Consider the following 61,364-nt stretch of genomic DNA (forward strand, 5'->3'; position numbering starts at 1 on the left):
ACAATACTGTGAATGCTTTTACAAGCATTCACACTAATAATAACTAGAAAGTGCATTTTCTGAAGAAACTGCAGTGTGAATGCTTGAATCTGAATGTATGCACTGAAATGAATTAATTGCTGAATATTAAGCCAAAAATATTGAATGAGATGGAAAATACAGAGTTTTTAACCTGAAAACAAAAGTGCAGAACTTTTGAAAGCTTATGTTCACACAGAAGAAGCTGGAAAACAGCTGAAAATGTTTTAAATGTAAATTAGAAAAACCTAAAAAATGAGAAAAGACTATTTAGAGTCAGAAAACATCTGAATGAATATTAAAAGTTCATATTCTTTGAATCACTGAATGACTGAAATGTGATCCCTCCACTTGGATCCACACAGTTTAAAAAGTTTATATTTCTGAGCTTTGAAAGACATGCTGTTGGAAAGAGAAGAACGATGGCGACGTTTTGAGGGTAAAATGATGGCTGTAGGGCAAACACTGTGGACACAGCAGCAGTTGAAAGAGAAGTGTTTAAGATGAATCTTGGCAGAGTGAGGGACAGAGCTCGTTAGGCAGGCAGGTGTGAGCCTGGTTGCTATAGTGACTGCACCCAATGGCCCCATACACACGCAGACATGCACCTCACTTTTGCTGCTTAAAATGAACAGAAAAGTCAGGCCGAAACAAATCGCTCCCAAATGAAAAGTATAAGTCGTATTGACAAAATTCTTTCACCGTGAGCGGCAGCAATGTCTAGTCTACCTAATTCTCAGTTTTCATGCCTGTGGAGTTTATTATATGGACGTGGTGACAGTGTAAAGACAGCCTGCTCTTCTGATTTTCAAACGAACTTTCTGAGCCATTTTAACATTGGAGTCTATGGAGGAGCTGGAGGGAGGAGGCTGTGCTTTGGTGACATTTATGAAAGAACCATAACACCTAGCACAATAGTAAACACATTGGATGAAAGAGGACAGCGATGGCTACGTTTTGAGGGTAAAATCATACCTGTAGACGAAACGCTGCGGACACAGCAGCAGTTTTAAAAAAGATTTTAAGATTAATTTTTTCGCTCCTCTCACTCTAGCAGTTGAGCTGTCTCACTCTAGCCCCAACATTCCGTCCCATACACACCCATTATAAACGCTGAAACGGCTGAAAAAACATCATGAAACTTAAACTGGAACTGAAGAAAAAGTATAACAGATATTGAAAAGATAAATACAAGTTGAATAGTTGAATGTCTTGTCTTCGTTTTAAAGTTTGAATGGTGGCTCTATGTCAACGTATGTTGAAGTAGATACAGTTTGAAAATGAGTAAGTTGAATGAGGATTTGAAGGGTCTCCCCATTGAAATACATGGGAATTTTTGTTGAAAAAAGTTGAATAAAATTAAAAATATAAATGTTAGAAATGAGAAAAATAGAAGCAGTCATGTCCAAAAGAAGAGGAATCTAATGGTGTTTGAATGGTTTTTCTAAGTTGAACGGTTTTGAAGGAGATACAGTACAAAAAACGTACGGAAGAATAAAATATAATAATAATAAAGATTAGAAGAACAATACTGTGAATGCTTTTACAAGCATTCACACTAATAAAGATTACAACAACAATACTGTGAATGCTTTTACAAGCATTCACACTAATAATAAAGATTACAACAACTATACTGTGAATGCTTTTACAAGCATTCACACTAATAACTAGAAAGTGCATTTTCTGAAGAAACTGCAGTGTGAATGCTTGAATCTGAATGTATGCACTGAAATGAATTAACTGCTGAATTCTAAGTTAAAAAGTTTCAATGAGATAATAAAAAGAAACAGAATTTAATCTGAAAACAAAAGTGCTGATGTGCTAAAAGCTGAAGTTTACACAGAAGAACAAGTTGGGAAAAAGCTGAAAATGTTTTAAATGTAAATTAGAACACCCTTAGAAATGAGAAAAGAAAATTTAGAGTCTGAAAACATCTGAATGAATATTAAAAGTTCATATTCTTTGAATCACTGAATGACTAAAATGTGATCCCTCCACTTGGATCCACACAGATTAAAAAATTTTAAATGTCTGAACTTTGAAAGACACGGTGTTGGAAAGAGAACAACAATGGCGACGTTTTGAGGGTAAAATGATGGCTGTAGAGCAAACACTGTGGACACAGCAGCAGTTGAAAGAGAAGTGTTTAAGATGAATCTTGGCAGAGTGAGAGACAGAGCTCATTAGGCAGGCAGGTGTGAGCCTGGTTGCTATAGTGACTGCACCCACTGGCTCCATACACATGCGCACAGACATGCACCTCACTTTTGCTGCTTAAAATGAACAGAAAAGTCAGGTCGAAACAAATCGCTCCCAAATGAAAAGTACAGGTCCTATTGACGAAATTCTTTCACCGTGAGCGCCAGCAATGTCCAGTCTACCTAATTCTCAGTTTTCATGCTTGTGGAGTTTATTATATGGACGTGGTGACAGTGTAAAGACGGCCTGTACTTCTGGTTTTCAAACGAACCTTCTGAGCCATTTTAACATTAGAGTCTATGGAGGAGTTGGAGGGAGGAGGCTGTGCTTTGGTGACATTTATGAAAGAACCATAACACCTAGTACAATAGTAAACACATTGGATGAAAGAGGACAGCGATGGCTACGTTTTCGGGGTAAAATCAGACCAGTAGAGCAAACGCTGCGGACACAGCAGCAGTTTTAAAAAATATTTTAAGATTAATTTTTTTGCTCCTCTCACTCTAGCAGTTGAGCTGTCTCACTCTAGCCCCAACATTCCGTCCCATACACACCCATTATAAACTCTGAAACGGCTGAAAAAACATCATGAAACTTAAACTGGAACTGAAGAAAAAGTATAACAGATATTGAAAAGATAAATACAAGTTGAATAGTTGAATGTCTTGTCTTCGTTTTAAAGTTTGAATGGTGGCTCTATGTCAACCTATGTTGAAGTAGATACAGTTTAAAGACGAGTAAGTTGAAGGAGAATTTGAAGGGTCTCCCCATTGAAATACATGGGAAATTTTTGTTGAAAAAAGTTGAATAATTTTAAAAATATAAATGTTATAAATGAGAAAAGTAGAAGCAGTCATGTCCAAAAGAAGAGGAATCTAATGGTGTTTGAATGGTTTTTCTAAGTTGAACGGTTTTGAAGGAGATACAGTACAAAAAACGTACGGAATAGATAATAATAAAATAGAATAAAGATTACAACAACAATACTGTGAATGCTTTTACAAGCATTCACACTAATAATAAAGATTACAACAACAATACTGTGAATGCTTTTACAAGCATTCACACTAATAATAATAACTAGAAAGTGCATTTTCTGAAGAAACTGCAGTGTGAATGCTTGAATCTGAATGTATGCACTGAAATGAATTAACTGCTGAATTCTAAGTTAAAAAGTTTCAATGAGATAATAAAAAGAAACAGAATTTAATCTGAAAACAAAAGTGCTGATGTGCTAAAAGCTGAAGTTTACACAGAAGAACAAGTTGGGAAAAAGCTGAAAATGTTTTAAATGTATATTAGAACACCCTTAGAAATGAGAAAAGAAAATTTAGAGTCTGAAAACATCTGAATGAATATTAAAAGTTCATATTCGTTGAATCACTGAATGACTAAAATGTGATCCCTCCACTTGGATCCACACAGTTTAAAAAATTTTAAATGTCTGAACTTTGAAAGACACGGTGTTGGAAAGAGAACAACGATGGCGACGTTTTGAGGGTAAAATGATGGCTGTAGAGCAAACACTGTGGACACAGCAGCAGTTGAAAGAGAAGTGTTTAAGATGAATATTGGCAGAGTGAGAGACAGAGCTCGTTAGGCAGGCAGGTGTGAGCCTGGTTGCTATAGTGACTGCACCCACTGGCTCCATACACATGCGCACAGACATGCACCTCACTTTTGCTGCTTAAAATGAACAGAAAAGTCAGGTCGAAACAAATCGCTCCCAAATGAAAAGTACAGGTCGTATTGACAAAATTCTTTCACCGAGAGCGACAGCAATGTCCAGTCTACCTAATTCTCAGTTTTCATGCTTGTGGAGTTTATTATATGGACGTGGTGACAGTGTAAAGACAGCCTGTACTTCTGGTTTTCAAACGAACCTTCTGAGCCATTTTAACATTAGAGTCTATGGAGGAGTTGGAGGGAGGAGGCTGTGCATTGGTGACATTTATGAAAGAACCATAACACCTAGTACAATAGTAAACACATTGGATGAAAGAGGACAGCGATGGCTACGTTTTGAGGGTAAAATCATACCTGTAGACCAAACACCGTGGACACAGCAGCAGTTTTAAAAAATATTTTAAGATTAATTTTTTCGCTCCTCTCACTCTGGCAGTTGAGCTGTCTCACTCTAGCCCCAACATTCCGTCCCATACACACCCATTATAAACTCTGAAACGGGTGAAAAAACATCATGAAACTTAAACTGGAACTGAAGAAAAATTATAATAGATATTGAAAAGATAAATAGAAGTTGAATAGTTGAATGTCTTGTCTTCGTTTTAAAGTTTGAATGGTGGATCTATGTCAATGTATGTGGAAGTAGATACAGTTTAAAGAGGAGTAAGTTGAAGGAGAATTTGAAGGGTCTCCCCATTGAAATACATGGGAAATTTTTGTTGAAAAAAGTTGAATAAAATTAAAAATATAAATGTTATAAATGAGAAAAATACAAGCAGTCATGTCCAAAAGAAGAGGAATCTAACGGTGTTTGAATGGTTTTTCTAAGTTGAACGGTTTTGAAGGAGATAGATGCACAAAAACGTACGGAATATGATATAATAATAATAATAATAAAGATTACAACAACAATACTGTGAATGCTTTTACAAGCATTCACACTAACTAGAAAAATTTGCATTTCCTGCGAAAATGCAGTGTGGATGCTTTAAAGCTGAAGCTGTCTGCTGAAACTAGCTGAAAAAGCTGAAAAGTTGCAGAAATTGTAAAAACTTTGCAGAAGCAAAGGAACTTTGCTAAAATGTAGTATCTTAGCAGAACTGCAATATCTTAGAGGAAATATAATACTTGGCAGAAATACAATAGCATAGCAGAACTTAGCAGAAATATTGTAACTTACCAGAAGCACGATAACTTCTCAAAAATACAAGAATTTAGGAGAAATAGTATAAGATAACAGAAAGAATATATTTAGCCAAACATTCTTGAACATTACAGAAATACTATGATTTAGAAAAACAGTACAACATAGCAGAAATGCTGCGATTTACCAGAGACACTGTAATTTACTATTAATATTGAAATTTTTTTTAAAAAGAATACTATGTTTTAGCACAAATACTGTAATTTGACAGAAATACTATCATTTGGCAGAAATACTATGTTTCAGCAGAAATACTCTGGTTTAGCACAAATATTATAACATAGCAGTAATACAATTATATAGCAGAAATGCTATATTTAGAAAGAAAAATATAATATAGTAGAAATACTATGATTTAGCAGAAATACTGTAATCAGCACATATACTGTAACATGACAGAAATTCCTCCACTTAGTAGTAATACTATAACATAAAACAAATGTTATGATTTGGCACAAAAACCATAATTTGGCAAAATACTATGATTTAGCAGAAATACTATGATTGAGCAGAAGTACTAAGATGTAGTAAAAGTACTTTGATTTAACAGAAATACAATTATGGAGGAGTAATACTTTAAAATGGGAGAAATATTGATACACACACACATACACAGAGCCTAAAGGGAACAGTATTTGTGCCATGGAGTGTTAACAAGAATCTGAGGTCCATATTAGAAAAGCTGCTAAAATCATAAAAGTTTGCAGAATTGTAATAAATGATGAATATGAATTAGTGGTCTGTGATAGTGTATTAATTTGTAGGGAAAATAAACATGTTGCCCAAGGTGTTGCAGACACAGGTCTGCAACCCAAAGGTCGTGGGTTCACCACGACCTTTGGGTTGCAGACCTGTGTCATTACCAACTGCGCCACTGGGAAAGAGAGCGAGCGCCTGGAAAACAGGGTGATGAGCAGTCAGAATTAGATTGCGGTGAGAGGCGAAAAACGCTGTTTTTTTGGAGTTACAAAACGTCGTGTAACTCAAAAACTAGGTGGACTAGAAGCATAATTCTTGTACTGGGTGAATCAGCGGACTTTGGTGTACTTTGACTGTGATTTGCATTGCTCTTTGTACGTCTGTCGCTGAGATATGACGAGAGAAGAAAGGGCAGACCTCAGATATGATTGGCTGGCTGGGAAGCCGTGCAGGCCCTGATATGTAAATTTTATATGTATCAGTCCTCACAGAGGATTAGCTGCCTGGGGACCTGGCAGAAATATATACAAATAGTATGATTAAGCATAAATACTACATTTAGTAGAAATACTATGTTTTAGCACAAATACTATAAAATGGCAGGAATACTATAATTAAGCAGAAATACTATATTTGGCAGAAACACTATATTTAGTACAAATCTTATGAAATAGCAGAAATAGTATGATTTAGCAGAAATGCTGTATTTGGCACAAATCTCATAAAATAGCAGAAATAGTATGATTTAGCAGAAAGCTGTATTTAGCACAAATACTGAAAAGCAGCAGAAATGCTATGACTTAGCACAACAGTAATAACTTATAGAAAAATTGGAAAAGCAAAATGGACAGCTGGAAAAATCCTGAACATGCTAAGGGTCCCTCAAATCTAATTGTTAGATGAAAAACAATTAAGCAAAAAAAAAGTATAACAGTCACACAATCACAAATATGGACACATATGGAAACACACATGCACAGAGAGAAACACACAGGATCAAATTCAGTCAACCAGTCTAAATATATTGAATTTGAATCATACAATAAGATGCTCCCATAAAAACTCTCTCTCGCCCTCTCTTTCTCTCTCTCTCTCTGTCACACACACACACACACACACACACACACACACACACACACACACACACACAGGATCCAATTCAGTCAACCAGTCTAAATATATTGAATTTAAATCTTACAATGAGATCATCCCATAAAAAGGCTTTCTCTCGCTCTCTCTCTCGCTCTCTGTCAAACACACACACACACACACACACACACACACACACACACACACACACACACACACACACACACACAGGGAGAGAGAAGTAAGTTTCTAGCTCAGTCAAGCAGCCTGGGAGCTGCTGAATTTGAATCCACCAATCAGAGAGCCTGTGCACTTTTTCCCGCCAAAACAGGTGCTCGCAGCACAGAGAGACACAGGATTTTTGCAGTCTATTTCTCATAATGATGACTCCCCTCAAACAAATGACCATAATTTCCTAACCGTAGGGGCTAGAACGGTCATTCTTACACCGTTTTGTTCAGAAGAGATGGGGGAATCTTAAAGTGTTGACAATTTACCATTAAAATATGAATTATTAAAGATATTTGACTTCTAATGCACCATAACTGAGTAGAGCAAAGCAAAAACTGCCTTGACTTGCCCTCAAACAACGCTTTCTAACTCGAAATCTATTTGGAGTATCAATATCATTCTTTCACCGTAAGAGACAGCAGGCTTTGGTGAACAATCATGGAAATTTTCAGGTCTCTGTGGAAATCCAACAGAAAGTTATGACGAGAGAAAAAAGTGGTTCATTTCCAGAGTTTGAAATCTGAAGAAATCTGAGAGAAGGACGAATTTCCTACCCTCAAACAAGTCTAACTCATTTCAGAACGGTAATAGGTGAGAAAAAAATTCTTGAATTGTGAGCGTCAGGAGTGTCTGAAGATATACGGGGACAAGCCTTATGTCTTAACTTCGCTTCGTTAAGGAGAGATGACGATTCGAAAATGCCTCTCATTACAGAAATCCAGCGGTGATTTTGAAGAAACTCTCCATTTACTTTCTATGGAGAGTTTTCAGACTTTGTGTTGGTCTGAGGAGATTTGCCAAAATTCTATAAATCTCACAACAATGATAGTGACATTTTCTGAAAGCCAGCAAAAATACCTACGTTTTGATGTATAATTTGTGGGAGTTGAGTGAAAATTAATCAAGTAGCAAGAAGTTGTTCGGACATGAAGAGAAAATTGCCAAAGGTACAGTGGCTCACTTAGAACCAACTGCATAGCAACCATAACAACGCATGTATTTTGTGAAAAATCACAATTTTGCAACTCAAAACTTAAAGAGGGATAAGATGAAAACGGTAACAGATATGAAAAAGCTGAATCATTTATGAATAGCCCAATAATTTGTGAACATTTTAAAGTTTGAATGGTTGTTCTACGTGAAAGTAGGAAAAAGTAGTTAAGTTTCAAAAACAAGCAAGTTTTAGCAGAATTGCAGAAGTTTCCCATTCATTTCAATGGGACAAATTAAAGGAAAAAAGCTTAATATTTTAAAAAGTATAACAGTATAAAATACCAAAAGTCATAGCAGGAATTAGCAGAAATAGCAGAATAGTTTAAAATTTGAACGGTGAAAATCGGCTGAAAATTGTGGGACTAGTTAAGTGCCAAAAAACGTACAAAAAGTGGCAACTAGAACTAGAAAAATTTGCATTTCCTGCGAAAATGCTGTGTGGATGCCTTAACGCTGAAGCTGTCTGCTGAAAAGCTGAAAAAGATGAAAAGTTGCAAAAAGTTGTATAGTGGTGAAAAAAAAGTTTTGCGCTGAGCAGGATTCGAACCGAAGAAGTGAAAAGGCTGAAAATTTTGCAGAAAAGAGGTGAATCAGCAGAATTTCTGCAGAAAAGAGGTAAAGAAGCAATAAGTTGCGCTGAAAAGAGATGAATCAGCAGAATTTCTGCTCAAAGGCGGCTATTCATTTCCCTGAGCCAAAGTCATTCTTACAAAGAAGAGGTGGAGAGACGGACAATTCTGCTGAAATGAGCAGAAGCTGCTGACAATTGTGCTGATAAGAGGTGAAAAGGCTGAAAATTTTGCAGAAAAGAGGTGAATCAGCAGAATTTCTGCAGAAAAGAGGCAAAGAAGTAGAAACTTGCGCTGAAAAGAGATGAATCAGCAGAGTTTCTGCTCAAAAGAGTTGTCTTTTTTCTGAATACAGCCAAAAAAGCTGGAATTTGTGCTGAAAAGGGGTGAAAAAAATGAAAATTTTGCTGAAAAGGGGTGAAGAAGCTAAAGTATACTAAATCAAAGTATTTGTGCCAAAACATAGTGTTTCTGCCATATTGTGGTACTACTTCATTACAACATGAATACGGATTAAAGATGAAAGAAACTGGCAACAAATTCCTCCACTACAAACCAGTCTGATACCACTTCTTTGCAGTGTTCACGTTTACTAAGGCACTACCCAAAAGGCGCCACAAGAGGGCACTCCAACACAACAGATGACCTATGTACACTGATGCACTTAGTAACAGTCAGCCTCCTTGAATTGGCAGAAATACTGTGATTTAGTAGTAATACTATAACATAACAGATATACTACCAGGCTCAAAGCAGCTACTCATCTCACTGACCCAAACACATTCTCACAGAGGAGAGGTGGACAGACTGACAATTCTGCTGAAATTAGCAGAAGCTGCTGAGAATTGTGCTGAAAAGAGGTGAATCAGCAGAAACAGCAACTTCTGAGATTTGACTAAAATACTATGATTTAGAAGAAATACTATGACTTCATACAAATACGATGCCTTGGCACAAATACTATGATTTGGCACAAGTACTATGATTTAGTACAAATACTATGATTGGGCAGAAATACTATGTTGCAGTACAAATACTATGATTTGGTAGAAATACTATGCCTTAGTAGTAATACTATAACATAACAGATATACTATGATTTTGCAGACATTCTATGTTTTTGCACAAATACTACGATTGGGCAGAAATACTATGTTTCAGTACAAATACTATGATTTGGTGGAAATACTATGATTTAGTACAAATACTATGATTTACCAGAAATACTATGTTTCTGCAAAAATACTATGATTTTGCAGACATACTATATTTTTGCACATATCACATCATTTTGCTCGAATACTATGAAATTGAAATAAACCATGTTTTTACAGCAATACTGTTTCTGCAAAAATACCATGATTGGGTACAAATACTATGTTTGGCAATAATACTGCGTTTTAGGGCAACTACTGAGATTTGACTGAAATACTATGATTTAGAAGACATACTATGACTTCGTACAAATACGATGCTTTCGTACAAATACTATGTTTTGGTTAGAATACTATGATTTGCAACAAATGCTATGATTTGACACAAGTACTATGATTTAGTACAAATACTACGAATTGGCAGAAATACTGTGACTTAGTAGTAATACTATAACATAATAAATATAATATGATTTTGCAGACATTCTATGTTTTTGCACAAATACCACAATATAGCAGAAATACTATGTTTTAGCACAAATACTATGATTTGGCACATATACTATATTCAGCAGATATACTATAACATAACAGAAATTCTATGACTCAGTAGTAATACTATAACATATCAGAAATATTAATTGGGCACAAATATTAAAATTTGTCACTAATACCATGATTTGGCAAAAACACCATGATTTGGTAAAAATACCATGATTGGGCACAAATACAATGATATGGCAGAAATACTATGATTGGGTACAAATACTATGATTTGTCAGAAATACTGAGTTTTACCACAACTTCTGAGATTTGACTGAAATACTTTGAATTAGAAGAAATACTATGACTCCATACAAATACGATGCCTTCGCACAAATACTATAATTTGGCACAAGTACTATGATTTAGTACAAATACTACGACTGGTCAGAAATACTATGTTTCAGTACAAATACTATGATTTGGCAGGAATACTATGATTTAGCAGAAATACTTTGTTTTAACATAAATACTATCTTTTGGCGTAAATTTCTGCTAAAAGGTACTATTTCTGCTTTTTAGCAGAAATACTGTAATTTTGCATAAATACCATGATTTGGTATAAATACTATGATTTGGCAGATATACTGTAATCAGTACATACACTATAATATGACAGAAATTCCTCCACTTAGTAGTAATACTATAACATAACATAAATGTTATGATTTGGCACAAAAACCATGATTTGGCAAAAATACTATGATTTAGCAGAAATACCATGTATAGCAGAAGTACTAAGATGTAGTAGAAGTACTTTGATTTAACAGAAATACTATTATGGAGGAGTAATACTTTAACATGGGAGAAATATTGATACAGACACACAAACATACACATACACAGAGCCTAAAGGGAACAGTGGCTGTTAAGAGTCTGGGCTTGGTATATCTAGGTCAGTTAAATTAGCTGCACCTGATGTAATCAGCCCTTACACACACAGACACAGAGAGAGGTAAAAGTTTTCTGCAGTGTATTTCTCACATTCAGGATTCCCCTTGAACAAATGGCCATAATTTCCTAACCGTAGGGGCTAGAACGCTCATTCTGACACCGTTTTGTTCAGAAGAGATGGAGGAATCTGCAGGTCTTCATAATTCAGAGATAAAATATAAATTATTGAAGATATATGACTTGTAATACACTGTAACTGAGTAGAGGCAAAGCAAAACTGCCTTGACTTGCCCTCAAACAACGTTTTGTAACTCTAAATCTATATGGAGCATCAAAATCATTCTTGCACCGTAAGAAACAGCCGGCTTTGGTGAACAGTCATGGGAATTTTCAGGTCTCTGTGGAAATCCATCAAAAAGATATGACGAGAGAAAAAAAGTGCCTCATTTCCAGAGTTTGAAATCTGAAGAGATCGGAGCAAGGCACGAATTTCTTACCCTCAAACAAATGTAATTCATGGCCAAACGGTAATAGGTGAGAAAAAAAATTCTTGAATTGTGAGCATCAGGGGTGTCTGAAGATATATTGGCACAAGCGTCATGTCTCAACTTTGTTTCGTTAAGGAGATATGACGATTCGAAAATGCCTCTCATTAGAGAATTCCAGTGCTGAGTTTGAACAAACTCTCCATTGACTCTCTATGGAGAGTTTTCAGACTTTGTGTTGGTCTGAGGAGATTTGCCAAAATTCTGTAACGCCCACAACAATGATAGTGACATTTTCTGAAAGCCAGCAAAAATACCTACATTTTGATGTATAATTTGTGGGGGTTGAGTGGAAATTGAGCGAGTTGCAAGAAGTTGTTCAGACATGAAGAGAAAATTCAGAACAGAGCAGCCCTCACTCTGAGTTAATTGCATAGCAACCATAGCAACACATGTATTTTCTGAAAAATCACAATTTTGCAACTGAAAACTTAAAGAGGTATAAAATTAAAACGGTAGAAGATCTGAAAAAGCTGAATCACTCAGGAATAGCCCAATAATCTGAGAACATTTTAAAGTTTGAATGGAGTTTCTAGGTGAAAGTATGAGGACGTAGTTAAGTTTCAAAAACAAGCAAGTTTTAGCAGAATTGTGGAAGTTTCCCATTCATTTCAATAGGACAAATTAAAGGAAAAAAGTGTAATATTTTAATAAGTATAACAGTAATAAACACCAAAAGTCATAGCAGGAATTAGCAGAAAGAGCAGAACAGTTCAGAGTTTGAACGGAGAAAATCGGCTGAAAACTGAGGCAGTAGTAAGGTGCCAAAAAACGTACGGAAGCAACTAGTAAATAGTGGAATAAAGAATAAAGAGAAACAGGAGCTCAATAGTGTGGAAGCCCTTTTAGGGCATCCACACAATAATAACTAGAAAAATTTGCATTTCCTGCGAAAATGCTGTGTGGATGCCTTAACGCTGAAGCTGTCTGCTGAAAAGCTGAAAACGATGAAAAGTTGCAAAAAGTTCTATGGTGGTGGAAAAAAAAAAAAAAATGCCGCCCTGAGCAGGATTCGAACCTGGCCCTCCTGGTCTTAAGGCGGCTATTCACTTCACTGAGCCAAAGTCATTCTGACAAATAATAGGTGGAGAGACTGACAATTTTGCTGAAATGAGCAGAAGCTGCTGACAATTGTGCTGAGAAGAAGTGAAAAGGCTGAAAATTTTGCAGAAAAGAGGTGAATCAGCAGAATTTCTGCAGAAAAGAGGTAAAGAAGCAATAAGTTGTGCTGAAAAGAGATGAATCAGCAGAATTTCTGCTCAAAGGCGGCTATTCATTTCCCTGAGCCAAAGTCATTCTTACAAAGAAGAGGTGGAGAGACGGACAATTCTGCTGAAATGAGCAGAAGCTGCTGACAATTGTGCTGATAAGAGGTGAAAAGGCTGAAAATTTTGCAGAAAAGAGGTGAATCAGCAGAATTTCTGCAGAAAAGAGGCAAAGAAGCAGAAACTTGCGCTGAAAAGAGATGAATCAGCAGAGTTTCTGCTCAAAAGAGTTTTTTTTTTCTGAATACAGCCAAAAAAAGCTGGAATTTGTGCTGAAAAGGGGTGAAAAAAATGAAAATTTTGCTGAAAAGGGGTGAAGAAGATGAAGAAGCTAAAGTATACTAAATCAAAGTATTTGTGCCAAAACATAGTGTTTCTGCCATATTGTGGTACTACTACATTACAACATGAATACGGATTAAAGATGAAAGAAACTGGCAACAAATTCCTCCACTACAAACCAGTCTGATACCACTTCTTTGCAGTGTTCACGTTTACTAAGGCACTACCCAAAAGGCGCCACAAGAGGGCACTCCAACACAAGAGATGAGGTGAATGAGCAGAATTTCTGCTGAAAAGAGGCAGAAGGTTCTGTATGTAGAAAAAGACACACTGTTGAACCATGTGTGAAATAAATAAAGAAATGCAATGAAAGAACAACCTGGTTCTGCTCAAATTCACCAATCAGAGGTACTGCCTCAGTCTGCTTCATCAGGCTGTGTACTTGTTTCTGCCATGGAGCGTTAACAAGAATCTGAGGTCCATATTAGAAAAGCTGCTAAAATCATAAAACTTTGCAGAATTGTAATAAATTAGCAATATAAATTACAGGTCTGTGATAGTGTATCAATTTGTAGTGAAAAAAAAATGTTGACCAAGGTGGGATTGAACCCACGACCTTTGAGCTGCAGAGCCGTGTCATTACTGATTGCGCCCCCTTTCCAGGTGGCGGCGGTCTGAAAGACAGATACTTGGGCAGTCAGAAAATAGATCGCGGTGAGAGGCGAAAAACGCCGTTTTTTGGAGTTACAAAACGTCATGTAACTCAAAAACTAGGAGGGCTAGCAGCATAATTCTTGTACTGGGTGAATCAGCGGACTTTGGTGTATTTTGACTGCGATTTTCATAGCTCGTTCTACCTCCGTCGCGGAGATATGACGAGAGAAGAAACTGCTTCATTTCCAGAGTTTGAAGACTGAGAGGAGGACAGATTTCCACCCCTCAAACAAACGTAATTCATTGCTCAACGGTAAGATAATTGTAAAAACTGCTTCCACTGTGAGTGTCAGCAGTGTCTGAAGATATATTGGCACAAGCCTCATGTCCTAACTTTGCTTTGTTAAAGAGATATGGCGATTTGAAAATGCCTCCCGTTTCAGAATTTCAGCTCTGAATTTCAAAACCTCCCCATAGACTTTGAATGGGGAGTTTTCAGACCTTGTGTCACTTCGAGGCAAATTGCGAAAAAACGGTAAATCTCACAATAAAAATAGTGACATTGTCTGAAAGCCAGCAAAAATACCTACGTTTTGATGTATAATTTGTGGGGGTTGAGTGGAAATTGAGCAAGTAGCAAGAAGTTGTTTAGACATGAAGAGAAAATTCAGAACGGACCAGCACTCACTCTGACTTAATTGCATAGCAACCATAGCAACGCATGTATTTTCTGAAAAATCACAATTTTGCAACTGAAAACTTAAAGAGAGATAAGATTAAAACGGTAGAAGATCTGAAAAAGCTGAATCAGACAGGAATAGCCCAATAATCTGAGAACATTTTAAAGTTTGAATGGAGTTTCTAGGTGAAAGCATGAGAACGTAGTTAAGTTTGAAAGACAAGCAAGTTTTAGCAGAATTGTGGAAGTTTCCCATTCATTTCAATGGGACAAATTAAAGGAAAAAAGTGTAATATTTTAAAAAGTATAACAGTAATAAACACCAAAAGTCATAGCTGGAATTAGCAGAAAGGGCAGAACAGTTTAGAGTTTTAACTGAGAAAATCGGCTGAAAACTGGAAGAGTAGTAAGGTGCCGAAAAACGTACGGAAGCAACAGGAATAATAAAGAATAAAGAGAAACAGGAAAACAATAGTGTGGAAGCCCTTTAGGGCATCCACACAATAAAGTAGAATAAAGAATAAAGAGAAACAGGAACTCAATAGTGTGGATGCATAAAGCATCCACACAATAATAAAGATTACAACAACAATACTGTGAATGCTTTTACAAGCATTCACACTAATAACTACAGATAAGAGGGAAACCAGGTTGTAGTGTGAATCGGTTAATTAACTAATGGCAGTTACAGCGCTGATGTAAACATCTATGATTGTTGGGAGCAGTTCTGATTGTACAGTCTGACAGCTGCAGGGAGGAAGGACCTGCGGAAATGCTCCTTCATGCTTCTAGGATGCAGCAGTCTGTCACTGAAGGAGCTCTGCAGTTCAGCAACATTTCCATGCATGGGGTGGGAGACTCTGTCCATCAGAGATGTTATTTTGGCCAGAGTCCTTCTGTCTCCCACCACCTGCACTGGGTCCAGGGTGCATCCCAGAACAGAGCTGGCCTTCCTGATGAGTTTATCCAACCTCTTCCTCTCAGCTGCCGATAAACTGCTGCTCCAACATACAACACTGTAAAAAATGACAGATGCCACCACAGAGTCATAGAAGGTCTTTAAAAGCACTCCCTGTACTCCAAATGACCTCAGCCGCCTCAGCAGGTAGAGTCTGCTCTGACCCTTCCTGTAAAGAGCACCAGTGTTGTGGCTCCAGTCCAGTTTATTATTCAGGTGAACACCCAGGTACCTATAAGAGTCCACTATCTCAATGTCCACTCCCTGGATGTTCACCGGTGTCAGTGTAGTGGGTCTGCGTCTCCGGAAGTCCACCACCAACTCCTTGGTTTTCCCGGCGTTGATCAGCAGGTGGTTCTGCTGACACCAGTCCACAAAGTCCAGAGTCCACTGTCTGTACTCTGAGTCATCCTCACCTGTGACGAGGCTGACTATGGCAGAGTCGTCAGAGAACTTCTGTAGGTGGCAGCGTGAGGAGTTGATGGAGAAGTCTGCAGTGTAGAGGGTGAAGAGGAACGGTGCCAGCACAGTTCCCTGTGGGGCCCCCGTACTGCAGACCAGCGTGTCAGAGACACAGCCCTGTGACCTCACATACTGTGGACGTTCTGTGAGGTAGTCCAGTATCCACTGGGACATGTGGTGGTCCACTCCCGATAGCTCCAGCTTGTCTCTCAGAAGTCGTGGCTGGATGCTGTTGAAAGCACTGGAGAAATCAAAGAACATGATCCTCACAGTGCTTCCAGGCTTCTCCAGGTGAGTCAGAGCTCGGTGCAGGAGGTAGATGATGGCGTCCTCACTTGAAGTGCTGAGATAGAAAGAGTGGATTTTGGGGGAGGGGAGTGTATGTTGGAGTCCACAGAAGCCGGGGGTGGGTGTAATGACTGGGAGCTGGGAGGTGTGAAGCTGAGAGGTGTGAAGTCCTGAGATGAAGGAGATTGCAGCAGGGGGGGGGCGATGCTGTGGGAGGGGTGGTGGGAGGGTTGGGTGGTTGATCAAGCCTATTAAAATATTAAAATATTAAAATATTTATTTAGGTCATTCACCCACCCAAAGTCTCCTGCAGCCTGGGGGGTTGGTTTTTGTCCTGAGATTGTCTTCAGGCTGTTCCAAACCCCTCTGATGTTGTCCTGTTGCAGCTGCTCTTCCATCTTCCTCCTGTAGTTTTCCTTCCCCTGCCTTATCTTCCATTTCAGCTTCTTCTGAACAACTCTCAGCTCCTGTTTGTCTCCAGATCTAAAGACTCTCTTCTTCTCCTTGAGGAGAGCCTTAATTTCAGGATTTATCCATGGCTTGTTGTTAGAAAAACACCGTACCTTTTTGATGGGTATGGTGTTCTCCACACGGAAGTTCATGTAATCTGAATAAATTCGTGCCTTTAGTAGCAGTAGTTGTACGGCATGTTTTGCAAATTACCGCAGTTTGTTCGTCATCCTCCTTGTGAAATACAAATGACAGCGAGTCTCATTCCCTCGCTTGTCTGAAACTCCCGCTGTTGACATATTTTCCCCTTTCTTGTAGTATATAAACACTCATACTCAGCGCAGTGTGCCAGGTAGAAAATTTTCCAGTTGGGAGAGGATTAATAATGCATTCACAGCGTGTGGGAGAAAAGAAATAGTGAATTACATGCAGACATGGAATATATTGTCGTGGAAATTTACAGTTGATGGTTACGATTAAACCATTTTAACCATCGTACATGGAAAAAGTTGTGATACATTGAGTATATTTGATATATCACCCACCCATACTTCCATACCTACAAAGTGGGTGTCAAAAATGAAAAATATCCATATATTTAACAAAATCTTTTTCTCAGCTATAGTTAGAGTACCATCTGAAAACTGTTCTCCCTACTGATATTTTTACCCCTCTGCCACAGAAAATTAATGTGTTATTGGGGTATTACCCAATAACACTATTGAAAAATGGAGAGAATTTATGTTTATTTCACAACTAGCTGCTAGGCCATATGACCTTTGCGCACTTATAGTACCTTCCCACATTAAATATAAAGCATAAGTGGCAATGGGATGTTTTTTTTTTTTATCTCGAATTTGTACACCTAATAGTTGGTTTGGATCAGGTCTGATCACATTCACTCCATAAATGAACAGCTTAGGCCACCTCCTCCAAAGGGTCTCCGTTGATGCACTCCGGTGTGTTTTGGTACACACCCAAGTGCATCAACGGGGAAAACGAACCAGAGGTCGATTTAAACTAGAAGTGTTCCTGGTGACTAATTTCCAAGTCGACTAAACTAGAGAAAAAAAAAAATTAAATTGACTTGTCTAAAACTAAGACAAACTATTAAGTTAGATATTAAGTTACATTTAAGAACTATTTTATAGATAATGTCAAAAACACTCTTAGAAAAAAGGCATTTTCTTCAATAATGAATCATGCTGGTTATGTGGGGCACCTCGAATCATACATTATGAACATGACATGTTATACTCCAAACAGACAACAAAAAACTTGCCACTTAAACCAATGTTAAATATGATATGAAGCCATGTTACTTCAATAAATAATAACGAATAAATTCTGATTAAAAAGTGTGGCACATCGTGTAGTACATTATAAATGATGCACTTTGTGAAAATTCATGACAGCCATGATAGTAAAAGTTATAATCTAAAATAAAAATACATCTTTCAGCTATATATTTTTTTCTGCCTATCTGAAATTGGGTCAAAAATCACCAGCCGTAACATGTAATCTCTCAAGCGTGTCCAGGGTTTAGCCCGGGAACTTCTCCCGGTAGGATGTAACCTGGCTAGAACACCTTACCTCGGAGGTGACCACCTCAACTGGCTCCTGTCGATATGAAGTAGTGACTCTAGTCTGAGTGCCTCCCAAATGGCTGAACTCCTCACCCTGTTGCTAAGAGAAAGCCCATTCACTCTTCAGAGACAGCTCATTTTCATCCATGATCTTGTTCTAGGGTTAACTAAAAGATCAAATTCAAATTTTACTTGTCACATACGCAGTACAACATGTAGTGAAATGCTTGTGTCCGAGCTGCAGACAGGCTGCAGATGTATCCGCGCCATTCCAGGGCTTGGTTTTAGCATGGGTGGTCCACCCAGGACCCTTACTGGATACTGAGTGGGAATTGAACTTGTGACTCCAAAGGGAGTAAATATTTGTACAGAGGCTAATTTTTTTTCTCATTTTGGTTCTGTACATCTCCACCATGAATTTTACATGAAACAACTCAGATGCAGTTGAAGTGCAGACTTTCAGCTTTAATCCAGTGGGTTTAATAAAAAGATTGCATAAAAATCAGAGGAAGTAAACATTTTTAACACAATCCCTTTCTTTCAGGGGCTCTAAAGTAATTTGACAAATTAAATAACTGAAAACAAAATGTTCATTTCTAATATTGGTTGAAAACCCTTTGCTGGCAATGGCAGCCTGAAGTCTTGAATTCATGGACATCACCAGATGCTGGGTTTCCTGTTTTTAATGTGCTGCCAGGCTTTTACTGCAGTGGCTTTCAGTTGCTGTTTCTTTGTGGGCCTTTCTGTCCAAAGTTTAGTTTTCAATAAGTGCAATGAATGCTCACACTGTTTTTTTTCAGATGATGTGGTTTTCTGGCCACACATATGCGTAACTGAGATGGAGATAGGTGTAAGGGTCCCAGTGCACTGATCTCTTCACACGCCAACAATGACATCGTCACTGCTCTGCACCTTCGCTTAGGGTGTACAGAGTATTTCCACTGAACAATAAGTGTCACCACTAAGAAAGAACCTCCAGATCAGCACTGGTATAGGATGAGAAAAAGTCAAAACGGAAGCAAAGAACTCGTAGTTTTGTCCAAAGGTCTTTCGACAAACTGTCATCTTGTTTTTAAACTATTTTTGCATCTCCCTTTGTATATTCTGTTAATCTCTGAGATTCTGCACTGATATGTCATTAAACATGCTATAAAAAAACAACTCATGCCCTCAACTACCCTGCAGTGGCAATGGCAAAAGGCACAATGTTACAAAAATCAAAAAGTGCACAACAAGCTAAAATGATGTCACAGCAATGGCCTGCACGTCACGGGATGTGATGTCACTTTTGTTGTACGATGTATGATGAGGATAATGATGAGTATAATCAACCAATTTAAAGCAACTGGTCCAAAACAATGAACAGTGCACAAGAGTGGCGAAGAAGAGAGTGCAGGCAGGGCGATTTGTGAGAAAAGGATAGTGGCAGGTAAAGGTAGCAAGAAGACTTCCACAGAGATATGTGTGGGTTTTTATATGAGATTGGATTCCTAACATTTAGCCTAAAGTATTTTTGCTATTTTAGTTTAGTCAGATGTATAACTGTCATTCACAGTTTAGCTTGATGTCTCTATACTAAATATTTTTTATTTTTCTAATGTACTGTTCCAGGTGTCTAAACTGAATGGTACGGTTTTATAGTACTGGTAAGTATGTAGTACATTGGCTGGACAGAGTTTTGCAGTGTTTTCAAGAGCACCAGCCATACTGCTCTGTGTGATGAGCACTCACTCAAACTAGAATGTGTTGAGTCAGCTGCTTTGTAAGCCTCTGTCCCTCCCCAGTGAGCTATTTATACACACCCAAACCAGCCACAGCCACATACCAACACACACACAGTGATTCAAGGATATACACATGTTGAAAGCACTTTGTAAACAAAAGTGCACACAAACAGTGAAGGTAGTGTTCAGACCTCAGGGTGTCTCAGTTTTATTTTTTTCCCCTGACATTGGCTTGAGGAGGAAGTGACAGGTGGACAAGGAAGCGCTAAGGAGCTGAGAGCAGGAGGCGATCAAGCTGATAGTCAGCCCGCATGGAAGGCGCTGCATAGCAAACTGGAATCATATGTAGCACACTGAGGTAGGACAAGACGTCAGCGTTTACATTAGGCGGTTTAACATTTCTTTAATGCATACTTTTGGATTAAGATCTTTCAGATTAAAAGCTCAGAGAGAGTACCATGTTGTTTCACTGAAAAATGTGATTTGATTTGTTTGATTTACTTGATTTATTTGGTGCATCCTCTAAACAGAGAAAAAGCAGAAGGAGACTTGTTGTGGAACTTGTGGAATAAGGAAGTAAAGGAAAGTATTCAAACGAAGGGGTTAGCAAAGAATAGTGAGGGAGTTAAAGAAAGTAGACAGGAGTGCTGGATTGCCAGGCATACAGCAATAAGAGAGATGGCAAAGAGAGGCTTGTGGTGAACGTGAGACTGGATACTAAGGAATGAGAAAGGGACTTGTATTAATTGGCTAGGCAGAGAGATTGAGCTATAAAGGAAATTAAAATGGAAATGTGCTACAAATGAAAGAGTGGGAGTACCTCTATTGAAAAGATAGCAGTAGTACTTTGAGGAACTAATGAATGTAAAAATGGAAAGATTGAGCAAAAATGAATGAAAGTTGACAGAAGCAAGATATGTGTGTGAATGAGAAGGAGACGGGTGAAAAGGTGAAATGCATGGCGTAAACACAGTGAAGGTAAGAAATAAATGGATAAAAAAATTAATCCATCTATAATTTCTTACACATTTCTAGCCGTGTCATAGGATAAATGGACTTTATCGGGAGAACCCAAAAGAGGTGCAAGGTCAGCCGAGAAATGAAATCTCTACACAGGAGGCTGAGGAGTCCTTGGTACTTACAGGCCATGCTGGTCACAGATGTTCCTGTATATTATGCCAGTCACTTGGTTACATGTATGCCCTGTGTTGGTATCACTCGATATAGCTACATCTATCACTACAGCCATCTATCACTGGTGAATTGATGGTCTTGTTCACTCCAGGCATATAGTTTGACGTCATCCTTGTAGAGGAGTTGGTTGACAATTGCTTCATTCCGTAGTCGGTATCCGTAGCCAGTCTTGTTAATAATCTCACTGAGAGGGTTCAGGCCTATTCAGGAGAGCAGTGGGGACAGAGCATCTCCTTGGTAGATCCTGCACCTGATGGTGACTTCTACCACTTGAAGTTGGGCTCTAGTGTTGTTCGCCATATCCCCATTGAGTTTCTGATGACGGCTCTTGGGGTCCTGTTGATCTTGTATAGTTCTAGGCATTCCAGGATCCAGGTGTGAGGCTTTCTTGTAGTCGATCCAGGCAGTGCACAGGCTGGTCAGTCTGGTCTTACGGTCTCGGGCAACTGCTGTATTTACCAGTTGCTGCTGATATCCAGCAATATCAGGAAGAAGGAACACGAGAAGCTGGAGAAATACCAAGGGCTCAGAGAAGAGATAGATATCTATATATCTAGATAGATTATATATCTAGATAGATAGATCTATCTATCTAGATATATAGATATATATGTGTGTGGATATGTATATATTATAGTATCCACCCACTCAAATCGCCTAACCTTAAAGTGTTGCGTACTTCCCTTTACAACCCTCTTAGCCAGGCGTTTCATTCTATGCAAATGGAAACATGTTCAACCTCCTTCACATAATAGTTGGCTCAGGGAAATTTTGACTCACATCAAAAACTCTCTTGCAGGTTCTTGCAAGACTTTTAATAAGATATTGCTATCCTTCGTAGAATATTGAGACAAAAGAATTATCCATTGAGAACGTGATTAGATGCCTACCAGGTCATTACACTCTTATTTTTACCAAGGTTTTCTAAATTATAATTTTTGTTTTTATTTTATTTATTTATATATTTGTTGTTCCCTTTTAGAAAGGGAGAGGATGTATCTTAATTCAGGCTCTATGGACATCGTCAGAAACTGTTCTGCTAATATTTTAGGCTGCTATCGATGTCAACTTATAGCAGCCTAAAATATTGGAATATTGGAAATATCGTAATGTCTGTTAGTCCAAGGACACTAGACTTGTCATTTGCAGCGTGTTCTTTGATCTGTATGTGAACAAACTGTTAATGAAAAGATTTATAACACCCCCACCCATATTTGTGCGCATTTGTCTCTGGGTTTGCATTTTGCATGTGCATTCCTGTCATTTATTACTGTGTAAGAGATAAGCACTGCCCCAGGGGGTATAGCTGGAATCAGGCGTGTTCCTACAACACTTACAGGACTTTGCTAGTTTAGTAAAATGCATGAGGAGGCAGAACTTAGTAAGCTGACAACTTGAAGCTTTTCTGTTGTATTCAGTAACTAGAAAAAATAAGGCTACTTTACCTGATGAACTATAGAAGTGAACCTCAGCTTTAATAATACAGCGCATGGCATTTTTTATTTAATGGTTTAAATTCTCACTTTAAACTAAACAGATCTGTTTTATTAATGGAATAACTGGAAAAGCAGGGAGAGAATAACAAAAACACATGTTGTGCTCTAATTTATATATAATTATTGTACCTGAGATGAGCTGAGATGTGAGCTAATGTTCGAGCTATGGATAGAAGTTTAAGTTCTATTGACTGTTGTAACGATGGTAGTAATGGTGGGTTAGGTGGTGGATTAGCAGTAAGCTGAGCTAGTTCCCCTGAGTCTCCAGAACCTGAAGAAAACCACCGGACGGGCTCACCCAAGCCTCCAGCGAGGTCAGAAACAGGTGCAGGTACCTGCCGGATACCGGCCTCTCCCACCCGAGGAGAAGGTACGGGTGCCGCGACAGGCACCGGAGCAGGGACCAGCTGGACCGCAGCCTCCCTCACCTGAAGCACTGAAACAGGTGCAGGGGAATGCTGGGCCCGAGCCGCCCTGGGAGCAGGAACACAACTGGGCAAAGGAGCAGGGTCAGAAAACACAGAATCCTCCAAAATGCTTTTTAGCTTCCTACCACCACCATGTCTAATAGTCTTAACAGTCTCAGTTTTAGCAGTGTTCATATGATTGTCTTTTTCCAGCTCAGAGGAACGAAAGCAGTCTTTATAACTCACCACTGGGAATTGTTCCACAGAGAAAGAGTGGTGACGGTGTGAGCGCCGCCTCCTCCGGGAAGTGGGAGGTGGCAAACTGGGCTGCAAATCCTCCAACGGACTGGACTGCAATGAGGAACCAGAGAGTTTATGAAGCTCAGAACGCTGCAGACCCAAAAACAGAGCGAAAGACTGCAGCGGAGTGAGTCTAGCGTCCGACGTCACATAATCCTTCTTTCTTCGCTGCTTAACCCTCTTGTTGGACTGGAAATCCGGGGGTGGAGGCGGAGGTGTAGCGACCGGAGAGAATGAACACGTGCTCAATCTGATCCTCCGAGGCATAGGTGCCGGCTCGGCCGTAGCTATGGCGGTTTGGAGGCTGCGGGGCCCTCCAAAAGCCAAACGAGACCCATAGAAGGGTGACTGGAGCTCCTGGGCATGCTTAGCCTCCTGCCTCACGCTCTCCTTGAGGAAGGCAGAAACTGCGGGTCGCCGATACCATACGGAGTCTGCTGGGTCCATGTTCTGGTCGCGATCTTCTGTTAGGTGTAGGCTGTGTGCAGACAGAAATCGTGGACCCAAAAGTGCAGACACTCGGAGGCACAAAGTAAACTCAAAAAAACAGCTTTAATGCTGAACTAAAAAGGTACCAGAACTAAGACTTCAAACATAAACTCAGACAAGCAGACAAAACACACAGCATAATAAACGGTAGATCGCGACAATGACAAACTGAACCACAGGGCTTAAATACATAGAGGGAGCAATCAGGGAATGGGCAACAGGAGGGAAACACAGCTAGGGCAAATCAGGACTAACGAGGCAAGGAAAGCAAAACCAGATACACTAACATGAAACACGGACTTTCAAAGTAAAACAGGAAACATAACACAGAGACGCGAACTTAACAAGGGGATACAGCCGACAGGGGAGACAGCAACTATAGAACACAGAGACATAAACCATAAGACAGAACTCTAAGAAAGAAACCAAAGACTAGAAATGATAAATAATATAATAAACTCAAAAGCCCTGGGTCAACGACCCAGGCATCCTAACACAAATAGTCTGCCGACACAGTAAAAGTGTACCTGGATAGAAAAAAACATAATGAGAAAATAGAAAAACATCAAATTTGGAATATCTTTCAAGACACCTCAAGACAGTTTTCCTCAGAGAGTTGAGGCATTGTTGAAGAAAAAAGGTGATCATATCAAATATTGCTGGAACTGTGCAAACTCTGTTTTTGTCTTATGTACTGTGTATAAATCATTGCACATATTTCCCATTTTTCTAGCAAAATATAAGGAACGAGAAGTAGCTCAATACTTTGACAAGACTTTGACTGTACCAAACCATAAATTTTGTGTCAGAAACCGTGGATTATGTGTATGGATTATCTGGATTATCTATAGTAATTATATATTATTTATTTTCTGTTTGGATTGTCTATTATATGACTTATCGGCCACCCTAATGACAAACAGGATTTGCTTGTCATCCTGTTGGCAATGTAACTTAAATGCATGTCAGAATATTTCAAGAACATTTGTGATAATATTATATATTTGTGAAGATATAGAAAAATAAGTGCTGAAAAATGGTTTATTGATGCTTGCTGCTTGAAAGCAACAGCATTTATAAGTAATTGAAGGGCATTTTCCATCTTTCTTTTCCAGTGATTGCCATTGATAACACTCTTCCTAATTTGGAGTATGAATATACAGAAACAAGGTCCCAGCAGCATTATAGTGCAATAATAGTGAGACATCATTGTATCCAGTGGTACAGCATAAATCAATAACTAATACTATATGACGTAATATCGTCATGTAACTTTTTGACTAGCTGCTTAAAGTCCTGCATTTCCAATCATGTAACCACTATTTGTTCTTCCTGTCATATGGAGTGCAGTCAGTGAGTGTGCCAATGGTGGAGCCATTTGTTCACACTTGGGTCACATCAGCAGCTGCAAGTATCTTCTCCTGTATAGCCCATATGTATGTGACAATGTTTTTTCTTCTACTGGCGAAACAAGTTTGTTGTTTCCACCTTCAGCAGGAGCAGTTGTCTGTACTTTGTAGGAGGTTGTTGAAGTAGCTTTTTGGTACTAAATCATCAGCGTCACTCTTGCAACTCTCTTATACATGTCTGGTCTTGCCACATTGTTGCACACACCAATTAATGTTTTTATGGCGTTTCTATGCCAGCAATATCATGATATCACATTTTTATAACACAAATCATTCACAAAAATTATACCGGAATTATTGCCATGATATGACGTGGCACACCCCTAACTGCTATTACCTTCCTTCAAATGTGTGTAAATTAAGTTTAAGTAACATTTTCAGTGCAGGTGTTTTGCATGTAACAGTGATGCATTGAGAAGGAGTTAGTTAGCCGGAGTTAGCATTACCATACAGCGCTAATGCATATCTTATTCATAACGAAGGGGATTTGGAGGATTTCTTCTGAGAGAGGGTGGGGTGTGGCAGTGATTGGACACATTAACTCAAAAAGAGTAGCTCTCGGAAATGTAACTATAAAAAATGCTTTAAAGCTTACCATAAAGATAAGCATTTGAATTGACTGCTACCAGTAAAAAGGTTCTTAAAATCAGGGCTCTGTGGTGACTGTAACACTAGTGTGTATATCAGTTTAGATTTAATAATATGACAAAAATAATGATAAGAATGATAATAATGATGAAGCACTTAGTGTCAGTTATTACAGTATTACAACTGTTTATCTAAGGGTAGCGCATAAAAGTAAAAATGAAAATGAAACCGTATGCATGGGGAGTCAATGATCATTTATGTACCGTGTTTGCAAGTCAGGAGACCTGTGAAAAATCTTGTTGAGTGAGAGTGAGAAACCAAGAGGGGGAGGGTAGTGCTAGGAGGGAGGAGAAAAAGAGGGAGTGTGATAACAGCTGTGGGAAGATTTGTTGGCTCTCTGTGTGTTTCCCAGCAGCCTGTTGCGCTTACGGATTATTCTGGTACAGTGCCTGGATTATGAGAGCGGGGGCTTAAATGTTAAAAAGATACTGTCAACCTCATGGTAATGTACATAATCAAAGCTCTGCTGTTTCTGTCTGCCGGTTTTTAGCGTATGTAACATAATACAGATCTAAGGAAAAGTGTTTCCTTCATTTCCTTATTGTGGCTGTTTCAGATAGTCACATTGCGCATTTTCAGTTTTAATGTGCGTGTGTACTCTGGCCACTTCTGTGTGTGTGTATTGTTATTGGCAGTGGTGGGTATCAATACAGATTTGTGTTTGCCTTTGACATACTATGAATTCAGCCCTCAGTCATTACTGACTCTGTCATTCAGTCTTGGTGCTCTGGCTTTTCTTCAGAAATGTATTTCTGTGTGGTTAAGTATGTGCGAAAAGGCAGTAAGCAGTGTCAGTAATTAGTGCCATTTGGATATCGAAGGTTAAAGGAAAAGTTTTAACTGCAGTGTCTCTCTGTCAGTGTTTCTGCCTCTTTCTCTTTTTCTTTTTTCTGTTTTGGAGGGTGGGTTTCATCACCTAAACGTAGTCAGCTTAGGCATGCCCAGGCAGTGCCCAGGTATCGGTATGCATCAGTTTTGTGAAGTGTGAAATGTTGTCTTGTCTCGCCAATCTTTTTAAACTTTTTCCATATTTTTGGATGAGAAGTGTAGAACACAAATCACATTTACTGTATAGGTTGTTCTTTCACTGCATACTTATTTTGACCATTACAGTAACACTTGGAAGGCTAGTGGCTGTGTTGGGATAAATTCAGATGTAATGTGGTGTTTATTAAAAGAGGAACTCGCAACAGTTTTATACAATAAAGTCTTTGCTGGTGATGGGAGATGCATCTTGTTGACCACAATGTTTTACTAAACAGACTCAAGATTTTGGCTGGTATCTCTATATCATCACTAGACGACTGGTTTTCCTACTATTTATTTGGAAGGATATTCTCTGTTAGTTCGATTAAGTTCTCCAAGTTCAGCTTGCACTGCTTCTCTAAACAACTGGGTTCCACAAGGTTCAATGCTGGGTCCACTGTTATTTTCCTTTTACCGTAAATCCCGGACTACAGAGCGCACTTGATTAAAAGCCACATGCTCTAATTGTAGAAAAAAAATCAATTTTGTACTTGTACAGGCCGCACCGGATTTTGAGCCGTATGCGTTTTACTTGTAATATGAGATATTTACACAGAAATATTACACGTGAGGATTTTTAACGTTTAATTTAATCCGTAAGGTAACATAAACATGGTAACATAAACGTTATGGTAACATACAAAAATACATACTGCAAATGCTTTTTTTCCTCGAACAGCGCCTGTAACATGGCTACCTTTAAGTATCGGTAACACACAAATTACGTTGCTTATGTTTTTTTTTTACGAAACGGTGCACAAACAACATTACGTCTCTTAACAACCGATAAAAATATATACCGTATATATACTACTTATCATTTTGATTGGTCTACTGTTACCAGGCAAAATGCTTTTGGCCGCATGAAAAAAAATATGCATTAGCCGCACATCAGTATAAGCCGCAGTGTTCACAGTGTGGGAAAAAAGTAGCGGTACGGTACATGCTTCCTTTAGTCAGCATCATTCAATCTTTTAAGTCTCACCAGATGGATAGACTGTCCAGAGTAGCTGAATGTTTGCCTTGATTTAAACTCTAACAAGACTGACGCTATTATTATAACTTCTCGTGATATGTATTCCAGAATTAGAATTTTTTTCTTCCTTTTGCTTATTTGTGAAGACCAGTGTTCATAATCTGGTGTAACATTTGATTGCTCTCTGGACTTTGAATCACTTGTAAAATCGATCTCACTTTTCTATTTCTTTTATTTAAAGAACATTTTTAAATTGTGGGCTATAGTCTCCTTTAAGCTGACAGAATTCACTGGTCAAGGCCTCGTCTAGGCCTCTTAAGATCAAAGTGGACTGTAAGTGGCTTGTGATGCAAAATGAAAAATGAAATGAAAATGAAAAATCGAACCTAGATTATTTATCCCAACTTCTTGTGAAACACTACTGGTCACTGTCTTCGCTCACAAGCTTAATATCTATTAGTTCTCCCTGCACAAAGGCTGAAGTCTAGGGATGTTAGAGCCTTTCAGTCTGTGGTGTCAAGGCTCTGGAACAGTTTACCACTGCACCAACTAACTGCACTAATGTCAGTTGTTTTTTACACCAAAATACTATTCGTTTTTAGCAGCAACATCATTGTTTAATTGTCTTCTGATTAGTCTCTGGGCTAAGTCAGACTTGTCAGACATTCCTGTTGGGTGTTGGACTAGGGTTGCCCTTTCACCAATTCTCTTCATAATAGAATATCTAGGTACAGCCACGTAGCAGAAAGTGTGAGGTTTGGTAGTCTCAGGATCTTCTCTGGTTTGTGCTTCATCAAGCCAATGACCTCCAGGTCACACTGGACTCATTTACAATCATGTGAAGCAGCTTGGATGAGAACAAGCACCACCAAGTCTAAGGCCCAGCTGCAAAAGGGTGGAGTGCACATTCTGGTTTGTGAAGGGGTGCTACCTCAAGTGGAGGAGTTTTATGAGTAGTGGGAGATTGACAAACAGATTGCTGTAGCATCACCAGTGATTTGGATACTCTACTTGACCTTTGTGGTGCAGAGAGAGCGGAGTGCGAAAGTGAAGCTGTCAATTGACTGGTCAGTCTATGTTTTACCCACTTCTATGGTTATATGCTTTGTGACTGAAAGAATGAGATTGCAGATACTGGCTCCAGATTTCTCCATTGAGTGTCTTGACTCTTGTTTAGAAATAGAAAGAAGCTTTGTCATTCAGGAGGGACTCAGAATAGAGCACTTCCCCACACCGAAAGCAGACAGTTAAGGTGGTTTGGACATCTGGACAGAATGGTTTCTAGCAGCCTCTTAAGTGAGTCATTTTGTCCAACTGGAAGGAGGCTCGGGAGTAGACTGAAGATGAGCTGGACAGATTATATCTCTTGGCTGGAAGAGGTGTCCAGTCAGAGAGATATCTATGTGTTTAGACTGCTGACCCCACAATGTGGATTTAAAAAGGAAAAGTATGATTAATGGTTATATTTTAAGTTGGGTGCTTCTTTCTTCCACACTTGCTATGTACTCACGGTGGGTTTCTGAATAAATTGAAAGTTGGAATTTCCAAGTTTTTGACTTAATTTTCCTACTCAGAATGTCAGAAAAACCTTAGCCAACCCAGAGTTAAATGAAACAAACAAAAAAAGCATTATACAAAAAGTATTATTCTATATTGCTAGTGATATTTGAATGACTCTACCTTCTTAAGAACCAAAACAAACCTGTTTTTCCATGCTTTTTGGGAACGCGCTAACTCAGGAGTGACATCACTCCTAAGTTTCAATATCCAAGTTATCTGGAACGTGTCGTCACACCTCTCCTCCACTCCAGTGTATCTACTCCCAGGGTATTCCAGCTTTTTGGAATAATCTTGTAGAGTACCCAGATGTGGACTCTTGTGCTGATGCATTTATCATTACAAAAGGCGCAACTCTTGTTTTTCTCTTAGTATTGTCTTTTCAGACACATGCCATGAATTTGGAAACATGACTCAACCTGTGCAATTGAATTAGTTGCTGTACACATAGATATTTCTGGTGTCCAATTCTTATTCCTCAGTTAGAACATGAACAAGTATGTGTATGTGTGTATGTGTTTATTTGTGCTTCACAAAGATTGTTATAGTTATTGTGTTTTACTTTAAATCATACAGGGTTCACAAGGGTGTATGTATTGTATTTAAAGCTAGGGCCAACAAAAGAGTGGAAAAGTAAGTATTACTAAAAGAAACAGGTGGTTTATAAACAGAGCATCTCAGAGGTTTCTCAGAAGTAGAGATAAGCAGAAATTCACTAGTCTGCAAAACAATGTGCAAATTGTGCAACACTTTCAGAAAAAAAAAAAAATAATTATTGCAATTTTTCTTGCATTCATTTAAAAAGTCAGCTTACTGATTGTCTGATCCCTGCTTGATTTTTGTGGTCATGGCTTTAGGCATTAGGGTTAGGGTTGGGTTAGGTGTTAGGATTAAGCATTTAGGGTTAGCATCTTGTATCAGACTCCAAATGAGTCACGTGGACACAGCAACTTGGCTTGGCAAGTCTACTCATGTAAAATTATCACTTTTTCATCACTTTTAATTGTTTTGCTATATTAATTATTATGTCTGAACTTTTTTTTACATTGCTACTGCCTCATAGTATGCTTAAAACTGTACCTCACTCCCCCAGAGCAGCACATCTCTAAAATGAAAAATACGTACATATTTAATAGTACTGTCAGTGTTAGCTGCATGGCGCTAACGCATTAATGAGCTAACCACGCTAACACGTTGACGTTAACTTGCTAACAGAGATTTGCTGCGTTAATGCGGTTATGGCGTTAACATCATTTTAATGAGATTAATGCTGACAGCACTAATATTTAATATTTTCCTAGTTAAAACGAGAGCACCATCTGGAAAATCCAGAATATTTTTTTTACTGATATTTTTGTTTTCATGGTATAGCTTGTTATATTTGTTCAATTCAACATGAAAGTAGAATGACAATATAATATAATTTTCTTATGTTCTATATATGTTCAACATTTTTTTTCTTTTGGATTTCTGTGACGTATTGAGGTTTTTTATTAGAGTCTGCTCAAATATGGGATTTTACAGGACAACTTTTGATTAATTTTGATGGATGGTAATATGCAAATATTGCCTCAGATTTCAGTCTGCAATAAAAATTACTGAAAGGCTGAATTCACCTTTTGCACCAAAATATATATATCTCCACAGCCATATCGTTTTAGACTGTAAAATTTTAATGCAAATCGGAGATGGTCAGGCAGAAGGCCTATGTTGATTTGAGATAATATGACCCATATTTAAAAAAAAAAAAAAAAGTTTTGCATGGGCTTGCTCCACCTCCTTTAAATGTCTGGAACACCACCTCTTTTGTGTTCTAGACTCCTCCCAGTCATAGACTGATTTACAGCCAAGTCTTAAAAACATTTGAAACTCTTGAAGTTTAAAATGATATTAATTTGTGAGCCTTGTGTGTGTGTGTGTGTGTGTGTGTGTGTGTGTGTGTGTGTGTGTGTGTGTGTGTGTGTGTATACACACAGTGCATCTAGGAAAGAATTTACAGTGCAATGGTCACTCTGACAGAGCACCAGCGTTGCTCTGTGGAGACAAGAGAACCATCTAGAAGGTCAACTATTTCTAGATTTCTAGATGTGAAATAAGATTAGCCTGCTTTTGGACCATGATGAGAACAAAGTAGACTATATCACAACTGGCTGAAAGATCCCTTCCTACCACTTTTCATTTTGAAGTTTACTTTTGGCAGCCTTTGTGATATGTGTTATTTAAGAAACCATTCTGTTTGACTGTAATGAACATCCCCGTGATATCACATTTCCTCCTCATATCTTAATTTCGTCCTCTAATGTGCAGACTTATTGTTATCTCAAAGGAAATGCCTCTGCCTCTCCCTAAATTTGTGTTTCACTCTGTATTCTGGGGAATGTCTGATAATATTATAGCTACAGTGCCCTTTGTAATGTGTGGGACAAAGGTATAATTTTTGCCTTCATACTTCACCACGGTAATCTGTCAATCAAAAGGAATCAATATGTGATTGAACTGGGGGCCTTAATTCAAGGGATTTTACTAAGATTTTGCATAAACTGTTTAAAATTACAGACATTTTTATGTACAGCCCCATTTTCAAAGGTTCAGTCTGAAAAATGGCCCCATTTTTGTCATTCACAGTGAGAATGGCAGTTTGTTGCAGTGCCTGCCATAGTTTCTTGTGCTTTACTATATATTTTCTTTATAGTTGTAGCTAATCTAGTCTTTTTTTTTTCTCCACGTTTTCAGTTTTTATAAACCATGGACCTTAGTAGTTTCCTCCTTTGTTTTTTTTATGGCCTCACAGTCTTTCTTACGCTTTTCATGATGGGGGCGTCACGCTGAGTGGAGTGGCTCTGTGTGTTTACATACAGTTTTTAGTGATCTCCAAAACACCGCTGTTGACCAAAGCCAACTTGGTCATACCGCAAGAACATCAGAGGAGACATCGTAGGTGCCGGGCTGGAGAGAGGCTGAAAGTGAGGTGAAGAACATAAATCGTCTGTTCCATCGGTCACTATGGGAAAAGTGAGGTCTCTGGCTAATAAGATGGGTGGCTGGTAAGACATCAAAGGGAGTATTAGGAGTGCAGTATATTATGCTTCACAGAGATATGGCTGCACTCAGACCAAGCTGAATAGTAAGAAGAAAGGTGGAGGGATTGCAGGGTTAGTTGATGAAAGATCCAGGACATGTTACTGTGAAGGAATGTCTCTGCTCGCCAGACATCGAGCCTCTAGAGTATTTGCCCATATTATTTACCACTATAAATGTCCTCGACTACATCAGCAGGAGCAGCAGCATTTGACATTGTACAAGGTACTGTCGCTGACCTACGGTGCAAACATCCAGAGGCTTTCATCACCATTAGTGGTGATTTTAACCGTATCAGTCTGGACTCCACTCTGCCGGGCAGAGACAATAAAAATCTGGACTTTCTACATGTAAACATGCAGGATGCATACAAAGCCACTGCAAGTTCAGAGGGATATAGCATGAACTGAGGCGGAACTGATCAGGTTTAAAGATGTATACCGAGAGAAGCTGGAGACCAAACTCTAGCTGAATCACATGAAAGCAGTGTGGAGATTGATGCATCTTATCACCAGACTCAATCAAAGAGATATAACAGCAGGGGAGTAGCCTGGTTAGAGCCAATGAGCTGAATCTGTTTTTCAACAGGTTCAGTACTGGACTCCCTCTTGCCCGTCCTCACACAGCATCAATCTTAACACCTCCTCAGCATTCAAAAACCCTTTTTCCAGTAGTATCTACTTCGGTTGACTCGCCAAGGATTGAGACGACTCAACTCTGGTTTTCTATTACAAACTAATATTACTTTGTTTTCGTGCTTGTTGCAGTGTGGTCAGCGACAGTCACTTGTATAATGTCACATGCTCCTGCCCCATCCTTTTTTTATGGTCTCACAGTCTTTCTTACATTTTTATGGTGTGGGGGTCACGCTGAGCTGAGTGGCTCTGTGTGTTTAGAGAAGTCATGGGTGCTGGGTTGGAGCGAGAGTGAAAGTGAGGTGAAGAAAATATAAATCGTCCGTTCCATCTGTCACTGTGCTGTCTGACATCCTGTAGTATCTCTTCAGCCTGAGTCTGCTGCAAGAAAAAGTACCAGTGCTATGAAAGACATCATGTTTAGTACCATTAATAAATTAAGCCAGTCCTTGATAACTTCAAACCAGTTGCCTTGATGTCATGTCATGAAGGTACTTGAGAGACTGGTTCTTGGAGGTTAAACATGTTCTTGAACCTGTTCAGTTTTCTTTCCAGTGGATGATGCTGTTACCTACCTGTTCCAGTGTGCTCACTCTCACCTAGATGGTACTGGTGGCGTTGTAAGAGTCATGTTTTTTGATTGTAGTACCATCCAACCATTCTGCTGAATGAGAAGCTGCTCAGGATGGGTGTCACCACTTCTACTGTGGCACCACAGGGACTCCATTCCTGGTTTACCTTGTACTCCTCAGATTTCCAGTACAACAATGAAACATGCCATCTGCAGAAGTTCCCTAATGCCACTGCAGTGGTTGGGTGTCTAAAGGCTGACAGGAGTTGGAGTACAGGGAACTGTGGCGTGATCCAGAAGAAATCTATTTTTTAAATCACTGCTGTATATAATTATAAATTCCTGCACTCAAAAATAAAATTTTTGTTTGTCCATTTGTCCGTCCAGATTTAGCCAGATGCTTGACTTCAGAACTGTCATCCAGTTGGCTTTTTCAGTTTAGTTCAGACTGTATCTGTCATCCGTCTGTCTGTCCATCCAGATTTAGCCAAATCCTGCAAAAATTGACAGATAGCACTGTTTAGTGTAAAAGGATAATGGCTGAAAGCGTACTGCAAAGCTTACCTAAGAGTTTAACTACATAATGAAATGAGATATTTTTTTGTGTAGGTCATCAGGTCATACAGTCCTGGTCAAAAGTTTAAGACCACTAGAAAAAAAGGAAAAAAAAAAATCATATTTTGCGTGGTTGGATCTTAATTATTCAGCAGTGATAGCGGGCCGTGAGAGATGCAATTCAACAACCCGATCACGTTCAAAAAGGGAAAGGTTTTTGTTTTTTGTTTTTTTTTTGCCTTTGCCATCATGACAGTGTGACTACCTGACAGAAAATGACAATGAATCCACATTTTTGCACAGATTTGGCCTTTTAAGGGCATGTGGTCCTAAACTTTTGATCAGCTGTAAAACACCCTGTTTCAGTTTAAGTGTTGTTTTCAATAAATTGCATGCTCAAATGCATGTTGAAGCTCTACTTGGAACCTTGTTAAGATCCAACCATGCAAAATATGATTTTTTTCAGTTTTTCAAGTGGTCTTAAACTTTTGATTGGGACTGTAGTAGTCTAAGATGCTTGGAAAGAAGCTGAATGGAGTTCTTTATATTTCACCTCTCATCCAAGAGGCTTCTTCATTTCAGAACTGAAGAAGCCTCTTAGAACCCTCCAGTTGCTTTCTTCCTTAGAAATTAGTTATTGTCCAACTGCCAAGTCAGTTGCCTGGTCTCAACCAAATGGAACATGCTTTTTCATCATTAAATATAAAACTGAATGCGGAAAAAGCCAGTAGCTGGTAGCTGAAGGTAGCTGGAGTAAAAATATAGTGGAGCAACACAGGATGCAACAACATGTCCATGGGTTGTAGAATTCAGGCAACTACTTTTGTCAAACAAATGAGTCAGTTTTATCAAGCCTCTACAGCCAGACTTTGTTGAAGTCTCTCCTGTTGCCAAATTTGGAGTAAAATGTCTTATCCATTTGGGCTTTATGATGGACATTTTTTTTTTCTCATCAGGAAATATGCATCCTATGTGTGCGTTGTTTTTTTTTTTTACCACTTGTTTTTAAATGTTAAAGGATAAAAGTGGTTAATGTCTGGATGTGCCGTTACTGAGATACTCTGCCTGAATTTTTTTTGTTTTTATATTTATTTATTTATTTTCAAGTAATGGAATACAGCACAAACACAGTCTTCAATTTCTTTTCACTCATTCAGTAAAAAGACTAGATGTTATAGTCCCTGATATTGCACTGCTTTAAATAGAGAGAATCTTGAGGGATGGCTGTTATGAGGAAAGGCACCCCAGAAACTTTACCAGCAGCACACATCGAAGTGTGCCTCAACTTTCGGTCTTTTACCCAAGCTAATGTGCTATTTTTTTTGGGATTAGAGATCTGATCTAGATTATCATATTAAGATTTGGGACACATCATCAGTAGTGGACCTTGGATTCATTGGGTGTTTTGGCCATTATCACTAGACACCCTCATCCAAGGAGGCCCTGCCAGGGTTGATCAGGCCCCGGAAAACTAAACTGTTTAGTTTTCTACAGTTTATTTTCTTCTATCTATTCACTGCAACTGAGAAATACTTACCTCCTTATCATTTATGGAACCTCATTTCTTCAAAGGGATAGAAAAGGTGATAGAGAGAAGTAAGACAAAAGGGACAAGATAGGAGAGAGCAGAGAGGAGAGCCGGAAGGGGGGCGCCCGATCTGGCTTCCCACACCTCCCCGCCGGATCGGGCTGTACGCTCTACCTCCCCACTGCCTCCCAGAAAAGGGAAGAAGAGCAGAGGGGAGAAGAGCGGAATATTTCTTTTCTCTCGCGGTTAGCTGACTGCCTTAGCTGCCCAAGTGATGTCAGCCCTTTTTAACCACAGCCAGTGACTGGTCCCCTCAGCAGTGTAAGTTAATTCTTATAGCCTGGCGCTATAAGAATAGCGTCCTCTGATCCCAATTTCTCTAAGCAGTTTTGCTGTTGTACTGGCAACAAAGCCCCTGCACCCAACTTCCACCGGGCGCATCTTGATCTTCCAGCCTCTGTCCTCTGCCTCAGCTGACAAGTTGGCATAGCGCAGCTTCTTATGCTCAAATGCTTCCTCAATTGCTTCCTCCCATGGTACCGTCAGCTCAATGACGTACGCAAGTTTTTTGGAGTTAGCCCTAAGGACGAGGTCTGGTTGCAGCCCCTCAACCCACGGACCTGGGCGTGCTGAAGGTTGCCAGGGATTGGCAGATGCAAGTGGACTTTGATCAGAGGCTAGTTTTTCCCACAGAATGCCCAGGTCCGGGGTTGAGGGCCTTGTCCTCAACTTGTCTCCCTCCCAGACAAATGTTGATCAAAGCTGACACTCCTCTTGTTTCGTGAAAGTTTGAGCGTCGATGGATTTTCTTTTGCGCTCAACGTTCTCAGCTAGACACCTGAGGATTTGGTTGTGTCTCCATGTGTATCTGCCCTGAGTAAGGCTAGTCCTAGAACCAACCAAGATGTGCTTGAGTGTGGCTGGGACTGTACACAGGGGCCAGGATGGGTCCTTTCCAAACCACAGCTGCAGATTTATTGGGGAAGGTAGCACATTGTATGTCGCTCGGATTATGAAACTTAGTCTATTAGACTCCATTCCCCAGATTTCACTCCATGAGAATTTCCTCTTTTCCACACTCTCCCAATTCATACAGCGACCCTGCTTGGCCAGCGCTACGGCTCTGGCATGTCTGGCTGTTTCCTCCTGTCGAGGCACCTCCTCCGCCACCATTTTTCGACATTCGGTTAGAGATGCCTGTTGCCACCGAGGTGTTACCGTTCCAAGACCAAATCCTCCTCTGCCCTGTTGGACGTGACCCACCACGTCACGATGTTGAAGAGCAGATTTGACCTGTAGCACAGATGTGGCTGGGGTCCACTTCCTCCCCGTTGCTAGGGTGGGAGCAGTGCCTCTCACTATGGGGTCCCAGGAGTCCGTGAGTGACATCTCAAGCCTCATTTTTGCACATTTAAACTCCTCTACCAGACTAGGGATAGGCAATGACAGTATCCCGTCACTGTAGAGTCTCTGGCCCAGAGAGGTATTACAAAAAAGTTTTCAAATTTATGTTCTTTAATTTTGAATTTCTGAAAATGTATAAAAATGGCTCTTTAACAGTTCATGCAAATTTTTTGTAAAACCCTCTTGAGTTAAACATGAAAGTCTGCACTACAGTCATATATTAATTGCTTTATTAGCAATCCACTGTGGCAGTGTACAGAGGCAAAACTGCAGAAATTGTCTTTGTCCCAATCATTACCAGTGTTGGGCATGTTACTTTGAAAAGTAATTAATTATAGTTACTAGTTTTTCAAAAAAGTAACTGAGTTAGTAACTGAGTTACAAGATTCTAAAAGTAATTAATTACTTGAAAAGTAACTATTGCGTTACTTTAAAAAAAATGTTTAACCCTCTGGGGTTACTACTTTCGATTTTACCTCTACAGTTGACCTTTAAAAACTGTTTATTTGCCTTGTTTGGTGTCATTCTTTTCAGCACAACCTCATGTGTCTGAATTTACAGTTATGTTTTCATTTTGACATACTGTATTACTGTAACAACCACAAACTTGTTTAATGAATCATATTTCATAACTTTAAATGCAAATGTAAATTGGCAATTTTAAAATCATACGCACAAGTTTTGCAAACAGCAAAGTTATTTGCAGCCATTTACCTTTTACCCTTTTTTTTTTTTATAACCATTTCAAACTATTTACATAACAATCAGGTGTTCTACATTCAATAAGATGCCACACAAATTATTTCTGTCTACTATAAAGGAGAACATCACAGCCTGATACCTGCAGGTCTGACAGCAGCAGGTGTATCACTGCTCCTGTTTTCTACCTGGAGACAGCAGTCACCTCATTGTTCTGACACACAACACCAAACTATCCACAACACCACACACTAACTACACAAGACAACACATTAACTACACACTCCAAACACGCTAAACGTCACAAATCTCTCACATCTCAAAACTCGCTCTCTCTCTTTTTCTGCTCTCTTTCTCTCTCTCTCTCGCTCTCTCTCTCTCTCTCTCGCCGTCACTCCTAAAACTTCCCCCTCTTCCTAAACAACCAAATGTCATGTTGCCATATCATTTTTGATTGGTCGACATGGTGCATTTTTCCACCAACACGAACGGGCTGTTTTTTGTTTTGTTTTGGTTTGGTTTGGTTTTTTTGGGTCATAAGCAGAGAGTGCTTGCTAGCGCTGTCCTTAGACAGTAAACATGATGAAACTATTGAGGAAAAAACGCAGCGTATATATTGTTTATCATGACTCTGGTTTTAGGTGGCCTATCAGCACAATTTAAAAACTGGTATATATCACCTTGTTGCTTTGTCATCTTAAAGTGGTCATGTGATTGGCTTAACACGACTACTTTATTCTTCCTCAGTCAAACAGCAGCACTCATACGATTGTTTTGCCCCCTAGCTCCAGGTGTTGTGCCAAAAAGTGATCGTCTACCAGAAAGTGATTGCTGTCCGCGGGAGCGCGCGCAGCTGCTTAAAGCTGTAGCGCCCAGATTACTTACGTAGACAGCTACTTCTGTGCAACTGATATAAGATGCGATAAGCTCAAGACAGCTTCGACCGTCTGTTTGTTGAAAAATAGTAATGCGACCGCACGTCGTTAGTAACGGTAACAGTGTTGTAACGATAGAAATAGTAATTAGTTAGATTACTCGTTACTGAAAAAAGTAACGCCGTTATTCCCATCACTGATCATTGCAGTGTTTCCAGTCACACTAACTACCAAGTTCTTCCTCTAATGCTTCATAAAAAATAGAAATATAAATGAGATAATTATTGGGTGTAAAGGGATTTTTCTTATATCTATTTATTATTAAAGTCCAGGACTTTACCTACCTGAAATACCTACCTGGCTTTGGCTAAGTAGTGTCATAATGGCCCACAAGATCCATACTGCATCTTAAGACAGGAACACTCTAAAATGACTGTGTGCAAATGTATGCTGTCGTTTTCTGCTGCTTATCTGGGTTCAGTTTGCGGGGGCAGCAGTTTAAGCTGAGACAAAGTTATAATTGCTTCACCATATCCTGGGCCTCACCCGCACATGGGAGGCACCAACATAAATTCCTATTCTACACACACATGATCTTTCTCTTAGTATTTAGGTATGAATACAACAGCATAAAGCAATAATGAAGCCAGCACAAAGAGACTTTAAAGTGACTCTAAAGTAGAATCACTGTGGTGAGGAAGAAAATGTTTGCAGTCATGCACACAGATGCTTGCAAAGAGCTGAAGTTGTGTTAGCAGCAAAATGCCATTGTTCCTGTCCTGGTTGCAGTTTGCAGTTTATCATTGTTCTCTTGTCCTTTTTTGCAATAAAAATAAAAGTAATGTTCATATCCATACTATAGATTGCACAACTATTTTCCTCCTTCTGCATATGAACTGAAATCAGCTGATTCTAGCGCAAGTACAAGTAAAACCAATAAGCAGAATCAATAGGCAAGCAGACTAACAATTCCAAGGAATTGAACTACTGGGAACTGGTTCTCTACAAGAACTGGTTCTCAATTCCCATCTGTATGCTAAGCCCCTCCCGAATGATCAAGCTCCTCAGCCGATGTAGTCACGCTTTGGGAGAAGCTCATTTATTTATTCATTGTTCATTGTGATTGTAGGAACATGGATCACCCAGTTAGTTGACAGCTTTACTTTCATGCTTAGCTCCCTCTTTACTACAACAGGCCAGTGCAATATCTGCAGTACTGCAGATGCTGTGCCAGTCTGTCTGTCAGTCTTCTGCGCCACTCTCCCCTCACTTGTGAACAAGACCCTGAGATACTGAACTCCTTCCCTTGGGCCAACAATTCTTCCCTGGCCCAGAGAGAGCATTCCACCATTTCCTTGCTGAGGACCATTGTCTCAGATTTGGAGGTGTAGATTCATATTCAGCTGCAAACTACCCTAGTGCAAGCTGGAGGTCACTCATTGGTGAGGCCAACAACATCTGTGAATACCAGGAACATGATCCTAAGGCTACCAAAACCTTAAACTGCTTGGCTTTCTCACAGACCTTGGCCTACAAATTCTTTTCATAAAAGTTATGGATAGCATCATTTACAAAGGGCAGTTCTGGCAGAGTCCAGCTCTCACTGGAACGAGTCCAACTTACTGCAGGGACTAAATGGCCCATAACAACAGGTTGGTCACCTAGTACTTCTAGAGCGCTGCCCACAGGATGATCAGAGGGATGAAGTCAAAATAGTCCACAAAATACAAGTTAATAGAATTTTAAAAATATATATTTCTTGTTTAGCTGTTTGTTTTGTTTTCTTGTTTTTTGGTTATCATTTTTTCTTTGTTTCTTTCATTTTCTAGTTTACACATTTTTTGCTGGGTGCAGTATTGCTTATATTTTCGTATACTTGGATTTTAAGTCATTGAGCTCAACAGGAATGCACTTTGGGTAAAATCTGGCAAAAGCGAGTGAACAGTAGATAACTTAAGCAGTTGGTGATAGATGTCATGTCTTTGTGTCCTGCAGGCTGCAGCAGGGAAGCTCTCAGTGGACAGCTTGCTGCAGATGTCCAGCTCTGAGCTGCAGGACATGATGAGACGCCTAAGCTCCAACTCAGAGGACCGCTCTCGCCTCACTACTGCTCTCTCCTGTCTAAAGAGTGTTAATGAAACAGGTGACCAAAGAACCTCCCCTTCTGTGTTCTGTTGTTTCTGAGTCATTCATAGAATAATTCATCAGACGATATTTAAGGAGGGGTATATACAAGATTTTGTTAATACCAGTGCTACAATTCATACTTTAATCATCTGAGGTGGCTACTGCATTGTTTTAGATGCTGAAAAAAACAACCCCACTTACTGAAGAAAATTAATCTATTTCCATTTCCATAAACTTTGTCAGAGGCCTGCTAGATGTAATCTAGCAAATGTTGACTTTTTTCATGAATGGTCAGATTGTGTGCAGCTATGAATTGTGGGATAATATTGTGAAGGATGCCGTCACATAAAGGACAGCTGACCGTGTCCTCCTTTAAGGAGGTAATGAAGCATTAAAGTTTTTTTCCTAAACATTTGGAGCCTTTGAACAGCTTATATTATGACTGCTGCATAGAGACTTCAGGGTCACTTGACTCTCCTTAAACGCAAAATTAAGTATTTGAATATACCCATTGTCTCTAGTTTCTTTTTTTAAAATTTCTTCTTGTCATTTGTGTTGTACTATTTGTTTTATATATTATACTGAAATACAGTACTGTTCAAAAGTAATGAGTCACTCCTCTAATCGTCATATTTTTGCAAGGAAATTGGGAAACAATTTATTGAAATGTGTGCATACATGCAAGTACGGTGTATAAGACTCTTTGCGACTCAGCTTGTTGGTGCAAAAATACTATTTTATCTCTGTCAAATTTTTTATCATTGGATTTTTTTCAAGATTAAGCTAAAGAAATTGGGACAAATTATGTGTTTTTGTCACATGCTGAAGATGTGTAAATGAAGCGCCTAAAGATAAAATTAGGTTTTTTGCTAGGCTGTCTGTTATGTTTGGACAAAAAACTGTTTTATCCCCTCAGTTCATAGGTCAGTCTTAGGTTGCTGAACAAACAAAACAAATGCTTTGTGGAAAATGGTCAGGTACAGGGACTGAACTGACTATGAGTGAAGAAACAGCCACTGTCAAAAGAAAAACTTTAGACAGGAAGCTGAAAGGACTATTGCTGATGACCACTTTAAAAAATTACAGAAAAAAAGTGTTATTCCTTGGAAGCAAAATATAAAGAAATGAGGATTGACTCTAGATAATACAGTATAATTTTCAGCTCCTACAGAGGTGTTAAACCTGTTGATCAGGCTGATTGTATTTCACAAGTAATGATCCAAACTGTCTTTGATTCTAGGAGGCGATCTGAGGCATAACTCAGGCTCCTGCAGTTCTGAGTCACAACAGGACAGCAGTCCCTTTTCTCCTATTAGCCCCTCTTTAAGCTCTGGCAGCCCTTTCACCTCATTAAAACCCAACAGCAATCATGGCCGGTCCATCTCTATATCAGTGGTACCCTGTTCAGATGACCAGAGACCAACTGTACCAGCTGAGAACATGAGCGATCCGTTCTCTTTGGAGTCAAGCACCCCATCACTAACACAGGTCTCAAAGACCCACACGTTCAAGTCCTCCCACACACCACCACCACACTCTCGCAAACTGTTGCAACTGCTTCCCAACATTGCACTTACGAAAAACAAGAGTCATGACTCGCAGCCGACCAACCGCAACGAGGATCCTGGGACACACAAGTAAGTTTTAGAAGGAATTCTGCAGTCATACATTTTCAGCTCTGCTTTGACAGGAAGATTTCTATGTACTTTCCTGAATCAGTGTCTTATCTCCACAATTGTGAAAACTATTTTAAAAAAATCATTTTGTTTATCCTTATAGTGTAATTCATGAATCCCATTTATAGTGCAAGGAGGTTTACAGAATTTGTCGGTGTGTTTGCAGGGCCTGTAAGAAGAACAAAGTGTTGGCTGCTATTCAGATCAACGGCTCTGGGATCAGTCCTGAAGATTCAGCTCTAAGATCACCTCTGCTATCTGCCCAAACACCTGGCCCTGTCCCAGCCTCAGCTCCATACATGATGCCTGTTGCCCCCATCTTACTGGACAGTGAGTTTCTATAAAAGCTACTGGAGTGGATTTCTGTTCACACAGACTTTTGGCCCTTCTGTAGCTCTGTTTCAATTTGACAAAATCTATCCTTTTAATATTCTGGTTTTCTAACGTTCTTTACAGATCTAGCCATGCAGAGAAGTTCCCCACAGACAATAAGGAGAGACATTGGCCTGGCTGTAACCCACAGGTCAGTAACCAGTTTGAAAAAAAAAAAAAAATCTAGTTAGTATATGTTATGTTATGGCCACTGCAGGTGATGCATTTTACATATTGTGTGACAAACTCTACTTTCAAAAACTAACTGAAGCGATATTTTGAGCATCTAACTTAAGCCAAATAAAATAAAATAAACAGGAAATGTTAACACGACAGCTATCAGGAGGAATTGATGCATGTGCCTGTCGAGTCTGGGATTTTTACATGACATGTAGTCTGTCTGTATAGTAATTCTTAAAACATATTAGGCTGTTTTTTGAGATACCACTTAGAGTCTAATAACAAACGGCTAACACAAAAATTTTAACTAAACTAAAATTACACATTTTCAAAAAAGAAAACATAAAATCTGGAAACTGAAGCGAAAGTGAACTAAAAACATAAAACTGGTGTAACTTGTGACATTCATTTATCAATAAATTGATATCATCTTGATGTCAGTGACATCATCTGCATAATCTTTGTGCAAGTTTGAATGCAGATAAGCATTCACAGAATTGTTGTTATCCTAATCTTTATTATTATTATTTGTCATTCTATCTTCCGTATGTTTTTTGTAGTTTTTTTTTTTTAAACGTTTTTATATTTTTCATAGGCATTACGGTTTTGGATTTAGAAGCAGTTTTTCAACCAGTGCACCAAGAGAAATTTGACAGGAATTTGCCACAGAGTGACAGTATGTCAGTAGTAACTGGATAGAGCATTCTGATTGGCCAGTTAACTCCAGGCTTATTTTTTTATTGGTGGATTTGTCTTCAGCGTTTGGTTCAAATCTGGGAAGTTGGAGTCAGTGGATGACTTTTTGAATCGTCTTTTCTGGCTGGATGATTAGAACTGAAACTGAAACCATTTGTCTGTCTGTAGTGGATTCTCCCACATTTCAACTTATCTAACCTAATATAATGTCTGTGTCTGTATCCCCCCACTAACATGCAGCTGGTCTGAAAATAAAACCCACAAAACAGTTCAAGATTAAAAACTATTTTACCTACAGACACACACACACACACACACACACACACACACACACACACACACACACACACACTCAGCAGGTTAGTTGGTGTCAGTTGATGACTTTCCAAAGATTTGAATAAGCTCTTTTGTGGAAGAGAGTCTGGACTCTGTAGGATCTAATGACAGACTACTTTTTGTGAACTTTAGCTCCACTTTCAGGTGGGTCACTGACCTCCTGTTTGAGAGGAAGCAACAAAAGCGAATGCAGCATGTCACCACCTCTGCTAAGAAGATGCTGATGAACCCTTGCTTAAAGTGTTTGTCACACTGTCCTCTGACAAGATGCTGCTGTCCATTCGGCTATTTTACTGACTACCTGTTTGAGAAGAAGTCACTGATCTGCACACACAGCAGATTAGAGTAGACGTGCAGATATTCCAGTTTTCCTTTTAAGATTCTTGAGTTTAGACGTTTAAAACATAACACCACTCTTCAAGTGATTTAAAGAATATCAGCTTTCAATATTCATTCAGATTTATTTGATTATTCTAAATTTTCTTTTGTCATTAGCTTTTTCTAATGTACATTTTAAAGATATTCGGCTACTTTCAAACTTTGAAACTTCTTCTTCTGTGTGAACTTCAGCTTTCAACAGTTCTGCACTTTGGCTTTCATGTGAATGATTCAGCATATTCAGTCTACACACTGGTGTACAAGATTGAGAAATTATGAAAATCCAACTCAAAGCTTTCAGCTGTCAGCATTCACACTGCATTATTTCAGGAAATCCATTCTCTAGTTTTGGTTCTGTACATCACCACCGTGGATTTTAAATGAAACAACTCAAATGCAGTTGAAGTGCAGACTTTCAGATTTAATTCACTGGGTTTAACAAAAAGATTGCATAACAATGAGAGGAACTAGAGCATTTTTTAACCCTTGTATGGTGTTCGGGTCTGTGAGACCCATGCCATTTAGAGGCCGTTGCCCCTTTAGGCAGTATATACCATCAAAACCTGCAAAATATGGTATAAGGATATGTACACTTGATTAGAACTGATTTTATTTTTTTTATAACATTTTATTGACAAAAAACGAGAAGCACATTAATTCATAAATGCGATCGAACAAAGGTAAAAGGAAAAAATTAACCATGTTTGCTGTTCACATGGCTCGTAATTGGGATAAAGTAAACATCTGTTGAGTAATTTAACATAAAATTGTTTGATAGTCTTAATTGGAAAGCCAAAACTCTAGCGGGTCCACCAGACCCATGAACACTGGCTGAGTAACAAAAATACGAACACCATACAAGGGTTAAAATCAATCCCTTAATTTCAGGGGTTTAAAAGTAATTGGATAAATTAAATAACTACAAATAAAAAGTCAATTTCTAATACTTGGTTGAAAACCCTTTGCTGGCAATCACGTACATCACCAGATGCTGGGTTTCCTCCTTTTTAATGCTCTGCCAGGCCTTTACTGCAGCAGCTTTCAGTTGCTGTTGCCTTTCTGTCCAAAGTTTAGTCTTCAGAAAGTGAAATCATGCTCAACTGGGTTAAGATCAGGTGGCCATTCAAGAATATTCATCTCCTTTCCTTTAATAAACCCCTGGCTTGCTTTGGCTATATGTTTTGGGTCATTGTCCATCTGTATTATGAAAGGCCGCCTAATCTAGCTGGATTTGAGCAGACAGTATGTCTCTGAACCCCTCAGAGTTCATTCGCCTGTGTAGGGATGGGTATCGAAAACCGGTTCTTGTTGAGAACCGGTTCCCACTGTTTCAATTCCTTGGAATCGTTTGCCATTTTTGCAAACGATTCCCTTATCGATTCCAGTCGCCCCGAATGACGTCACCACGTTGCGGAGCGTCGGAGCGTACCTGGCAGGAAACACGGCGCCTAAGCGGCTCAAACGCTTAAAAGTTTGTTTATACTTTATGAGAACGGATTGTCATCCGTTCAGGGCAACTTGCAATACTTGCAAAGTAGATATTTCATTAAGGGAGGAAACACTACGAATATGCAAAAGCATTCGCTCACAAAACACGCGATGAACTTAAATGAATGTCTTTAATTCCGCTCCGGACTCGTGAATCTCAACCCAGCAGCAGCAGCGGTAACGTTTGCACGTCATCTCCCGTTAATGCGGCAGGTAAATAATCAACTAACAGTGCATATTATGTTAGCGCGATCTGCTTTATTACAAAACCTGCCATTGTGCATTTAGGTGACCATGATGAGACAGACAGAGTCTGGCTGGCGCTCGCTGGCAGTTGTCGCTGCAGTCTACCGGTAGCGTCTCTTTTCAGGCCCGCATGTCACCGAGCAGTGACTAGTTTGTGGTCAAAACCTTGCAGCCATTTGCCACAGCAGATGGTAAGTGAATGTGTTTAATTGTTGGCAGGGACATTACTGGATATTCTTGTGTAATTGCTACAGAATAATTTATGTTATACTTTGTTATTGCTACAGAAGAATATTTATTTTATTATTTTACGTTTACAATTTTCCCCGGGGACCCTGTGACACCCCATTGAAGAGCCGTAGGCTGTGGATCTCTTAAGATCTCACTGTTGGGTTTGTAAGGCCATGTTACTCCTAAATTTCTATCTTGTTGAAAGAGAAGATATAAAACAGTTCTAAGCTAATCGACCTTAGTGTTCTCCTTTTTAAAAACAAGAATCGATAAGAGAATCGATAAAGAATCGAATCGTTAAACAGAATCGAAAATGGAATCGGAATCGTTAAAATCTTATCAATACCCATCCCTACGCCTGTGTCACATCATCAATAAACACAGGTTTCCAAGTGCCACTGGCAGCCATGCACCCACATGCCATCACACTGCCTCCGCCATGTTTTACAGATGATGTGGTATGCTTTGGATCATGAGCTGTTTCACACCTTCTCCATACTTTTTTTTGCTGTCAGTCTGGTCGAGGTCGATCTTGATTTTATCTGAAGGAATATCCCATACCTGCCCATGAACTAGCCTTTGAGTCCAATTTGAGTGAAAGTTTATGTAAACAGTATGTTTATTTCATACTGTACTATACTGGACTGCTCTATACTATATATAATACTATACTCCTTTTAACATATGAAATGTTATTCTTAGTAGCAGACTGAAATGATATTTGAACCTGTGATCATGCCTTTGGCTTCATCAGGAGAAATTTAGGTTTTTTAGCTTAAAAAAAAAAAGCTCTGAGAACAGCTTGATGAACAAGATATTTTTTGTTCTTTCCTGAATTCTGTTGTATTCACAGCATGCAGAGGTTACTATTCACTAGCTGGGCCCACATCCTCATTTTAGGTTTGACATCGTTTTAGTAGGTAAAAGTGAATGCTTTGACATGAATTGAGCTGCAGTTTGGGGAAGGCCTCGAAGGGGACTGGCGATGGCTCCCAGGCCTGGCAGATCCCCATGTACTAAATAGAAGCAAAGAAGTTAAAGAATAGAGAACAAGGAGGGAGGGTGGGGCACGTAAACAAGAATGATCAGCTTGCAGAACTGGGGGAACCTATATAGATGACAGCCGGAAGGAGCGTGTTTGGAGGCTTGGTCCTGCTCCTGAAATTCCAATACATAATCTCCAATATGACTTTACACTGTCAGTCATTCTAAATTAAATTATTATTAAATTAAGATTCTACATTTAGATGTATAGTCACAAAATTTAAGACTAGGGATTTACTCATCATCTATTATCATCTGACTCATTTCTTAACCTCTTAAGCCCCAAGCCTACCTCTCTTTCTCTCTTTTGCAGGTTTTCGACTAAGTCCTGGCTCTCCAAGACATGTCAAGTTTGTTCTAAGAGCATGATGTTTGGTGTCAAGTGTAAACACTGCAAGTAAGAACTGTGAAGATAACATCAGGCACTCTGTCAGACTGCAGTACAACTTGTCATGACTTCTTTGATGTACTATTTAGTGTATTCTTCTCTTCACAGGTTAAAGTGCCATAACAAGTGTACCAAAGATGCACCTTCATGTCGGATATCGTTTGCTACGTGTAAGCAACATTAAAATAATTTAGTGGTGTGTGACTTTACTGGTCTAGTCGACAAAGACTACACTAGAGATCTCCTGGTTAGACTGGCCAGAGATTGGAACGGGCTAATTTCCAGCATTAGTGGCCCTGACCAGTGACCGGTTGGTTCACTTATGTTCACTTACTAGCTGGTCCATTTCATGCATGTGGAACACATGCACAGTATTGCAGGGAAATAGTAATGCATTTACTCACAGCCGTATTGCATATCAGTATGGAAAGTCCTGACTGTGATGAAACCGTTATCCAGACCTCAGAAATGGGTGGGGCTGTAGCTCAGGAGGTAGAGCAGGTCATCTGTTAACCATCTGTTAATCAGAAGGTTGGTGGTTCTGTCCCTGTATAGTCCAGTCTACATTCCAAATATCATTGGGCAAGATACTAATCCCAAGTTGCTCTCTGATACAGTCAGCCGAGTGTAAATGTGTGTGAATGTTAGACTGAAAGCACTTGTGTAAAAAAAAAAAAAAAAAAAAAAAAAAGTACATGTATGAATGGGTCAGTGAGGCAAGCTGTATAATTGCTTTACGTGCTGGGATAGAGTAGAATAGTGCTAAATAAGAGCCAGTGCACTTAAATTTAGTTACCTACAAACCAGCAGTCCTTGATCATTTGCTCAATTCTATAAGCAAAAGATCAAAGTAGTTATAAGGAACATTATGGAGAGTAAAATTTGAATTTGTAAACATACTGGGATTACCATTGATTTGTTATATAACTCTATTGAAATGTGGGGTTTTTTGGTAAGGGAAAATATGTCAGATAAAGGTGGGTGTACAGTTTGTTTTTTTTTTCAGTTCTATAAGTGGGAAAATATCCTACAACTTGTAGTTTTAGGAAAATTGTTATGAAAATTATGTTTTTCTTTGTGGTCAGTTGTAGTTCTTAGAAATCAGTAATAAAGGGTATGCCAGGTCACAACTGGTGCCAGTCTACACTACAACATGGACCTCGGGAGGAGATACAAAACCAGCCTGCTGTCTCTACACCTTGGGAAATAAGGGAAGATGAGGGCACATGACAGTACTTAGTAATGTTTGTACACAAATCATCCAGGTGATTCAAGTCTAGTGATTACTGGCAACAATGCTATTAATGTTGTAATGGACTCCCATTAGCTTTGACAGTTACACTAGTAGCATATTAGGAAGGATATTATAATGGGCAGTATAGTATCAGCAGGAATTTAACATGTTGGGACCTTTTTATTTTACTTGAGGAATTGTAAAGTTTTGAAAATATTTCAAGCTCAAAGCTTGTATTTTTGTCTGACCGGTAGTGCCAAGGATGCGTAGGGCAGAATCGGTACCATCAGACATCAACAATCGGATTGATCACACAGCCGAAGTCTCACTGCAGTTTGGCACCTTACCAAAGGCACTAACCAAAAGGGTAAGTGCAGCTTTCTAATATGTGTTATATCTTGTTCAGGTCTGCTGTAGCTCTTTCTATCCTTCAATACTGAAATGGAGAAGAGTGTTGAGATTAGTGTGCAAGAAATAAATAGTGTGAAATAATTGAAATAATGGACTCCTTGTGTGTTTGGAGGACCCTGTCCCCAGTATTAACCAACTGGAATCCAGCAGTAACCCGTCATCAGCCACCTCTTCCACACCTTCCTCTCCAGCACATTTCCAGCAGAGTAACCCTCCAAGCGTAAGTGCCACCCCCCCACCTAACCCATCACCACAGAGCTCCTGGGACAACCGCTTCAACTTCCCAGGTATGCAACGTAATAAAGACAGCATTGTTTCACTCTTTGAAAGAATATATTTAACTTTAAATTCAATTAAATATTAAAGTTGTAGAAATTACATCTTTAAAAAAATGAGAAATGTGTTTTTGTGAAAAAAAGGCCTCATGTGTTGTCAGCAAGACTTTGTTGAGATGTGGGACTAGGGGAATGTTTACAGCCCTGTGAGTCTTAAGAGATTGAAAAAAACATGACAGCTGGACATCTCTAATTTATGAAGATGTTTCAATTCTCATCCAAGAGGCTTCTTCAGTTGTAAGAAAATGCTGGAGAATTCCAGGTATACCTTAGACTGCACCTTTTGTGTTTAAAAACTGAAGAAGCTTCTTGGATGGGGAACTACCATGACTCAATGACTGAGAACCTACACAGAGAACCCTCTGAGGGTTTATGATCTAATGAAATCAGTTACTGTAGTAAAATAGTTTTTCAACACATGGAACTGAAAGCTGATTAATATTCAACAGCAAAGTGTTTTCAATAGGTGAGTGCGTCTGGGCTGAATCAGACTGGTTTAGAACCTGGACTTTTTTACTGTAGGGATGGATGGATAGATACATTTTACTAATTTCTGCTTGATCAGTTGATAATAATGAGCCTGCATTTCAGATCTCATTTATAACTGGTTTTTTACCCCTAAGCTGTAAAAGGCTGATGGGCTGTTGTCGTCACCCTGCCAGGTGAGCAGACGGACAGTGTGAATGTGAAAACTAAAGAATGATACGAAGTTTCAAATTGTTACCCTAGTCACTGTCACTGAACATGACCTCAAGATCAAGGTCAGAGGTCAAATTTTCTGAAAATCTTTTCAATGCGATAACTTAAGAACGAGGGAACATAGGATTTTGAAATTCATACCATAGGTGTATCTACTAAAAATCTTGGACAAGTTCAAATCTCAGTGACCTCAACCTCAAAGTCAAGGTCAGAACTCAAGTTTTCTGAAAAGTCTTGTGAATGCGATAATTCAAGAAAGAAATCATCTATGATTTTCAAATTGGTACCATAGGTACAAAAATCTTGTCTGTCTGTGGTACTCTTTTTATAGCTAGTCAAATTATAGTCTGCCATTAATTGTCAGTAACCAGGCTATAGTTGCACTATAATTGTCCCCAATTTTTTAAAATATGTTGCTGACATTAAACTCAAAATGCATATATAATTAAAAAAATTTAATAAGTTATTCCAAATAAGTTGAAAATAATATGAAAATCAGTGTAATCTGTTTTTATGTAGATTTTTGAAAATAACCAACTTTTATTTTAAAACTGGGTTGTATGGCAAAAACCAGTTTTTTTTATGTTTAAAACTGTCAAGTGAATGATTCATGATCTGTCTTTGAACCATTCAAAGAATTGTTGTAAAGTGTTTTATTGTCAAACTGGATAAAACATTTTTTAAATGGTCAAACGTGATAGTTTGACAGCTTCAAACTATGTTGAATTTAACATCCTTTGTCCTCTTGTCATATACTGGAAGTATCCAAGCATCAATTTTGAATGATAAGTAGTTTTGTAGTAGTGCAGTGCTCTCAAGCTGAATTTTCCAACAGATGTTCCTGCCTGCACATACAGCGCTCAGCATTCTGGCAGTCACAATGAGTCTGGGTAAGAGAATACAACATTCATGTACCGAACCAATGATGCACTTTTATTTCATTTATATACTTACTATCAGGAGTTCAAGTCAGATTTGGTAGGAATTCTAACAGTAGCAGTGCTTTACCAAACAGTCCACATTCAAAGTACACTTTCTAAATTACTTTAAAGTTCACAAATGGCTCTTTCAAACTGTATATTACCATTTAACATTTGTACATGTATAGTTTGATATTTCTCCTTTCGCTTTTCTTTCTCCTCCACCACCACTGCTCTCTTCTTCCTTATTTCCACCTCATCCTCTTCCTCCTTACCTCAAGCGTCATCTCTTGAACAGAAGCCTCTAACACATGAAAGCTTACGTGTACATAAACATACTTATCTTTCCCCAATATTGTCACAATTGCTTATTGTCACAAGATTAGACATGTGACCCTCCCCTTTCCAGACAGTTTACTATGAACTGTGTGAACAACAGCTGATAGTTTGATCGAAGTGTTTGATCCACTAAAAAGAAAGTTTAACTAACACAAGTTAGCAGCACCTAACACCAGCAAAAATGGCAGGACTAACTGGCAGAAAATTTGAGGATATCTTCAACAACTCACCATCTGTCATTAAACAGAGGTGAGTTTCAATGACATTGACTTGCATCTGACTCTTTTGCAAAGTTTTACAGCCTTCCTCCTCTTTTTTATATCGTCACACTGAGTCACTCTCTTTATCCACCAGACCAATGCAAAACTTTAAGATTTCTTTTTAGAAGTATTGTTAGATTGACCTGTATTTCATTGTGGTTTTTCTTTTAAACTCTTTAAAATATCCAGTATTGTACAGAGCACACAGTGTATATAAATAGTATTTATGGTGATATTCAAAATTTTGGTGATTATTGTTATGTAAACTTTAAAACTGAAAAAAATGTTAGTTTTTTCATAGTTTTGATAACATCAAAGATAACATGAGTTGGAAACAAATCTACCACGGCATTTGAGTTTCTGCTGATATTACATCCTAATAAAATGCCAACTACCATTAATTTTGGTTTTAGGAAACTCCATTCCTGGGTCTGCCTCCTTGCAGGAGAATAAAGTAGAATTTTACATGACATTTTTCTAGCTTTGGGGCACTTTACACTGTAAGCCATTTGTTCAAATATGTCACGGTCAGCAGGAGCTGACTGTACGAGAGAGTGAAAAGGAGGATCCAGGTGCGGACACAGAAGGAGACGGAGCGGAGCCTTGAATAAAAAACGAGCAGTTTTATTCAGGCTGGTAGACATGAACAGAGCCGAAAACAAGAACGACACCTAAACTGGAACCCATACTGGGAAACATGATAACTGTGAAAACTAAGATTACTATGAGTTCTATGATTTACTATGATGACTAAGACTGCTATGACAACTATGACTAGACGTGGAAACACAGACGTTCTGACAAAGAGAATGGAACACAGAGACTAAATATACACAAGGGGTGATCAGGGGAAGTGGAATGACATGGGGAAACGGTTGACACAAATGAACATAATGACACCACAGGGGAAGTGTAAAACTAAGCACATTGAACGAGGAAACACCAGACCTTCAAAATACAACAGGAAACACAGACGTAGACATGACAGCACCAACTAGACAACATGAAATACGCTGACATGAAATACATGGCAGACTACATAGAGGAGACCAGAACAGACTTACAAAAGAGGACATAGATCACAGGTGTCGAACTCCAGGCCTTGAGTGCCAGTGTCCTGCGGGTTTTAGATGTGTCCTTGATCCAACACAGCTGATTTAGATGGCTAAACGACCTCCTCAACATGTCTTGAAGTCCTCCAGAGGCCTGGTAATGAACTAATCATTTGATTCAGGTGTGTTGAAACAAGGTGATATCTAAAACCTGTAGGACACCGGCCCTCGAGGCCTGGAGTTCAACACCCCTGACATAGATGGACCTAAACTAGAATAGACTCAACTAAAATCTAACTAATAATGCAACACCAGAACTACACATATATTTATAAGAAAATACAAATTTACCAAAAAACACTCAAAATGCTCTGTCAGAGACCCAGCCCCCGACAATATAGTTCTTTATGCTATGCATTTTAGGCTTTATTTCACATCCACATTGACAGAAAATTTAGAATGGCCAGTATTTTTAGATTGTGGGAGCACCTGGGTAAAACCCACACATGCAAACTGCATAAAAAAGGGTCCAGGAGGGTTTGGAAAAACAGTTTTGCTGCCCAAAACAATGCAGGGAAATGGAAAAAGGAGAAAGAGAAGCTGTTTTGGCAGCCAATAGCCCTCAGCAAGTTTCCAAGTTTGGTTATTCTAAGAATGGGAAAAAAAATTGTTACAAATTTTGGTGATTTTTTTTTGTTAATTTCTTTGGTTTCAGGGTGTCACTGATGGTGATTACTGAGACACAAGTAACAGCCTCAGAACAGGGACTGGTGAGTAATAGAATCTTCATACAGTGAATTAAATTAAAAAGATGAAGGGAAAGGGTGTGATTTGCTGGTTTATCTCCATTACATTTATATATTTTACTCATGTCGTTTTCCTTTTGGTTTACAGTACTTGCCAATGCACTGTTCCTTTTTTCTGACACTGATATCCATTTGGTAACTTTTCAGCTTCTTTCAAATGTTCCACATTTTGTTATTTTTCAGACTTGTGTTCAAATAGATTCAATTCATTCTTGTCTCACAAATCTACACAATACTTCAGCAAAAGCAAGTTTTTGGGATGCTTTGTTATTCAGATATTCAGACCATGTATTTAGTACTTTGTTAGAGACCCAGCCTTGTGTTTTCTCATTAATTATCCTATAGCCTTAACTCATTTTCATCACACCAGAGCTCCTGTATTGAACATTTCGATTAAGCAGTACTTTTTTTGGTGGAAACATTAAATGATGTGTTGGCTATATTAACATCAGACCTTTTAACATCAGACATCAGGAGCTTTTTTCCCCTCGCAGAACTGCTTCAGATCCAGCTGATTCATACAACATCCGGTGTGACTGTCTATATGAGGTTATTTCACAGTATCTCCATTGGATTGAGGTCTAGCCTGTAAAGGATTTGCTGGGATGTTTACTTTGGTTTATTATGTTTCTTTAACTTAAGCTGATTTCCTGCCTGCCATTATCTTTGAAGATATTGGTAAACATTTCCTCTTAATGACGATGAGCTTTCCAGGCTAAAAGGGAGCAAAGCAGCATACCAGTGGAGCAATCTTTTCATACTCTTCATACTGATGCATGTTCTTTATTCCATCAAATATTTCCTCCAGCAACCACCAGAATTGTCTAACTATCCAAAATACTTTTGGTCTGAATGGAGAATTACAAGACTGCAATACCATTTTGTATACCAAGTGCTGATATTTCCAGTAAAAAACAAAGTGTTTAACATCAGTGTTCACTTTCATTCTTCTCTTATGTTACAGGAAGAGGAAGGAGAGGAACATTACCCAGCTATGGATAAAGAAGGAGCTGACCAGACTGACACAAAAAAGAGTTATTCCAAGGAAGAGTATGATGAGGACGGTCTGGATGATCTGCCCTCTTCTATATGCCGCCGTCAGGCTGCAGGCCGTTCTGGGGTCCCCATCTCTCGTAAGGTCAGCCAGACCAGCGTCTACCTCCAGGAGTGGGACATCCCGTATGAGCAACTACAGCTGGGAGAGCTTATTGGAAAGGTGAAAGCAGATTTGTATCATAGAATTATTAAATCTTGTTTAAAAAATGAAAAGAAAAAACATTATTATTAATTTAAATTGAACTTTTCGTTCCTGTGCTCTGGCTTTATGTCCAGGGTCGCTGGGGTAAGGTGCATAAAGGTCGCTGGCATGGTGAGGTGGCCATTCGCCTTCTAGAGATTGATGGCAACAATGAGGATCATCTGAAAGTCTTCAAAAAAGAGGTTATGAACTACAGGCAGACCAGGCATGAGAATGTCATCCTGTTCATGGGCGCATGCATGGCTCCTCCTCATCTTGCTATTATCACCAGGTACTGCTGCATGACTGCTCACCTAAACACTGCACTGTCACTGATGCTGGTTTCCCCCCATTTTAAATGCAGTTCCAACCACGAGTGCATATGTGCACTGTTTTATATAAAATTCAATACAAAATGTCGTTTGCTGCTTTTTTTTTTACTTTTTGTGATGTGATGTTTAATTTGTAACCATACTGTATGTGTTTCCTCTGCAGTTTCTGTAAGGGTCTGACTCTATATTCTGTTGTAAGAGAAAGAGGTCACCTGCTGGATATAAATAAAACCAGACAGATTGCACAGGAAATCGTTAAGGTAGGTAATACTTATTATTGCATATTGTGTTGGTTGATAAATAAGACGGAATTGTAGCCAAGAAATGCCAAACATATGTACACTATGTAACAAATGTACTATTTTGGAAATATGCTGCACTTCAGCATGTTTTGGTGCTTCCCCTCACCCCCAGTGCCACGATTTGAAAAGGTTTAGTGTCACACATAAAAAAAAAAAATCTACACAACAAGGCTTTAAATATATGAACTAAAAATATCTACTGTTGGGTCATCGTCATCTTCTTTTTGTGAATGTAGGCGTATCTTTTGTTCAGAAAATCTTTGTTTGTTGCAGGGAATGGGTTATCTTCATGCCAAAGGCATCATTCACAAGGATCTGAAGTCCAAGAATGTGTTCTATGACACAAACAAGGTGGTGATTACAGACTTTGGCCTGTTTGGAATGTCTGGTGTGGTACAAGAAGGCAGGTAAGAGTGAAAGAAACTGCATCTAGGGAATGAATTTATGGTGAGCCATGTTTTTTCTCCTAATTATTCTTCTGTGTGTTTGTGTGTTTAGAAGAAAGAATGTGCTACGGATACCACAGGGCTGGATCTGCTACCTGGCTCCAGAAATTGTTCGAAAATTGAGCCCAGAGGTTGATGAGGACCAGCTGCCTTTCTCCAAAGCTGCTGACATTTATGCTTTTGGGTATTGACTAGTGCCATTTATACTAGAAACTATTAAGGTCACATGGAAACTATAGTTTATATTAAGCAGTTCTGCCTTTTAATTTTTTTTAGGTGCTTAACCTTCATTTTGTTATAATTTTATGTTAGCATGTTTTTGTGTTTTCTGTGGTACGTAACAGTTGTTTAATTGTTTAGTTTTCTCAAAATTAAAGGATTTTTACTGTTGCCAGCTAACATAGTAAAATAGTTTTTGTGGAACCATAAATTCAGCTATTTAGACATGCTGTGCAACTTTCAGCTGGAACTACACACAGATTTTGAAACCTTTGTTTCCATTTTATTCATACTCCATTTTGCATATTTGAGTAGCACATGATGTAAGAATGAATGTAAAAGAATGTAGTACATGAAAGGATCTTGTGTCATTTCCAGCACAATCTGGTATGAGCTGCAGATGCGAGACTGGCCCATTACCAACCAGCCTGTGGAAACTATAATCTGGCTAGTGGGTAGTAATGAAGGCATTAAGAATGTGCTGTCAGAGTCCAATCTAGGCAAGGAGGTCACGGTGAGTCTGAAGATCATGTCTACAGAAAAACTGACCCTGTTGTTAACTGTCAACAATTTACAGTATACTTTCTTTGTTCCCGATTTGGGAAATGCTGTTGTTGTAACAGCAGTATTAATAATAATCATAATCGTAAGTATTGCATTTCAACATCAACACAGCACAGCATAATGACATTACTAGTGTTGTAAGAGCGCATGGTAGAAATAAAACACAGAACACATCTTTCGTCTGGACTTCTTTAACTTAAAGAAGTCCAGACGCTTTTCTTTGCAAACTCCTTTGACTACGATGACCTGGATGACTGAGAACCTTCACAGACTTACACCCAGCTACTTGTACTTCTCCACTACATCAACATCCGGTTCTAGGATACACATGGGCTATGTAGCTGTTCCTTTCACCACTGATCTGGTCTAATTCAGGCCTAGCTGAGTTCAACACCCACAGAGAACAACTCTGAATTATTGCCAGTAAGGCACACCAACAGTTGTACAGAGACCAAATGCCTCATAGCTATGGACCAGACAGCCCTCAGAGAGCACTCCAAGGGATACAGTCAAAAGCCTTCTCCAAGTCCGCAAAACACATGTAGACTCATTGGGCAAACTCTTGCCTGCCTCCAAATATCTTTATGAGGATGAAGAGCTGGCAGTGTTCTGCGACCAGGATGAAAGCTTCACTGTTCCTCCTGTATCCTAAGTTTAACTAACAGACAAACTCTTCTTTCCACTACCTTAGCATTGACCTTTCCAGGGAGGCTGAGGAGTGTGATCCCCCCTGTTCTGGTTCCCAATCCTAAAGATATGAACCACCACCCCAGAACTGTATGCAATGTTTGTAGAGCCGTGTCAACCAAGACAGCCCTACAGCTTCCATAGTCTTTTGGAACTCAGGGAGAACATGTCCGCCAAGGAGTTGTTCCAAGGAGCTGCGGCTACTAAGATGGCTTTCGTGGTGGTAATCCCTGAACCAGAAGTTGTACACCAGAGGTGATGGGGCCATCAAACTGAAAAAGGAGTCCTATCAGGCTAGATTAGCCTGTAGGACTTCAGAGGAAGCTGATGGGTACCAACAGGCCAAACTAAATGTGGCTCAGGCGGTAGCTAAAGCAGCAGTTCGGGTTTTGGAGGACATTCAAAAAAAAGAAAAGAAAGAAAGCGAAGGCATAAATTTGCAAAATTTCAGTTTCATCACCATGCATCAAATGTTTTCAGTTCTCAACAAATTTTGTTTAAGATTGTCTTGAGATAAGCAAAATCTTCTCTTAAAAGCCATCTTCTGGGTGGCAACATGTGTAAAGTATTAAAGTATTAATATTGATTATATTATTATTATTTTCATATTGATTAAAATTTGATTACCAACCAATCACCATGTTGTATCTGTTACCTACTGTCCCAATAGGAGATCCTGTCTGCCTGCTGGTCCTTTACGGCACATGACAGGCCACCTTTCACCCAGCTAGCAGGCATGCTGGAGAGACTTCCTAAACTCAACCGCAGGCTTTCTCACCCTGGACACTGGAAGACAACAGAGTAAGTGTCATGGAGTGACAGTAAGTTCATAATCTGGATGAACCAACCCACTACACTATATAACATCAACACTGAAAATGTTTACCTCTTTGTTTTAGTCATCGCTCATCAAAATCTACATTTAAATTTCAGAAAAGCTGAAATTCTATGAAGCTAAGAGGAACCATTACACCATCAGTCAACAAAAATGCTGTAAATAGTGTTTTTTAAAGAAATGTGAAAAATGTAAAGCTGGCCTGCTGATGATCAAATGATATATATGTACATATTTAGACTGTTTTTAATGTGACTACTGTTTTATTTTGAGGAAAGAATGAATAATGTATCAAGTAAATGCATTTTTTCTACCTTAACTGGCATTTTAGACGCTTTCTTTGCTTTTTCTTCTGATACGTGATATTGTTTATCACAGTCTGTAATGTATTGCATTTCTCTTGTGTTTCTGCATTTCCCTTCTCCTTTTCTTCTGTCTCCAACTTCCTCTTCTCTGGATGTTGCCTGATTCACCTTGGCCTGTTCCTGTTGTGCCTGATCTCCTGACGGCTTCCTTTGGGTCCTGCAATTCCATCTTTATCTATGATCTTGTTTCCTTATCTTTCTATTTGCTTACTTGTTTTCCAACATTCCTGTCTGTCTACTGGGTCCACTCCTATTTTGGTTAAGGCCACTGGATAATCATGAATGCCTGAGACGTCACTGCCATCAGCATATCACTAAGTTAGGCAGTGAGAGCTTGTTAAATTGACTGAAAATATGATATGAAAGATGTAGCTCTGACAGATTTCCTATAAGATCGAATATTATGCGCGCACTAGCCAAAATTTGTATTCTAGATGAAAACCAGCAGATGAAACCTTTTAAGTTCTGTCAGGGATGTCACTTCTGCTCACGAGTTTGGAAGCCCTTTCAAAATGTAATTGAAATGAATGAAGATTAAAACATTTGAATTTGATACTTATTGTTCACTGCTATTAGGCAGAACTCTGAATGAGGAAGTGATTTCAGACACCACTGAAGACAGTGACATCATAATAGCTGGGTCTAAAAATGCTTTGCTTTCATCTTTATCTCTTTTCCCTTGATTAACCTGTGTGCCTACTTTCCCCCCACATTTCCAACTCCTAACCTTCAGTGAATGTAAATCTTCTTATATATGTTTAAATGTGATTGTAGGCATAGTCTCATGGCCGTTTGAGTTATCTGCATAGTTAACTAAGTGCTGCTGGTTTCAGCTCTTAGTTAATTTAAAACACAATTTACTCCAAGGGTTCCACCAGAGTTTACTTTCAAAGGGTCAGTTCACCAAAACTGGAAAACATAATATACACACAGTAATTTCTTAAGCTACTTAATAGAAAAAGTGTTGTGCTTATAGGTATACATTGATTAGTATGTATTTATGTCTTCCAGCAAAATGATGCAGTCTCATAAACTAAGAATTAGTCCAATAAAATACATTAGCGCATATTTCAGGTTGTGGAAGTCGCCATGTTGCCATGCAATCTTGAGTTGTTGTTTTAGTTTTTTTCCAGTTTCTCCTACAGCAGCCACCAGAGCTACCATTAAGTACTTGAATTGGAAGGGATAAAAAAAACTAAATTCAGTTGGCTGCAATCTAGTGACATCTAGTGGAGAGAAACCGACAGCTCTTTGCAGAAACTGCTCCTTTTTTTGGTTTACAAATTTTCTGCACACTGAAGAATATGAATATAAATATAATTCTAGCATTAGCAGTCTGACTCAAACAGTCTTTTGGTCTACCACTGTTCTAATGTGAAATTTCTGCCTCTTTGACTCATAATATATCTCCAAAACTGAAAGTGTTTGCCTACACTGAGTTCGCTTTAGTGCAAAAGGCACCACAGAAGTCATTCACCTATCTACCAAGGTAATAAATATCAGAGACAGATAGGAGTTACTATTTAAGTTCCACTTTGACACAATGAAAGATAAAGATGATTGAACTGACCCTTGGAAAAACGATTCACTCAAAATAACAACTTTGCTTTTTTATTTCTGTTGCAATTTTATATGATTCCCTGAAGCTATGAAATAGCTAAGTAGTTATTAAAAAATGATGAACGTTGTGGTATCAAAACCATGATAGAAAGACACTGCAGTGCTCCAATACTTGACAGAATGCAGCTGTCGCACACTGCCTTCAACGCCACCTGATTAGTCATCATTAATTTATCAGAGGGCAAAGTACTGAGTGATACCACCCACAGTGGGATATAAGAAGAGCTACAAGTTAACTGTCTACTTTAACTTCTGATAGGACAACAGTAAGCTGAAGCACAGTAATAGAAAGAATGTTTTCATTATACAGGGTGGGCCATTTATATGGATACACTGTAATAAAATGGGAATGGTTGGTGATATTAAAGTCCTGTTTGTGGCACATTAGTATATGTGAGGGGGCAAACTCCTCAAGATGGGTGGTGACCATGGTGGCCATTTAGAAGTCGGCCATCTTGGATACAACTTTTGTTTTTTCAATAGGAAGAGGGTCATGTGACACATCAAACTTACTGGT

At 38.9% G+C, this 61,364-nt stretch overlaps 1 protein-coding gene across 3 annotated transcripts; it reads left to right on the forward strand.

The window, feature by feature from the left end:
• Positions 1-20,276: 20,276 nt before the first annotated feature.
• On the forward strand, positions 20,277-60,243 carry LOC100702586 (kinase suppressor of Ras 1). Of its 3 annotated transcripts, none has more exons than XM_025898301.1 (19): positions 20,277-20,533; positions 41,018-41,165; positions 42,390-42,786; positions 42,992-43,155; positions 43,282-43,348; positions 48,110-48,193; positions 48,293-48,354; positions 49,673-49,785; positions 49,942-50,116; positions 51,699-51,753; positions 54,150-54,204; positions 55,205-55,456; positions 55,573-55,769; positions 55,973-56,069; positions 56,385-56,518; positions 56,610-56,741; positions 57,155-57,290; positions 58,698-58,828; positions 59,492-60,243. In XM_025898301.1, the coding sequence occupies exons 2-19, from the start codon at positions 41,057-41,059 to the stop codon at positions 59,571-59,573; spliced, it is 2,442 nt and encodes an 813-aa protein (XP_025754086.1). In that variant the 5' UTR covers positions 20,277-20,533; positions 41,018-41,056; the 3' UTR covers positions 59,574-60,243. The 3 variants fall into 3 exon arrangements, with proteins under 3 accessions (XP_025754086.1, XP_019223047.1, XP_025754085.1); XM_019367502.2 differs by lacking the exon at positions 20,277-20,533 and adding an exon at positions 26,424-26,560 and having other exon boundaries at positions 58,961-60,243; XM_025898300.1 differs by lacking the exon at positions 20,277-20,533 and adding an exon at positions 26,424-26,560.
• Positions 60,244-61,364: the final 1,121 nt, after the last annotated feature.

Source organism: Oreochromis niloticus, linkage group LG14, assembly GCF_001858045.2.
Source record: "Oreochromis niloticus isolate F11D_XX linkage group LG14, O_niloticus_UMD_NMBU, whole genome shotgun sequence".
In the NCBI taxonomy this organism is placed as follows: Eukaryota; Metazoa; Chordata; class Actinopteri; order Cichliformes; family Cichlidae; genus Oreochromis; species Oreochromis niloticus.

What these genes read in the sequence shown, in the direction of transcription:
- LOC100702586 (XM_025898300.1), top strand. An exon ending in TGCCCCCATCTTACTGGACA is followed by an intron (nt 43,156 to 43,281) that starts GTGAGTTTCTAT and finishes CGTTCTTTACAG; the next exon opens with ATCTAGCCATGCAGAGAAGT. An exon ending in CAGCCTCAGAACAGGGACTG is followed by an intron (nt 54,205 to 55,204) that starts GTGAGTAATAGA and finishes CTTATGTTACAG; the next exon opens with GAAGAGGAAGGAGAGGAACA.